This window comes from Larus michahellis, chromosome 3 (genome assembly GCF_964199755.1).
Source record: "Larus michahellis chromosome 3, bLarMic1.1, whole genome shotgun sequence".
Taxonomy (NCBI): domain Eukaryota; kingdom Metazoa; phylum Chordata; class Aves; order Charadriiformes; family Laridae; genus Larus; species Larus michahellis.
Window position 1 is genome coordinate 43,552,672 of NC_133898.1, and position 63,400 is coordinate 43,616,071.

The 63,400-nt window shown below is 44.9% G+C and overlaps 2 protein-coding genes across 2 annotated transcripts in view; both read left to right on the plus strand.

Moving 5' to 3' along the window:
• Positions 1–16,571, plus strand: part of LOC141740508 (protein ELYS-like) — a 20,312-nt gene extending 3,741 nt beyond the window's left edge. Inside the window, exons 4-24 of the mRNA XM_074579333.1 lie at positions 31–238; positions 954–1,070; positions 2,038–2,122; positions 5,142–5,289; positions 5,940–6,072; positions 6,160–6,341; positions 6,723–6,784; positions 7,618–7,746; positions 9,491–9,581; positions 9,670–9,759; positions 9,922–10,062; positions 10,832–10,936; positions 11,708–11,801; positions 12,750–12,873; positions 12,995–13,051; positions 14,016–14,162; positions 14,254–14,441; positions 14,611–14,755; positions 14,850–14,981; positions 16,182–16,329; positions 16,417–16,571. Of these exons, the coding sequence (XP_074435434.1) occupies positions 31–238; positions 954–1,070; positions 2,038–2,122; positions 5,142–5,289; positions 5,940–6,072; positions 6,160–6,341; positions 6,723–6,784; positions 7,618–7,746; positions 9,491–9,581; positions 9,670–9,759; positions 9,922–10,062; positions 10,832–10,936; positions 11,708–11,801; positions 12,750–12,873; positions 12,995–13,051; positions 14,016–14,162; positions 14,254–14,441; positions 14,611–14,755; positions 14,850–14,981; positions 16,182–16,329; positions 16,417–16,571 (2,681 nt within the window). The remainder of the gene's footprint in view (positions 1–30; positions 239–953; positions 1,071–2,037; positions 2,123–5,141; positions 5,290–5,939; positions 6,073–6,159; positions 6,342–6,722; positions 6,785–7,617; positions 7,747–9,490; positions 9,582–9,669; positions 9,760–9,921; positions 10,063–10,831; positions 10,937–11,707; positions 11,802–12,749; positions 12,874–12,994; positions 13,052–14,015; positions 14,163–14,253; positions 14,442–14,610; positions 14,756–14,849; positions 14,982–16,181; positions 16,330–16,416) is intronic.
• Positions 16,572–30,581: 14,010 nt separating this feature from the next.
• Positions 30,582–58,821, plus strand: LOC141740509 (protein ELYS-like). Its single transcript, XM_074579334.1, has 28 exons — positions 30,582–30,702; positions 31,422–31,675; positions 33,378–33,558; positions 34,353–34,560; positions 35,268–35,384; positions 36,350–36,434; positions 39,453–39,600; positions 40,251–40,383; positions 40,471–40,652; positions 41,034–41,095; positions 41,928–42,056; positions 45,238–45,328; positions 45,417–45,506; positions 45,669–45,809; positions 46,583–46,687; positions 47,463–47,556; positions 48,505–48,628; positions 48,750–48,806; positions 49,771–49,917; positions 50,009–50,196; positions 50,366–50,510; positions 50,607–50,738; positions 51,937–52,084; positions 52,172–52,315; positions 56,241–56,377; positions 56,632–56,829; positions 58,018–58,087; positions 58,775–58,821. The coding sequence occupies exons 1-28, from the start codon at positions 30,582–30,584 to the stop codon at positions 58,819–58,821; spliced, it is 3,678 nt and encodes a 1,225-aa protein (XP_074435435.1).
• Positions 58,822–63,400: the final 4,579 nt, after the last annotated feature.

Genomic DNA, 63,400 nt, shown 5'->3' on the forward strand with positions numbered 1-63,400 from the left:
TTCATTTATTGCTTGGTTTTGTGTGTGTAGATCTAGAAGTTGTCACTAGAATTCCTGCTGAAGTTGCACAAAGAAGAGAAACTGTGTCCAGCGAAGGGAGGTGTCTCTGTTTTCAACTACAAAATGCTTCCGGAACAGCAGTATCAGCCCTGTGCTACATAAGCAGAAGCAACCAGCTCGTTGTGGGTTTCTCGGATGGCTACCTGTCGCTCTGGAATATGAAAACTTTGAAGAGAGAGTAAGTAGGCCTTTACACTTGGCCATGCCTGGAGGTGTGGGCTCTCGATTTGTTGCTTAAGGAAGTATGTGGATGTAAAGAGAACTTTTTCAGGGACTGAAATGAGTATGAGTATAATCTTGGCACGTTCAGAAATCCTCTTCTGACGTAACTTTTCAGTCATACCTGGATGAAGTGGTCCGCCTTCTCCCCAGTGGACTAGGATTGTTTTCCTTATTGTGCCTGTGGATTGAGGAATTGTGGGAAGCATGCTTCCTGGGGTTTTCAGAACCGGTTACTGCAACTGGGGCATCCATTGAAAGGCTGAAGTATGTCAGTGATGTGATTTTGGTGCCGATATTCTCTAAAGTGTCCAGGGTGAAACTAGTGAGACATGAAAACTCAATAGCTGACCTGTGCCTGAAAAATGTATTCTTTCCTGCATGTCAGCTTTGGCCGAAAGAGCAATCTCACCTGAAATATTTGGCTAACTTCTGGTTGGGATTCACTTCAGCAGATCTGCACTGACTCCCCAGAAGCTCTTGGATGCATAAATAGACAGTGGAGGAATAATTAGGTGGCAAGAGTAGAGTGTGGAGGTACAAATAAGGTTCAGAAGTCAGGAAGAACAATGCTTGACGTAGTCCAAGAAACGAGAAACTACCTGTGTTTGGGCCACTAGGCTCACCTTTTGTTTTCTTTTTCGTTTTGCTTTTTTTTCCCCCTAAACCTGTAGGCACCACTCTCAGCTTGAAGGAGGGAGGATTCCTGTCTATGCTGTCACTTTTCAAGAGCCGGAGAATGATCCTCGCAATTGTTGCTACTTGTGGGCTGTTCAGTCTACGCAGGAAAGGTGAATAAAAACTTTAACTATCAGCCACTGAATTAATTCTTTTTGTTTTTAAGGATATTTGTTCCCATACAGTTGAACATGTGTATTTGTTGTGTGTCTGCGATTCTTTCCGGTACGGAAGGTGTTAAACTTAGAATGCAATTTTTACAGGATTTACCAGACGTGAAGAGGGACCTACTAGTTCCTGCCTTCTGTCAGAAGGCAAAGCAACAGTGGCCATATTCTTCTGCTCGCATTCTCAAATGGTTTGCTTTTGTTCCTCGATGACCGCTTCATCATTTGTTTGATAGTCACACCGTGGTATTAAAATACCACTAGGAGCAGTTGAGGCTGCAGATCTAGAACACCCAGACGTGCCCACAGAACAGCCTGCCGCCCCTAAAGGCGGCGGTGACAGTATTGCCGATGGCCTTGTGCCAGCGTCAGCAGTCTGTGGAGCCTTGGTGAGCCAGTGCAGCTCCCCTGGCAGAAAACGATTCAGCAGAAAAGCCAATGGGTTCCTGCTGTTCTGCTGAATCAAATCGGACTTGGAAGGGTGCAGAGTGTGCAAGAGGGGGAGGGGAACTTTGGTGGTAAGGGAAGGGCAGAGAGATCTCTCTTTCTGCATCAGCAAGCGATTCCATCAGCTCAGCTGTTGGTAGAGTGGCAGTCTTTTAAAACTTGACTTCAAAGCAGTTTTGATGGAGAACTCTTCATTGTGAAGAACTATTTCCAACAATTCTTAGTCCATACAACATATTACAGCTTTCCAATTGTACGGTTGGCTTTTGCCCCTGAAGCTGTTAGTGTCAAAACGCCCTCCTTCATGTTTCAGTGGCTAAATGTGGCCGATGATCATGTTTTGGGAAGAGGTGGTGTTCTTTTCAGCAGGAGCGTGCTATTAAGAAAACGTCTAGGTCTACTAACACGACAATGAGGACTATAAAGCAGCTTTGTAACCAAATTTCATAATTTATCCCTTTTTCAGTGAAGGTGATGTGGTGAGTTTACACCTGCTGCAGTTAGCGTTTGGTGACAGAAAACGCGTGGCCTCAGGACAAGTCATGTATGAGGTAAGAGGTGCATGCGTGGGAAAAGCAGACAATAGTAATTTTCTCTAAGGGAGTATCAGTTGAGTTACAGGGGTGAGATTTACCATCAAACTTCAGAGCTGGCTGAAAAAATAATAATGTTTTGCTGAGTCTTCTTGGGCACGGCCTTTGTCCATACCTTTTGGAAAGAAGGCGTACCATTTTATACTGCAGTGTCGTGTGTTCCAGCTAGATTCATCTGCAAAGAGCCCGTATAAATGAAATTCCTGAAGAGGTCGCGGCTTCTGCAAATAAAATTATTCTGAAATACCAAACGAATGGCATGTAGGAAGAGAAGATTGGGCCTTGAATCGCTTGGTTTAACCAAGCTTCGGACTTGAATAAGCTTCTGTCTCTCTCCCTTTCTTAAAATACAGTCATACTCTAGTCTTTGCTGATCTTCAGTTTTATATTCTTGGTTTCCCTTAGAGCTTTGTCAGCCGGACTTCTCACATGAAATGCACCTACAGTGTCTCTTCAGTGTTGATCCTGACACTTAGTAGCTGTAAAGATAACTCGTTCTTCTTTTTGGCTGGGTGACCTGTTCAATCTACTCTTAAAGCCAGGAAAATATGTAATTTGGTCAGAAGAGTGTACCTAAATGTTAGATCTGGCTCCAAGGAGGATGCGTTTAAAATACAGATGTGAGGTATCATTGTATCTCAGATAGCTAACAGAGACAAGGCGCATCTGTTAGATGTGTAATTCCATTCAGTTGTACGCCTGGAAGTCTTCCAAAATCTTTTTGAGGGGACAGTAATCTTAGTTCAGGGCAAGTCTTTCCTCCTGATTTGGTACTTTCTCTTGCATATTCTCAATAGCTATGGAACGAAACAGGGGTGACTCTTGTATCGTGGTACTCTGGTTTTTGTAGGGACTGTGCCTTTTGATTTTTTTGGATTAATTTAGATTTTGAGTGTTTTGCTTATGTGTAGGAAAGGTGCTTCCTCATTTGGCACTGTTGCTTTTGCATAGATAGAGGTTAGGTGTTTGGAAAAGGTGGTGTTTCTTTAAAATGCATTATCTATCACGGTGACCAAGTAGAAGGATCTTCCAGTGATTCATCGCGTGCTGGATGCTATCTCTTTATCTTTGTTGATGTGCGGGACCTGTGCTCCACAGCGGATACTTTTAGTCTCAGAACACTTCCTTGTAGTCACAGATTGGTTAGTACTACATGACTGTCTGCCTGCATGGCTGTCTGAGTCAAGTTTCTTGTCCATCTTCAGGGGTAGAAAATTTAAGTGTCTCCCGTTTGCTAGGCCAAGTTTGAGTAAAGAAGGAGGAATCTGCTGTTGATCCTTGTTCATTGGATAGAGTTCACAGGAGCTCAAAAGACTTTTTCAATACAGCAGTGCTTTTTGTTCCAGGAATTAGGTTTGAGGCTATGAAGCAGTGCCTCTTTGACTGTGTGTCATGGTAAAAGTCACAAATAGGACTTATGGAACATGTGGTACTGTGTTTTTCTATATGCGTGTCAAACTCTCGTCTCCATTGCCTTCAAGGCTGGTTTAAGTCTGCTTAAGTAATTAAACAGAAAGGTATGTTTAAGTAATGCTTCCAAAGACCTTTTTTGTACTGTCGCAGCAGTTGCTAAATCTGGTGCATCAAATCACGATCGTAGAGCGCATCTTTACCCTCCTTCTGCACAATGCTTGCGGATGGGCAGAGTATACACTCTCTACTTTGATATCAGAGTTTGACCAGTGCATCTCGTTTGAAAACTTGTTTTTGTGTTTTGCTAGTCAATGGAGTCGTTACTTAACATCTCCCATACAATGGAGTTCCTTAGAATGACTTTGCCCGGCGTGGAAAGTTTAAAATGCACTGCTTTGCTTCAGAAGCATTTTCTTTTTAGTTATGAAAGACTTTTTTTAATTATTTAATTTTTCTTTTTAGACAACCTTCATATTTATTTGTAACACTTCCTGGAATCATTAAGAGAAAGCTCGCCTCTTCTCAGATTAGGTGAATTAGATGTATCCTATGAGATCATACGGGAATGTGTGGTTTCATGCCAGTTCATTTCAGAGCTCTGCAAGTTTAGGAAACTTGGGTAGAATGTGGCGTTATCAGTTTATGGGTTGTGTGGGTTGGGTTTCTTTTTCCCTCTTTTTTTTTTTTTTTTTAATTATAGAGCTGCTATTTGTCCCCAGTACACCCATTCATGTGTTGTATGGTAGACAGTTTGAATGAATGCTGTATTTGGAAAGACGGTATTTCACTTCACGCTTACTTAAAAAATGGCGCTATCAGAGGTTCAACACAATCGTGCCGGGGTTTCTGTGTATCTCAAAATTAGTTTGTTTACTGTGTAGTAATTCGTGATGCTAAAAGCCTTGGCCACGTGCACCCGGTGTCCTTTCTGGTTTTCCCTTTTGCTGTTGGCTGTGCTTGGTGAAGGAGCTGAGGGATATTTCACCCGTTAGTCTCTGACAAGATGAGAGGAGGAGCTGTCATAGCTTACGTGGCTTGAAAGAAGATTGCTAATCAGTATGAAGTTCTCACAGTAACTAGAGAGGGGTGCACGGTCACTCTGGTGGTGTGCCCATAGAAAATACCTCTTGACAGCTTTAGCTGCTCGAATGCTGGGGCTTCTCTAACTTCATCAGTTCTGCAATCAAGACATGGAGCAAAGAGCTTTGCATGCATGTGTGTTGCATCATTTTAGATATCTCTTTGTAGCGATATATTTATTTTTATAAAGAACATTCTTGGATGTCGCAAGGAATTCTGCAAAACATGTTTAGATCTGAATAATGTTAGGGAAATTCTAAATTTTGAAAAAGTGCAAAGCCTTTACAGCCAAACTTACCCGTTACGATTTGACACTGCATTCTCTTGCATGTCAGGCGCAGTTTCTATTTACCATCAGAAATAGGCTCATGCGAAATACACAGTATAATAAGCCTATTCTGTTAGACTGTCTTTCATATTTAGCCATAATGTATGTTTTTCTCTTAGAATGACCTTTGCTCTCTTCTCTGATTTTTTCCCCCAGGGTTTGGAATACCGTGGCAAAAAGTTCAGTTTAGATCTCACGGGTGGAGTCTTTCCCTTGAGAGGCCAGATGAGTACTAAATTAATCAGCTGCCAGACTGTCGAAAAATTCCGCAGCGACATTGACGGAGAGGATAGCGTAAATGAAGGTTTGTTCTGATGTCCGTGTTTGGTGATTTTAAAAGAAGTGCTTTTGGAACCTAAGCAACGAATGCTGTTCTGACCCCACAGTCTGAAAGTCTTGCCTATCTGCATAGACTAGACTGTTGGGATTATTTACGAAGAAAAAATGGATGCTTAAGGTATGTGGGACTTCTTTAAGGGAAAAAGTGGGTTTTATTTTATGTTTGCTGACATGCTATCGCGATGTATGGTGGGGCCGTTTGTATGATGATGGTCAGTCGTTTTACTCCTCCAGCTGCCATCTTTGAACAAGAAGTTCAAACTCTCCATTGCTTAGGAATGTTACCAGAATTTTTTCCCTTCTTCAAACCGATGTCCGCATCTGCATCCAGATGGTAGCCCATCACAAGTGCTGTTCCCCAGGGCACTGCACTGGGGCCACTTCTCTTTAGTATCTTGACCAGTGATCTGGACGAGGGGACAAGAAAAAGGGGCAGTGTGACTGAAACCTATCACAGAGATGTTTGCTATTCCGTAATTACTGTAATCACTCTTAGGAAGTGTTGTGTTTCACGAGTGACAGAACAGAATGAAGCCAAAATAGAAAGTGGTGTTTTAAAACTATCGGATCTATCGTATTTTCTACAAGTCAGAAACAACGTCTTGTCTTTTACAGTCACGTCTCCTGACACCAGTGTCTCAGTCTTCAGTTGGCAAGTGAATACGTACGGTCAGGGAAAACCATCTACTTACCTGGGTGTATTTGACATTAATCGCTGGTATTCTGCTCAAATGCCAGATTCACTAAGGTAGATTTTTCTTCAGTAGTTTTCCATATGCCTGCCAATAATTCATTTGAATGTCGGCATTTAGCTTACGCGCTTGTTTTCTTTAAGGCCGGAAGAATTCCCTCATGAGTGCCCCTATTTTGCACTGTGGTCGCTGGATACCGTAGTGAGCGTGACTTCTCCGAAGCTCCTTTTGGATATTCTGGTCCATGAGCGGAGTCTAAGTCGGGGAGTTCCTCCTTCTTATCCACCACCTGAGCGGTTTTTTCATCCAGGCAACTATAACTTTGGTAGGTATTTCACTGCTTTTGAGAGTGATAAGCTTAAAATGAGGTCAAATGCCATTCATTGGTTCTCTTGTTCAGTCATTGTTTGTCATTCAAAACCCAAACCAAACCAAAAAAACACCCAGTCCCCCCCAAACCCAACTCTGATCGCGTTGTACTGACAAGGTATTTACTATTGTGGAACATATCTGACAGCCGGCTGAGTTTTGGTGCTTTTGTAATGTAGCCGGTGAAGTGGTGCTGGTTATAGCCTGAAATGACCGTGAACTGAAGCTCAAAGCACTCAGTTATATGTTTCTAGATACCGGTGTGTAAAAAATGTAAACTGGTCATGCCATAACTGTGAGAGTACGGAAGGTTGTCAAACGTTCCCTGTTTCTGCAGATGGTACGTGCTTGCTGACCTCCGGAGTCGTTCACATGACTTGCACCGGCTTCCAGAAGGAGGTGATCTTTTACTGTATCTTTATTGCGAGTGGCAGGAGATGTAGCTTTTCTAAGTTTTCTGTTGCACTGCTTTCCGTGTTAGGGACCGTTTCATGCTCATCCTGCCCGTCCACACGCATAGTTGCAATTGTATCCTGTCGCCAGTTGTATGCAAATGGTAATGTTTTAGGTCCCCTCTTGGGACTGTACAACTGCCGTTGTCTCCTCTTGAAGCACCATCGGGGATTGAATGTCTAGAAAGGAATACAACGTTGCTCCAGGAGCAAGAACAAAACCACTGTAGAAGGCGGGGAAAGGTGTTACTTCTTTACTGCCCCTCAGTCGAACTGCCTGCATAGTCTTGAGTTAGAGTTTCGATCCCTAGTTCTCTTGGAAAAAGGAGGGAATGGAGAAAATGAAAAATCACATAACTGTTTGAGGAGTGAAAATTTTGTTTTCTCCCAAACTCGGCCAAATTATAACTTCTGAGCCGCAGCACAGATTGTGACAGATAATTTTGAGTGAAGTTTCAGCTCACTAAATGTTTCCAACATGAATCGGCTTCCATACGAATAGGCATGGAAAGGATCTTCCAAAGCGTGAAGTTGCATGTTAGCTTAGCTTATATAGAATGTATTTTGTGTCAGTGTTGAGGGAAAGAGCAAGGCCTGTGTATAGACAGAGAAGGTAGAAAAGACTTAATTACGCAGATTGCTAACCTAAAGCATCTTAGTGGTTCAGGCTGTCTGACGGTGTCAGTGAACATTTAGATTCTTCCTTTTAGAGGTTATCCAGAAGTGTAGTGACAGAATAACAATGTTGTCTTAATCTGTGGTTTTCGATCGATGTTTCAGACCTTGAATTTTTTGAAGAAATCTGGCCCTTCAATATGGGAAGCCATTCAGGATAGCTACAATAGGTGTCTTGTAGGTGGCTTGCTGTCTCCAAGACCAGTTGATGTCCAGCCATCCAGTTTGAGTCAGGTGAGTGCCTATGAGGGAATCAAGGGGGAAATACATCCATCTGGTCTGACAGGGCTGGAGGGGCTACAAGACACGATACTCCAATTTGAAATACAGGTGTTGACCTGAGCTAGCAGAAGTAACCGTATCCTTAGATCCAAAGTAGTGACTTTGACTGGGAACAGCCCTAAGAGATCTGTCTTTAGAGACCCCTCTCTTAATTCGGTGCCACACACAGATGCGCACAAGGAAGCGTGCAGTCAGTGCTGGTCATGCCCAACATAACGCATGTGTCCCCCAGAGTAACCCCCATCCCTGTCAGTTTCTCAAAGCAGTGGTTCAGTGCAGTAGCCGACGATGGGGGCGTCTCACTGGGATGCGAGCTCTTGCAGGCGTCGGCTTGCTGCACTGTCACTGTACGTGATCATTTGCTTCCAAGGAAGTGGGCTGTGGTAAAGGATTACTGCTGTCAGCTCTCCCTGGCAATTTCTTCACGGCTTGCCCTCGTTTTCCCTTCATCGGTAGGCTTTTCTGCATCCTCTCCGGGCGGATCTTCACCTCTGTAGCCTCTGCCTTGTGCTGCAGTAGCCCAATTTGCTCCTCTGAGACTGCCCTCTTGCAGCTGCAACACCTTAATCACCTTTATCTCATGACACTCGCTACCTTCTATGTGCTTTATGCCACCACAGTGACTTCACTCCCCCTGCCATAGGTTTTCCATTTGCAATGCACCAACCTTTCCCTGGAGCAATCAGCAGGAAGGGGAGAGCAGCCTTCCCGCTGCCCTCCTCTTCCTGTCTCCTGCATTCGTCACCACATTTGTGGACGTGTGTTAGGACATGAACGCTTCTGCACAGTGTGGTAGCTCAAAGAAATTTCTTGGCAAGCTGGCCAATGGTGTGTTTCCTTGTCTGAAACCAGTTTTCAGAAAAAGATGGCAATATCACATGTGTGTTCTACATGTGTAGAAGTCGCTTTGAATGTCATGATTTTGCCTAGAGGGGAAAGATACTTTTGAATGTGTTTAAAAAAACCCAACCAACCAAACAAATCCCATCCCAAAAACCAAAGTAAAAACTTATGAAGGGTCCTCTCACCTGAGAGAAGTACGAGAACACCAGCTGAGATAAGCTACTACTTAATATCGCGCGTCTGTGCATAGCTGTGATTTATCCTTGCAAGGATTACCACTACACTATAATACAGTATTTGAAGAGCCTAACATTTAAACCATTGGGATGTAAATGTTTCGCTTCTTTTCTGTCACGTTACAAAATTCCAACATACTGTTTTGGGTGTCAGAACTGCTTCATGTCTTCATAGTCTAGAAAGCTGCTTGGCCGTAGCTTCACTGTTTCCATGCAAACGTTGCACAGTTGTGTTTGTCCTGTCCCCTTCCTGAGTTCCTGAAGGCAAATTTATCTGCACAGATGTGTAACGCGTATTAGCAGAGGATGTTTCTGGACGTAGTAAGTTGGAACTCAGTACGTGAAGACTGTAATGCAGAGGCATGCGAAGAAAGATTAGAATTAGGCTGCAGTAAGTTGAAATGTCAGAGGAAAAGTGTGTTAATGTGTTCCTCAGAGCAGTGAGCAGTCCAGCCTGTGGCTGGAATTAAGAGAAAGGACGTGGCATTCCTGGCCTGTGTCCTGATTGACTTTGTGATGTCTGAATGAGTATGCAGTTAGAAAGAAACATTTACTGTTGATGGTTCACATGGTGCAAGTAGGTAAGATTCTCATTTGAGTTTGTCTGTTACGTTTAGGAGGAGCAGCTGGAAGCAGTATTGTCAGCTGCTGTCCAGACAGGTTCTGTGGGACTTCTGACTGGATGCATTAAACATTGGATATCTGAAGGTAATACTTCGAACGTTGTTTTTTTACGTGGTACCTCTTTGAGTTGGAGCCTGTTGATTCATTTCTTTTTTGTTCTCTTTGTTTAAAGAGCAGCCAAGGTCTGCTGGTAATTTACGGTTTGTTCTTGAGTGGACATGGAACCAAGTGATCTCTACAAAGGAAGAATTTGACCAAATCTGTGAGTACTAGTGTAGTCATTCTGCAAACCTAAAGTCGTTCTTTCTGATTGAGCTTCCTCAGTAATACGCCGCTATAGGATATTGCACGCGGTCCTTGAAGTGCGCCTTGAAACTCTGGAATTGCTCTGTCGGCTAACGATTTAATATTTATTCTTGAAAAGGTGTTCCGCTGTTTGATGGCTCTTGCAACTTCATTGACCCCCAGACATTACGGTCTCTCCAGCGCTGCCAGTTGCTTTTGAGCAACCTTAGCACGGTCTTAAACTGTTTTCTCACAGAAGCACAAGAGCTTACTGAAAAAGGTTTGTAGTAGTGCTACAAAATCTTTGGTATGTTTTATTAAGATTTGGAATTGTGGCAACATGGGCTTTTGTTGTTTTTGAGGATTGGAAGACAGTCACATTTAGCTGGGAGAAGGGGCTTAAAGCTGAGCGCTTGGGACCACCACAAAACACGCATGGAGTTCAGGGCAACAGTTTATGGTGGAGCTCATGCAAGGGGGTGGGGGAGGCTACATCCAGAGAGAAGCTTTGTAGGCAACTGGGCTGAAATTACAGCAACCGAATGTGGTATTGCTGAAAATTATTCCTTTGAGTTCTTAGCTAGCAAGTTCTAGTTGCATGCAGACACCGTGTTGCAAATTGCTAACCAATACGAAGGAAGCGTAAACGAGTAACATGCAAAGTAAGTTACTTGAGTTTCTACAGCTTTTTCTCTTAGAAATGGTTCTTGGCCTATTGAGAAAAGAAAAGAATATCCCTTTGCTATCAGAAGAATCTCTGCTACGTGAGAAACAGATGTCTTATTCCTGCGTGCATTTAGTAGTTCAGGCTTTGTTTTTTTTTTTTTTTATTTTAGCCTTTAGTGAGTCTAGTTCTTTATAGGGGTTGCTTTTTGTTTTGGTGGTGATAGTGGGTTTTTTCTTCAAATAAGAAAGCGATACAGCATGAAAAACGCAAAGACAAAGATTTCTAATGTGCTATTTTTATACTTTTGGTTTAGTAGGATGAAGGGAGTTTTGTGCAAATGAACAGAATTGCATAACACTAATCATCTCCTGCCTTTTTTCAGGTTTTGCAGACGTGACAAATAAGCAAGCGGTAACCGGCCTCATTTCTTTGTATGCACGAGTGGTCATCTGGTTCTGTCGATCCGGTCTCCTTCCAGAGGGTTTAGGTAAGCGTGACCTGTCATACGTTTGTAACAAGGCGACCATCCAGTGAGTGACTCCCACGAACGCGTGCTTAGCCATGTTTTTGTAACGGTTTCGTCAGGAAGAAGTCGTGCTGGTTCAGTGGCAGGGTGTGCTGAAGTTCTGTGGGTGAAGTTGAGATTTTGCTGGGTTGTCAAGTACACGGCGTAGAATGAGGCAGGCAGTTTCTTTCCTGGGTGGATTTTAGGAATAGCAATGGACCCCTGACTTCAAGGCGCTGCTTGTGTCCACAGCTTGAACTACTTGAGATTTTAAACAAAGTACTATTAAACAACAAGTACCGGAATGCTTGTTTTTACAGTGAGAGCATTACCTGCATGTTTTGAACTTTCTATCAGTTGCTTGAGGAGAAAGTACACCTTGGAAATCCTTCTTTAGTTGGATGGATTAGAAATTCCATTGTCAGCCTTAATTGTCTCACAGATGCTCACGCGGCATGTTTAAAAACCATTCCCTTTGAGAACTGGGTGGGTTTTTTTATAGTGAACTTCATCTTACCCTACATGTTGTGAATGCTGCGTGAACTGTAACCTTGAAACGGCACTTGGGGCAAGAAGGAATTGAGTCTTGTCTCTTAGAGTTCTTTTAGCAAAGGCAGAAAGAGGATTGGCTTCTTTCAGAGTTGGAGGCTTCTTGATGCTTAGCTTGTACGATCTTCTGTCTCTTTAGGCAAAAATTTTCGTTTACAAGTGTGATATGACTGCTTTAACTTGCTTCTACTTTGTTGCCTGTAGATGACGATACGCGTTTGTCAAGACCTTTCTACAATTATCCTCTGATTGAGAGCTACTATACTGGTCACCGACAGAAACTTGAGCGTTTATCAAGGTAAGAGCTAGGGGAAGACTCTAGAACACTTCCACGGCAAATTCAGAAGTGGAAGGGAATGGCTTTTATCTCAACAGTTGCATGGGCTATGCGTAATGCCGCTGCCAGCAATACTCTTGACTTCAGTGACACGCGTGTTCTGTTGAACAGAGAGGTTACTTTCCTGTGTTAAAACGTTGCTATCTACCTCTGCTTAGTACCACTGGTTGGTATCATCATTTTTCGGGAGTCTACTTTATTCATTGGCTAATGTGTATAATTTCTGACTACTGAAAAAGGCCATGTGATTAGGACAGGATCAGTCACCTCCAGTTCAGCAAAGCAGGGTGTTCACAGAACAATTGTTTTGGAAGCAGAAGAAAGCGTGTTATTTAACAAACAATCATCTCCGTCATTGACTGGTAATAGAGGGTCATAACTGTATTGGCCTAAGTCCCCTTCTCACAAGTACGTGGTGTGATTTCGTAAGATGGTTGGAGTTACATGGAGTTGGCACGCCTCGCACTCTCCTGGCTGTCGGATAGAAGTCACTTGCGAACGTCAGCTCTCTTTCCTGGACTAGCTGCCTAGCACATAGGCGGCATGCCTTGGATTAGCCGATAATAGGTTTTTCTTTGGAAATTGTACTGAAAACTGAATAAAGACCTGACCAAGCTTCGGCGATGGCACTGTGACCAAGAGGCTGCAAGGTGAGTTAAGGTGGAAGCTGCAGGGTAGGAGGTATTGACTTCAAAGTTCATCTTCCTTGGCTTACTTCTCAAGTAAATTACATACAGGCTCGTGTGTTCCTTCGAAGCACAGAGCCTCTAGTGTCCTTTTTCTGCTTTGTGCCATCGGGAGATTAAAGGGCAGGGCTGCAGTCAGCAGAAGACTGGAGGAAAGCCGTTACACCGGGAGGCTGGAATTAGTGTTTAACTCTGTCCAAATCCTTGCTACCTTTTGTTCCAGAGGAAAATGGGACTCGGACTGCTTGATGGTTGATGGAATGGTTTCCCAGTTAGGAGACCAAGTGGAGAAGCTGTGGCGGAGAGATGCAGGAGGAACTGGGAAATACCCGCCTGCCAGTTTGCATGTGAGTGTCCTGTTCACTGCGAACAACAACAAACGGCCGCCCTCCCCGCCAAACCCCACCCAAAAGCCAATGATTTAGGGAAGACAGGCGTTTTTTCAGAACTGTTAATTTTTCATTTCAGGCACTGCTGGATCTCTATTTGCTAGAAAACATTGAAGAAAACTGCAAACACGCAATTGTATCCTTTCTAGTTATTTTTATTACACCTCCAGGGGATGCACATAAATGTTCTTCAGTGTTGGTCGCCGACCTGTTTCATGACATTTTTTCATTTATGCTTCAAAGACGATGCAAGTGAAAACATTTAGTTTAGCGTTAAGTTGTAGACAGAAGCGCTGTTTTATTTCTTTGTACTGTGGATTTTTGATGACTTTTTTCTTAAACGTTTTGTTGCAAAAGTCTTCTCCGATAGGGAGAAAACAGTTTTAGTAATAAGGGTTGAAGATATAAAATGTCCTTAGTTTTTCTCCAAATTTAAACACCGTTTAAAATTGTCTAAAACACCCATGATGGGTTATAAAACAATTTCTGTTTCAGAGCAAAAGGATTTCTAAGAGTGGTTTACCAGTACCGGATTTTTGCTGAAATCACGGGTTTTCCAGCGCAGCTCACGGTGCTTGCTTTGGTTCCGTTGAAAGTGCAGGCACACGGAATAAGCAACAGGGAGAAGAGAAAAGTCATGGGGCAGAAACTTAATTTTTAAGCTGCTGAAATACACAGCCTTGCTTTTGCTGTTTGTTGCCTAACCCGCGAGGGGAGCCTAGAGAGCAAGGGGCTTAGAAACGCTTATAGCCCAGAGCTGTCTTGTTAGATGATGTCCCTAAAAACGGACGTCAGAAAGAGAAAATGACGCTACCAATGAGTGACCCGCATACTGGTTTAAATCCAGTTTTAATCATTCGGAGCTGAGCTGTACTGTAAGGATGCCACAATTAACACTGTTTTATAGATGCTGGACATGAGGGAAAAAACCAACTGTGGAATTTACTTCCTGTAATAATTAAGCTCAATGTGTTGAATGTATTTTCTGCTACCTGCTTCCTTTATATTCTTATTCTTACTTCATTATGTTTTTCTAAGGGTAATGTGATAAAGTTTTGGTCTTACAAGCTGATTAGCCTTAATGAGATACCTGATGTCAGACAATTTACTTGCTGCTGGATATCAAGCGTTCCTTTCCGAGTGAGACAGAAACTTCAATCGACTCCTTCCCAACTGCCTTTGGCATGCCTTGGGGACTTGTTAAGCTTGTTGAAGGTTTTTGGCTTCTAGATCACAATGATTACGAAGTAAGTATGGTAGAGTTGAGTTAGACATACATTGCAGTACAAAGCTATAATCTAGAAAATGATTTTAAAACACGATCTCTAACTTGTACAGAATTCACTGGCCCTGCTCTTTCATCCCGCTACAATCAAAACCGCGTCATGGCAGCACAAGAGAATTATTCAGTCCCTCCTGTGCCAAGGGGAGCATGGGCAAGCCCTCAGATACATCCAGCTGATGAGGCCACCCACGGCAAACAGCGGGGAAGTGCAGCTTCTCCTCACTGTGTTGCTCTCCAATAGGTAAAGAAATATACCCCACCATTTTGTCACGCAAATCTTGTGAAAATGGAGAACAAAGAATAGAAATCATCATCCCCTAAGTTTCCTTTAAACTTTGAGTACAAGACTCTTGGGGCATCTCTTTGGTTATGCTATTAACATCCCTTTACGTCTGAAACATTAATTACAGGTGCATGGTGGAGGCTTGGGGTCTGTTGCACCAACATGCCGCTCAGGCAAACTTAGAAGACCTCTTAAAACACATGTACGAAACGTGCCGGGAGATGGGCCTGATGGAAGACTTGCTGAAGCTGCCTTTCACAGACACCGAACAAGTAAGTGGGAGCAAGGAAAAATGTTAATCGTCTCTTTGAAAAGAGAAAAGGCAGAGCCATAACAGATTTTTGGAATGATTTTTTTTTCTCATAGGAGTGTTTGGAGAAGTTTTTAAGGACCAGTGCTGGTGTTCAGAATCAAGAATTCCTTTTAGTCTACCATCTGCAGCGTGCCAACTACATTGCAGCCCTAGAGCTGAATCAGTCCATGAACGTCAATCTTATGGTAAGCGTGAAAGTTCTGTTCTGTCAAGCGTGCAAGTTTCTGCTGGGTGTTACTAACTGGTTTGGATAGTACTCAATAAAAATCCTGCTTTGTTTTTTTCATACCAGTCTTTGAAACACTCGGAACAAGTTTCTACACCTTTGGTTACAGCTGAAGCTAAATGTTGACCAATATACGTCACTACTCCAAAGCTACTCTATGAAGCTATAAATTAAATGTTACACACCACTGTTGACCCCACTGAGAACAGTTTGTTTGCATCTGAGGAATAAACATGTATCTTTCCCATCAGCCAATCTTACCATTCCGTTATTGAGATACGTATGTTATGCGTGGCTTAGATTACTGGAAGTTGTTTGTGTCACTCCTTCCTGTGGGATGACAAGTAGGTTGTATGTCATCGCTTGTGTCTTGCACGCAACTGTATTTTTCTAGCTGAGAGCAGGCTAGATGCCAGTCCACAGGTTAAATTTCTGTGGGTTTTCTTTGTTTTTTTAATTTCTGCGAGTTATAGTGTGCTCTCCAATTCCACAACTTTCATTTCACGGCTTTTATGACAAAAATTCTTGTCTAACCTCTATTTCTCAAAATAGCCAGATTACATTTTGTGTTACATGAACTTGTGTTCTGGATTTGTGACGCGTTTGCTGTTTTCTGGAATCATAGTTTTCCAGTGACTCAGTCTTCTAAGGTGGTTTTGGAAGTCGTAGGTCCTGCATTTGAAAACTGTCATGCGGCCAGGTGGTGTGCGTAGGTCGCTTTTTCTTGCTTGTTTTAATCTTCACATCATGTTGTCCAGGGTAATTTCCAGTTGTCCCGTATATTCAGGGCACTGGCGTTTCAGGAAGAACAAGGGAAAGCCTGCTATTGTAGTAAGTCGTTTGCAAATTGCAGGTGATATCAGAAAATTGCAGGTGATAACAGGTGTATCAGAAGAAGGTTCTGCAGAGTGCCAGCATTGTTTTAACTTCAAGTTGTAGGCTCTGTTGCTATTCCAAGTCTTCCTTCCACTTTGCTAAAAGTACCAGGTGAAATCGGTGTGTGCGGATGGGTAGAACTTGCCGCTGTTCTGTGCAGTGGAGGTGTTTTCCCACACCCGTAGAGGAAATCTGCTCACTAATGCGAAATAGCACGGAGAGGTCTGTGCAAGGAACTTCTTGTAATTAGTTAAGCTTTTGCTTTCCGCTTTTCCTTCATCAGAACGACGGCGATCATCGCTTGACCGACAGAGCAGTTGCCAGAAATTCTCTATTAGCCCAATATGGCAAGATCCTTCCACGAATTGAAAGGCAGCTGGCCGTAGAGAGAGCCAAGCTTTACCATTTGCCTGCATTGGCCTCAAGAGAAGGTAACTTTTAGCGGGGGGAAATAGAGGGGAGAATTCCCTGTCACTTGGATGACACCAGGCTGAAATTTTTCCCCTCTTGCTTTCCAGTCTCAAGACCAAAGCCATTAACTCCAGTAAGAAAACAAGCTAAAGCAGGAAATGTGCGTCGAAGACCAAATTTTCTGGCGAAAATATTGTCCAGAATTAAAGAATCCTGGGCAGGAATGAAGGAGAAAACCGGTTTCTCACAAGGTGGATTTTAAAGATGCTGTCGTTTTTATAGCTGCTAAACGTGCTGTTTCTTCAGCAGGATGTTTCTAAAATTGAGGATGTTTCTAAAATGGGACCTGTTGAGATCCAAACAGGAGAGCAAGCAGTTGGGTTTCAACAGCACCCGCCAGTCCCTCACTAGAGACAGGAACAAGAAGAGACCTTAGATGCATTCACTTATTCAGCTCGTCTCGGCTTTGGGATTTAGGACAACACTGTAGAGAAGACGGGGCTGGACTTGGGAATACGCAAATCCCTCATGGGAGTCAATGGAAAATTTGGGATGGGAAGAAGGCAGCAGGTCACAAAGCTTCCGCAGTCATTCCCGTAGCAGTGCAGTGAAGGTGTTTCTGCTTGCGTTATAACTGGTGGGTACTGATGTAGATGTAAGCGCCTGGTTTTGGCTTGTGGGCCCTCACTGAATTTAGGACAAACTGCTTACTGCTTTCTTGTTCGTAGATTTGTAAGCATAAAAGGAAAGTTTACGCAGACTAGTATTTCTTGACTTTAGTTTTGAAGCATGGCGTGTTGCTAATAATATATCGCTTTAGCAAGTTTTGACGAGGCGGGAGGCAAGAAAATAAGCTGATTCTATGGAGACTGCTGTTGAGGGGCTGCTTCCTTCTGCCGTTGTTGGCTAGCGCTGCAACTTAGAGGGCTGGGCAAAGGTCTTTACACGTGGATTCAATTATCCCGACCATCCGAGTCCCTGGAAATAAGTAACGGTTACTGCTTTTGTTCTCCCCATAAAACCCCGAGTATCTTCACGTGGATCTAGAAGGAACGAATACTTGCTCAGCACAGGGAACGGGAAAAGACGAGGTGGAGCTATTTAGAATATACTGTGTTGTCTCAGGCAGTCCAAGCGGTTCCTTGAAGTGCAGGGTTGAGCTGTCGGATGTGAGGGCTGGCCAGTGTGACAAAGTGTTGCCGACTGGAACTTTCAGCTTTTCTCTCATCGTTGCCTTTTACCCTGTTAGATGCAGAGTGGGTCGCCCTGTGGGCATTTGTCGTCAGTGCAGGAAGTACTGCAATGGGATGATTTCTGCCAGTTGTGGCTACAGCTCGCATTGTAAAACTGCTCACTTTGTCCAGGAGTGGTGGCAAATCGTAGTCAGGAACAGAAATACCAGAAACGGGGCACGCGATGGCGTACACTGAACACTCTCTTCTCTGTCCCTTAAACACAGAAGCTGTCGTCGGTAGCAGAGAGTACACTGTATGTTTCTGACTTTACACCCAGCAGTGATCTGAAAGGAAAAGCGGCATTTCACTGTCCTCAGTTTCATCTGTGTGAGTGTGAAGTCAGTCTGTTTGGTAATGACTATTGCATTAACAGGCTTTTTTTTAACTGTAGGTGGTGGAAGATAGTGCGCTTAAGTCACCAACCTCAGAAGCAGCACCGGCAACACCAGGATAAAGTGAAGGACATCCATCGGGCGATCGTCCATACAGCTAGGATTCTCCAGAGTCATAGTTAGCATGTTGTTTGACTGTCAATAAACATTGTTGAATGTGATGCAGCTGAAGGAGACGGAGAGCTTTTTACACCTCAGAGTAATTTTCAGAGACAAGCGTTGTAATAAGGAATGCCCCCCAGCCCTCCTCCTCTCGCTTAGCTTTTGTAGCTGAGCAGACGGCAGAGGGTATGGAACATCCCTTTGGTCAGTTTGGGTCAGCTGTCCTGGCTACGTGCCCTCCCAGGATCTTGCCTTTTTTCCTCCTGAGCCCTTTCTCAGACCCAGCCTTCGCACCACACCCCTAGCAGCTCCCTCTGCATCTCCGGGATGATCAGTTCGCCCTCCTCTACGAGCAAAGGAACCCAGAATATCTTCCAGGAAGGAGAACTCGAACCCCACGTGGACTGATGGCGTAAGGTGGGCTGTAGTTAGTGATTTTTCCAGTTAAAGGCTTTACAGACCGTGATTACACTTGCAGTTTTATAGAGTTTGCTCAAACTGCTTACGTTGAGAACTAGAACTGCAAATCAGAATGGCAGACTTGCATTTGGTCTTAAACGGCTATGTTAGGCCTTCTGTAATGTCACCTGCCTGCCTGCAGGAACACTCGGAATTAGGAGAATTTGAGATTTGAGGTTTGTGCGGTGATGTCATCCTGGGAGCTTCGTCCAGTTTTGTATAGACTGTATCTATTTCATTATTTCCCTTTTTATTTTATTTTTAGGATTTCATGAAAGCAGTTTAGTTTCTCCTAAGCTCGTAAATCTCTCTCTACCTCTCCTCCTCCTCTCCGTGTACGAGAGGTTGGGGGGGAGCATCTGTCGCCGGCCATTGGCCAATTCAGCCAAAACCACGACAGATTTATTGGCGCCCGACGTGGGGCACGAACGCAGCTCTGATAGATTGCCTGAATAGTTTGAATTCCAGCTTGTTCAGGGAGAACAGAGAGTTCACAGCATGTCGGTCTTACGTGAAATCTGGTATCGTGCCTTTAGAGAGCTTTGTATGAAGTTAATGGATGCAGTGGGGTTTAACCGGTCAAATATATTGCATGACCTGTTTCCCGTTTGTGTTTGGACGCGGTGGTCTAAGCGTGCCACGTTGGCGTGGGTTTGCCTTCAGAGGTATAAAATAATTGCTTGGATAACGGTTCTGCCTGCCTATCTTGGGCATCTCGTGATGGAGGCTTTTCCTAATTACACTTTCGGGATGGATTCTTTTCCTAATTACGCTCTTGGTCGTACCTGGGGAAAGTTGACTTTGCCCTTCGGTGATGATGCCAAAGCGACAGTAACAGAATCGGGATGAGAAACCTTCGGGCCGTTTCGAGAGTGAAGGTTACTTTCATTCGTACGTGATCCTGTTGTCGGTTTTCCCGAGTGTGTTGCAGGGCTGGTTTATTGTTAAATATCGGTGCAGGAGTGAGTATGATGTGACATGTGATGTTGCTACTCAGACCCCGGGGCCAAAGCCAAAGACAGCAGAAACTCGGGCAGCCCTGCCACCGAAAGCTGCAGTAGGAATTCAGACAACCCCCCCACGGAAAGCTACAGCAGAAACTCAAACAACTCAGGTGACTGCCCAAGCCGCAACACAGGCACAAACAACGCCACCGGCCCCGACACCAGCCCGAGCGGCATCGGCTGCCCCCCACCGGCCTCGGCATCGGCCAGGCCCACGGCGGCTGCGCCGCCCAGAGGCCCCGGCGAAAGCCACGCCTCCGCCCATACAGGCCAAAGCCACGGCCCGGCCGTAGGGACACCGCCGCCAGCGGCATGGGCTGCCCCCACACGGGCCCCGGCAAACGCCACGGCTCCGGCCCGGAGGCGGTGGAGAAAATGACTAAGACAATAGCTGAGCAAAATGAGAAAAGTGCTAAACTTCTTCATGAAATGCTTGAAAAAGTGTCTGAGAAGGGGAAAGAATCCCACTCTTCCCCTGAACAGAGCCAGGTTGCAGTCATTAAGAAACAATGGTAGCCAGTTACGAAATCTTCATGGAAGCGTTCCAGCTATAGTACATCCACAGAATGAATATTTTCAAAAGGCCAACTTAGGGACACGACTAAGTGGAGAATTGGAAGTGGTCCCAGCGCAGAAATGTAGATACGTTTTCTTCTGGCATGGGACTTACATGCCTCGTGCAACTTGAAATGGGATTACTCTTGCCTCAGAGGCAGTGATTTGGGAAATTAAGTGTGAAATGTAGAGAAATAATTACAAAAAGGAAATGCCTGTAACTTCTTCCTGGGCCTGATACATCACCTGAACAGCTGAGGGCTTACCCATATTTCTTGTTGATTGAATGTTTTTGTGCTGTGTCATGTCAGATTTCTCGAACGCAGCATGATCTTGTCCCCATTGATTTATCTGTTTTCCTCTTTTAAATCGTGTCTCTTAACAGGTTGCCTGATTTGATGGTCCATCCCGTTCCTTCATGTTCTGCAGCACAGTCACCATGCAGAGCTTCCACATCGTTCATGCCATCCAGCCCACCGAGATCAAATATGCATGGTTCCATCTCACAAAATAATTTTTCAGGAGGCTCAGAGCTGAATTTACTTACCACTCCTCCTGTGGTTAAGGTTTGTATTAAAAAAACCAACGCAACACACCAGTGACAACCAACCAAACCAAAAGCTTGTAGACATAAAAAGCACGGGGCTTTTTTATCGTTAAGGTTTTCGTACCTTTGGAAAAAGAGCAGTGCAGAGGCTAAACATCCTCCCTGCTGGTACAAACTCGGTTTGTAATTTAAACTCTTACTTTTGACAAGGGAAGCCTTCTGTTTCGAACATTTAATGGGTTTTAAATTAAGTGCTTTTATTTCTTTTCCTAGAGAGCTAAAGTTTTGGCCACATCTGCTTCTGGTGTTCCTGGGTTTACTCCTCGGTCTATTCTCAGATCCAACCTTCGCACCACTCCCCTAGCTACTCCCTCCGCGTCTCCGGGACGATCGGTCACTCCTCCTTTACGAGCAAAGAAACCTAGAGTATCATTCAGGGAGGAGAACTCGAACGCAGCATGGACTGTTGGGGTAAGTTGGGCTGCAGTGAGTGATTTTTTTTTCCAGTTAAAGTCTTTATAGACTGTGTTTGGATTTGGATTTTTATAGAGTTTGCCTGCCTCCTTAAATTGAGAACTGGAATTGCAAATCAGAATGGCAGACTTGAATTTGGCCCAACACTGTAGAGAAGATGGTTCTAGACTTGGGAAACTTAGGGCAAACTGCTTACTGCTTTCTTGTTCGTAGATTTGTAAGTGTAAAAGGAAAGCTTATGCAGACTGGTATTTCTTGGATTTAGTTTTGAAGCATGGCGTGTTGCTATAATATAATGCTTTAGCAACTTTTGACAAAGCAGGAGGCAAGAAAATGAGCAGGTTCTATGGAGACTGGAAACTGCTGTTGAGGGGCTTCTTCCTTCTGCCGGTGTAGGCTGGCTCTACAACTTAGAGGGCTGGGAAAAGATCTTTACACGTGGATTAAATTATCTTGACCATCTGAGTCCCTGGAAATACGTAACAGATACTGCCTTTGTTCGCACCATAAAAACACGAGGTGGAGCTATTTAGAATATGCTGTGTTGTCTCAGGCAATCCAAGCGGCTCCTTAGAGTGCAGGGTTGAGCTGTCGGATGTGAGAGCTGGCCAGTTTGACAAAGTGTTGCCGACTGGAACTTTCAGCTTTTCTCTCATCGTTGCCTTTTACCCTGTTAGATGGTAAATGGAGCACGCGATGGCGTACACTGAACACTCTCTTCTCTGTCCCTTAAACACAGAAGCTGTCGTGTGTAGCAGAGAGTACACTGTATGTTTCTAACGTCACACCCAGCAGTGATCTGAAAGGAAAAGCAGCATTTCACTGTCCTTGGTTTCATCTGGGTCAGTTTGAAGTCGGTCTCTTTGGTAATGACTATTGCATGAACAGGCTTTTTTTTAACTTTCGGTGATTGAAGATAGTGTGGTTAATAAGTGTTGCTTTGCCTTCAAGAAAAGGCACAGTGGCTTTCCTTAAACGTACTGGGTGTGTTATCTGTTGATTTCTGAATTTCAGCTTTTAGGTTGGTGTGAGAGTTTGAGATGGAAGGTTTGTTTTTGTGGAGGGAAACTGTAATGCTTTCGGCAATACCTTTGTCATGACTTGTTCATGAAAGAAACATTCATCTGTGTTCTGTAGAAGTGTAAGAACTTGTGAATAAGTAATGGTTTTGTTGCCTTAACGTAGGAGCTTCCGAGTAAAGAGGAAGAGGATGCCAAATACACAGAGTCTGTGCGAAAGCAAAAATTGAAGAGAGGTAGAACTGCAAAATCAAAAATGAAGAAAGCAAGCAAGTATGAAAAGCTTTTTGAACGCTTACTTGCATTCCTTTATTTTGGTAGCAATTCAGCTTTTGGCCACCTCACTTGCTCTTCCTCACTTGGCGGTACAGTTCTGCTCTGACTTTGCGAGCCTGTCCAGCTTGCTGGTCTCCTGGGCACCGTTTTCCCCACTTCACAGTTCAGTTTTCTATTGGAACCAGAAGAGGGAGGGGCTGGGAAAGGCCAAGTGGGTGCTACTCTTTGCAATGATGGCGTGCTCTCCTGTCATTCCACCTTACGAAACCACGCTCTTACGGTCTTTAGTTCCCCATAGAAGGCAGGAGTGGGTCAGACAACGAGCAAAGAGAACGTCTTGTTTCTGGCCGTGTTTTCCGGTTCCTTCTGGAAAACTGTCTGGGGAGAGGTGCCTCTTAAAATCAGGGCGTGGGGGCGCTCAAAAAGCTCACGCGAATACTGAGTGAGAATGCTTGCGACAGTCTGGTAAGGAACGAAAGCAAAAGGAAGCTTGTTTCTGTATGTTTTCTGCCTTGACCCTATCTTCAAAGAAGCCCATAAATAATTCTTTGGCATCGATTTTGTAATTCCAACATTGCAAAACGTTTTCCTCTACTGAATACTGTTGGTAATCAAAAAATCAATTTGATACTTCTCTTTCTTTTCAGGACCACAAGAAAAGGAGGCTCTTGGTCACCTCCACCGGTGGAAATAAAATTCGTCTCTCCTTTTGGAAGTGCACTGGATAAAGCCATGGATCGTATTGCAAGAATATGTCCAGTGTGCAGATATGTCTGAGGATAACCGAGCAGTTTAATCCCCCATCAGAACTTCCCCTCGTGGAACGCTACTCTCAGGCTTGTTATTTCAATAAAATTGTTTGCTGCAATTGCATCAGTTCCCATGTAACCACTCGTAAATAGCTTTGTTGTTGATTTCTGGTGGGGAAAACAAGCTACAGGCAGAAACCAATCCATAGTGTCTCACGAGTCGTTTACTTCTTATCCGTAGTCTTCCTGGTACAGAACAGGTTTCTTTTTGGCGTTGGTGAACTTAATACTGCGAAGCTTAAAGCTTGATGCCGGTGTCTGCCAAGTAGCGAAGGGTTGTTACAAATCTGGTGAGCCGGGGCTTCGTCCTTGCTGGCGGCAGGAGCCCGGCCTGGTGCACCCCAGACCTGGGGGTGTCTCTGTCCCAGACCCTTGGATGCGGCTGCTGCTTTCCCGTTTGCAGGTCAGGCCAGTAGCAAGGCTGAGGGTGCACCACACACATGCACGACAGCAACGCGGCTGGCTACGCAGGCTGCCAGAGACGGGGCCGTGCCTTTACCACCTGCCATCTTGCACTGGGGCAGCTCACAGAAAGCCGCCTCTCTGGCTTGTTGCAGTTGAAGCTCACGAGTGACACCAGAGGCATGCTGTCACTCTGCAGGTTCCCCCACGCAGCCACATTTGCAGAGCCCCAGAGGATCAGCAGAGCCTTGAGCCCAGCTGTCGTCTGTGCCCCAATTCTGGGCTCCGTCTCTGACCTCTGGCTGAGACACCGCATCTTTCCAGAGGTGGCTTTTCCTCCTGCTCACTGGCTAGCCCACCCTGAGGTCTGCTAGCGGTTTCCTCGTGCACATTTGGCTAGGGGAAAATACAACAAAAATACAATAAAATGGTGTATTGAAACGTATGTTACGATGGAGTTTAAAAAGTCTTCTCTGATAAGAGAAAACAGTTTTAGTAGGAAATGTTGAAGATATAAAATCCCTTAGTTTCTCTCAAAGTTTAAACACCGTTTTAAATTTTTTAAAACCCTCCTATCTGTAGCAAATGGCTTCTTACTAGAATGATGTGGTGAAATATCCTGTTTCAGAGCAAAAGGATTTCTAAGAGTGGTTTACCAGTACCGGATTTTTGCTGAAATCACGGGTTTTCCAGCGCAGCTCACGGTGCTTGCTTTGGTTCTGTTGGAAGTGCAGGCACACGGAATAAGCAACAGGGAGAAGAGAAAAGTCATGGGGCAGAAACTTAATGTTTAAGCTGCTGAAATACAGAGCCTAGCTTTTGCTGTTTGTTGCCTGTCTGTTTTACCTTCTAATTACTTCTTGTCTTTACAGAACACTTTCAACATGCTGGAAATCTATAATGACCAGGTAATGAGGTTGCTTTGCTTCCGTATTAACATATCTTAGTTTTCTGTGTACATTGATTTCTTTTTTGCTCATTGTAATTTGAAAATCATCCTTTATGCTCTCTTAACGTGACCCTTCTGGGCATGTTGGCTGAAGTGTGTGGGTGCTGCCTGGACCTAAGAGCATCGTTTTGCTGCTTGAGCCACCCGGCTGCTCTGCCGTAACACTGGCCAAGCTGTTTCATCTCTTGTAGTACATTCCTTCTTTCTCTTTTCTGGGTTGTCCTCCTTTTTTGAAGAAAAAAGGGGGTTAAGAAGGAAGATCCGAGGGCTGGAGCACCTCTCCTATGAAGACAGGCTGAGAGAGTTGGGGTTCTTCAGCCTGCAGAAGAGAAGGCTCTGGGGAGATCTTATAGCAGCCTTCCAGTACCTAAAGGGGGCCTACAGGAATGATGGGGAGGGACTCTTTATCAGGGAGTGTAGCGATAGGATGAGGGGTAACGGTTTACAGCTGAAGGAGGGTAGATTTAGATTAGATATCAGGCAGAAATTCTTTACTGTCAGGGTGGTGAGGCACTGGAACAGGTTGCCCAGGGAAGCTGTGGATGCCCCTTCCCTGGAAGTGTTCAAGGCCAGGCTGGATGGGGCTTTGAGCAGCCTGGCCTAGTGGGAGGTGTCCCTGCCCAGGGCAGGGGGGTTGGAACTACATGATCTTTAAGGTCCCTTCCAACCCAAACCATTCTATGATTCTAAAAGATTCGTACCACTATTAATGCATCACTCAAATGGAGACCATTTCTGTTTTCAGAACAGAAACGTGGCTGACACAAAATCGATCTCTCGCTTTCTACGTTAGAGATTGAAACCCCGCTTCTTTTGCAAGAGTTCTCTGCATATTTGGAAAAATTTAACTAAATAGAGATAAATGCAGCTATAAAACTATAAGCACCTGTTTTATATAAACGCCGTGTTCTTTACATAAAGCGAGGCAGTATTATAAAACAAGTAGTTTTGTTTCCTGTAATCTGCGATTACTGTTGGTCCTGTGCACCAGATGTTGCATTCCTAAATAAGATGAAACCCCCACAGGGTCCTCTTTGTCTCGGGTGAATTAACTGTATACTCCAGCACCTTTGAAGAGGTATTTTTTCTTAAAGCAAGTACTATCAAATGAAAGATGGAAGAATACAAATAGAAAACGTGCACATGCGAAAATGTTGACTGTAAATGCTGACAGTCTTCAAACAGCTTACCTGAGTTTCTTCAAATGCTAACTTTCTTACTGTTTTGAACAAATTTAAGGACAGATTCTTCAACTGTTACTTGTACCAATACCATCGACGTGGTTTTGAGGGTTTTTTTTACGTTGGTGCTAGCGTAAGGCAGAGTTACCAGGATTTGAGCACCTTCGGTATTCACTTTGACAAAAACCACCTCTGTCTCCTCATCTGTCTGTCTCTCTTTCTCCTAAATTGCTAACCTGCTAAAAAGAGTTAGTTTATAGCCAGATTGCTAAGACACTAGGATTCTTCTTTTATGTTTAAGGACTTTATGGTCATCTTTTCCATGTTAATCCCTATCTCATTTTTGGTAGGGTTTAAAACTAATTTTAAAAACCTCCTTCAAAATCCAATGGCAGGTAATACGTTTGATACGCTCACAGACAGCAGCCGAGACTCCAGCAGACCTCTGTTACGAAGGAACTCTGTCAACCTGACGATACGCTGAAAGGCACACTTTCATAGTTTTTCCCGCTCTGGTCTCGGTGCCAATTGCGGTCAGGTGCTGGGCAAAATGAGAAGAGATACCAGCTCAAAGTGACTGACAGCTGAGGAGGAAGGAAAGGGTGAATGTGCCAATAAGGGAGGGCAGCATATTAAGAGCTTATTCTGTATTCTTATTAACGCACGGCGTATATTTTGACAGCTAAGTTATGTGACGGAGGTAGCTCTTTTTCCTGAGAATTCTGGGTCTCTCTCGTGTGCGTGACTTAATTCAGCTTCTTTCCTTCCCTTTCTCTGCCGGCAATGCAGCACAGAGTTGAAACGTAGAGCGTACAGATGACCCCTGCTGCCAGGCGTTGGTTGTCTCTGCTTCCCGATGCCGGATCCCAGCGACAGTGCCACACAGAGCTATTCCTTCCTGCCCAGGAGCAGTTTGCTTCCCGGCCACTTCCCCAGTCCCCCGTCTCCTTCTGCAAGAGGAGGTTCCCTCTCTCCTCCTGGCCTTTCTGGGGCTCAGAACTGAAAACGGCCCTCTTTGCAGTCCTTCCAGACAGGCTTTCGCTGGGACTCCAGCACTAATTATTCCTTCTTATTCCAGCTCCCCTGAAAAGAGCTCAGGCACTTAGATGTCTGCTGTCCCAACGCGGTTCATGGCTCCGTGACCGCGTGGCTGCAGCTGCCTGGCTACGAGGAGATACCAGGAGCAGAAGATTTAACGTTTCCCGCACCAGTTCAGTCCTGCAAAGAGCTGAATTGCTTTCACGTGCCGATGAACGCAGACCCCTTGTTGTGTCTGAATTAGGACTCCATCTGACCCGGAGATGAGGCCCATGTGAACCAAGACCCCCAGAAGCCTTGTCTGGGGTGGGCGCTCCCTGACAGCGGCTGCTCTCCCCTTACTGCCTGCTGGCCAGCTGGTGCTCTGCTCTATTAAGGCATCTTAGCAGCACCGCTGCATTTCTGCCTGGCGATACAGGAGTAGTACTTAATAGCTGTGACTTGGGATTTTTTTTCAAAGGTGTTCTGTTTGGTTTTTTTCTCCACAGACACATTGTTTTTAAAAACTTGAGAAGAAAAGAAGACAGCTCTGCCTTTGAGAAATGGTCCCTGTCCTCATCTGCAGCACTGGCGTGGGCACATCCAGTTGCTCAGAGTCAGTTCCCTTATCAAGTGCTGATCAAGACAAAAGCCCAAACCCAGTGTAAGTAAGGCTATTGCAGGCAGGAGGGAGAAGAGTTTCTGCTGGCTGGGAATGAGTGGCGGATCCGGAGCACACAGGCCACGTGGGAGTCCCGTCCGGAGGAAGCCTGGAAGGAGTGGGAGCACCAGCACATTGCTGTGGCTCAGGCGAGTTTCCCAGTAACGGGCATTGCGGCCAGATCCATTAACCTCTGGTCTTCTGAGTCTGATGTTTTCCCCTTTTTGTCATCTTTAAGATTTGTTACTCACGCCCCTCTCTGCCCTTCCTTAATAAACCGTGACTCCAGGTCTGGAACTTCTGCCAATAGAAAGGAAGCGTGGCGTCAGTCTTTCAGATCTAATAATTGCTTCCTGATCATGTTTGATAAAACGATGGGGGTTTGATAAAAATTAGGGACTTAATTCTGTCGGGAATGCTGAGCCCTGTGTGGGGTGTATGGCTAACCGGGGTCGTTCAGGTGCTCCCTCTGGATGGTTGTATCGGTCTTGGCTGGCAGCTGGCACAGGCGTTTGGGCACACAGTACCGTACCCTGTTCTGCTGAGGACAGCTTCTTGTTCACCTGCTGCATCAACTGGTTTTCCTGCATTGATCTGCCTGGGGTTTGCTTTGTTAAGACAGTGAAACGGACATAATCAGGCTTCTGTTAATTTTGTGCCTTCTACCTAGGAAGCTGTCGGATACAGTTTTAGAGAACTAATGGTGACAAGGCTTTGCTGGTGTGGTATTGCTTGACTTGTGTGGTGGAGAGAAGCCTTAAATTGGCAGGAGAGAGTCACCAACAAGCCGGGCCTGTTGCACGTGTTGCAAATGCATTTGCAGTTGGGCTTGTCAGGTTGCTCTTTGTCAAAGTATGTTTCAGAATGAGATACGCAAAAGCCACCTGGACACGGTCCTGGGCAGCCTGCTGTAGGTGACCCTGCCTGAGCAGGGGGGCTGGACCAGAGGACCTCCAGTGATTCTGGAAGGCCTTTCTCTTCATTGTGATGCTGGGATTCTGGAATTCGTGCTGGGATTCTGGAATTCGTGCTGGGAGAGGCGAGCGGTGTGGTGTGCTGGGAGTGCCTTGCTCACCACTGTCTCCCTGTGCTGGGAAGGCTGCGTGTATGTTCTGTCCTGAGACACTCAGCGCCTACGTCTGTCTGTCCAGGTGCACCGAGCAAGGTAAAAAAGAGCGTAAGGTCAGAAGTGCCTTTGGGAACCGCTGCGAGCTTCGCCACGGTAGACGGGGACTGCAACTCTTGAACGGAAGTATAGTCGTGTTGGGGAATAACCGCAGGAGGTAGCTGGGTAAAGTGGCTCCAGCATCAAGTTCTGATCTGTGTTGGTTTTGTTTGTTTTTTCATGGAGAGGGATGTCACATCTGTGGTCTGCATCAGACACAGGGTCTTCGCTGTTGGGGGCTGTTGGGGTAGAGAGCTGAAATTCTTTCCTCGTCTCACCTTCTGCTGTAGCTTTGTGCTTGTGGAGCATCTGCACAAACTCGGCAAGACAATCTGTAGGCTGCACTTGAGTGAAATAAGGCCGACTGTAGGATTCTGGTACAGACCGTCTCTGTCACGCTGGTGGCTTTTTAGACTACAGCTTAGGGCTTGGATGAAATGTAGGGTTTTTGCCTAAACCGCCGGGAGCGGGGAGGCTTTCTGCCTAAGCGGGAAAGACCTGACCCGGTGGTACTCCCTAAATCACCTGCTCACTCACTCGCTAAATCCTCTTTCTGCAGGAGTAAAATCCGGCAAAGTGCAAATTCACTGAACCTGACGACTACGAGAGTGCAGAAAGTGACTTTTCCATCTGCTGCTCCTCCAGTGCTTGTGAGTTGCTTCCTGTTTCTCTGGGGAAAATGTCATGGAACCAGTCATTAACAACAATTCAAAAATTGGTATAACTTTTATAAACCCTTTTATAACCCTTCCCTGAAATCACTTTAGCTTCCACCTCTGGCGGAATGAAAGAACGACGCCTGTCAGCTGCAGCCTTTCCCAGAGAGCTAGGGAGTCTCTCCGTGCAAGAGGGAGTTAAAAGTTGCCTTAAAAGATGCCTGGGTGGTGTCCTTTCTAAAAGTGAAGGGGTTTTTAGCCCTCCCTGCAAACTGAGTGTGTCGTTTCACCCGGGTATGAGCTAGCAGCCCGGGCTGACTGCCACAAAAAGGAGATGGACAAATTCCCTCTCCTTCTTCCCGATGCGTGGTCCTGCCTCCTTCCTTGTGCCACCTCTTATGCTTGCTGGTTGTCTCTGCAAGGCAGTTGAGCTCTCGAAGCTGGTGGAACACCACCTGCTTTTCTGGGTGAGTTTCCTGCCTGCTCAGGGAGTGAACTTGGCTCCTAAAGTGCTCTAAGGCACTGTTAAGGCAGCGCGAGGTGAGCCACAGGAGTACGGTAGTAGAACAAAGGAGCAGATGGAGAGATGGGAGGCGGCGGCAAGTCCTCTCTTTTGGTGGCAGGGAAGTCAGCATGTTTTGTGAAACCACCTCTTCAGCTGCGGCTGGCCATATTTTTAGCTTTTTCGTCAGTAAGCCCATTGCATTGTTGGCCCTTGAAACGGATTTTCAGGTACTACCGTCAGTCAAAACTGACGTCCCTGAACCCTGACTTGGCTGAATGTGATTCTGCTTGAACATGTAATTTCTCCATGTTTATTCTTCTTGGAGCTTTTTAATGCAAAAATCTATCCTCAGCCTGTGACTCGTGGTACGCTCCTTTCTTTGGAAATAGTTTGGAAGTCATAAGTACCTAAGGTGAAGACCAATGGTAATTTTGGCTGCTAGAAGACAACTGACAATAAGTAACAAAGGGTAAAGTACGAAATCAAGGGAAAGGACAAATGGAGAGTTGTACCTGTTACTGAGAAGCTTTTTAAAATCTGATTTTTCTCAGCTCCCATCTTCCTAACCTGTGTGAGTAGACTTGAACTCAGTGTATTGGGCTTTTTCCTGTTATTTCTCTGTTGATACGTCTGGGTCACTTTTTGTTGGTGATCTCACAGGCATCAGAAAAGCAAAGGATTCTCCTTTTGCTCTGCTGGGAGAGCAAAAAGTCTCCCGAGTGCCATTATTTGCAAGGAAAAGAGCTAGAGGTGATGTCTAGGGGATTTTTCACTGCATACTGATGAAACTTCTGTCACTCTCAAGAATAGTTCTGGCTGACGTGAGTCTAGTTGTGCAATTTTTTCCTGTATTTACAGCGAAGAATGCGAGACCTAACAGCTGAGGTAACGAGCAGTCTGCTGCAGTTTCCAGAGGTGACTCTTCAGGCACTTGGGGAAGATGAGGGAACCCTCGGCTCGGTGCTGTGCGGGAGGTTTTCTGGAGGTGAGCATTTTCCTTTAAATTTGGTCTCGGTATAAAGCTGTTCTTGCCTGGAGGCTACCTGAAGCCTCAGGTCATCGTATCAGCTGTGTCAGGTTGGTGCTGTTAAGAGGCATCCTGTTTAGAGAGAGAGAACAAAAAGGGTGCTTCAGCGATGACAAATGCTAATATTAAAACGTGAGTATAGTTAAACTTTGAAGTGGACTTTCCAGGTGATGTGACAGTAGAGCTGGGTGCCTATCTGGAGGTCTAGGCTTCTGTTAAGACCAGGTAGAATCTATCTACCTGAGTGTAAATGCAGGAATTGAGCTCATACTTCCTTTGGGCTGGCAGTAGTTCAGTGAAACAAAATGCCTTCGATTCTTCCTCTACGCTCTAAGACTTGTATTCCCATATGCGTTTAGATCATTTCTAGCAAAACCAAGGCGAATATGGTATAAAGGCTGTCGATCAGGACCTTGTAATCTTTATCCCAAACAACCCAGATTCTTCGGTGCGGGAATGACAAGTACAAATGCAAAATAACAAGGTGGTTAATTTTAGGAGGGATTGCTTGGGGATTTCAACGGGTGATTTTGAATCATTGACTAGAATGAGGTAGGTCGGTCTTCCTCTGCTAGGTACGTTTATTGAAGGAAAGGGGCAGGCACTGTGATTTTTTTTCAGCTGTTTTCAGTCTTCCGTTGGACATTTGCTTCAGTCCTCTTTCTTTTCTCTCACAGGGAGAAACGGCCTGGCGTGGTTGGCACGTGGTCCTCACCTTGAGGTGGTGAACTCTGTGACAGGAGAGCGGCTCTCTGCGTACCGTTTCAGTGGAGTCAATGAACAGCCTCCCACTGTTCGTGTGGTGAAGGAGTTTTCCTGGGAGAAGAGAACTGGACTGCTGGTTGGGTTGGAAGACGCAGAGGGAAGTGTTCTCTGTCTGTACGACCTTGGACTCTCAAGAGTGGTTAAAGCAGTTGTTCTTCCCGGGAGGGTAGGTACTTTTTAATTGGAGAAACGAAGCTTTGATGTTGTTAGGTGCTGGGTAGGCCTGTTTTAGGACAAGCTTTGGAGCGTCTCTTTGTAGGAGGTATTTTTTCTATCGTGCGTTAACATCCTGTCACTTGAGAGTATCCAGTCAAGACGGCGTTGCTGTAAAATCTTGGGCTTAATGTGCCATTATTGTTGGAGTTTGCTGAGAGTAAAACAAGTTTTCTGGTTTTATTGTAGAGCACAGAGTTACCTGATTCTCTCCTTCCACAAAAAGGCATTGAAAAGCACCTTTTTTTGGCCCTAATTGCTTGATTTCCATCAGAAATACCGTCTTTAAAATGGCTCAGAATTCCATAGTTGTGCTGTAAATGACTTCGACACATTGCCTTGAATCTCAGCCTAGCAAGCAGGCTGAGGAGAACACATTTTTCTGTTGACTTAGGAGAGGAAAAAAGAGCCTCTAGTGAGTTATCTGACAGAGTGTTGGGAGGTCACCTTTCAGCCTGCAGTCCTTGAATCTCTGCTCTCTGACTAGTGTGTTTGTGTAGATGGGACACACTGGTGTAATGTTGCTGATGTTTTCTGTCTTCTGTAACCCAGAAACTCAAATGATGTGTGTCCCCTAGCCTCATTATCTCAATGTAAACAAGAATCGGTGGAAGTCAATAGAAGATCAAGATTCACTATATTTCTATCATCTTAGAATCTGCAACAACTAACTAACTAACTTCTTAGCCAGCTTTCCATCAGGTGCTTTGGTTTGACTTGCTAGAATACAGGTGGAGTTTTGTTTGTTTGTAATGCTACAGTGTGATGACTAGTAGTAAGCATTCGTATTGGGGTCACTGAGAGAGAGAAATACGTGCAGCTTTAGCGCAGGAGTCTTTGTGTGCTCGTGTCTCTGCTCTAGCAGTCAGTGTTGTCCTGGGATGTGCTGCAACGTGTGCTGAAAGGTCTGTCTTCGCCTTGTGAGACAGTTGCGTGCAGACTGCTGGGCACGTGAAAGAGCAGTGTGCGCTTCCTCCTTTAGGTGGAGTCACCTTTTTATCTGAGAAGCTGCTGCTTTAGGCTGGCTTTTAACATTTTTCTCAACATTCGTGAAAGCGCTGGTGTGCATTTAAAGCTTCTTTTCCTTTATGTGGTTGTTACTTTTCTTCTAAATGCGGACTAGTGTGAATTTTACTAAGCTGGTCTCTCCCTTCAACGCTTTCTAAATACGTTTCACTCCCATGGAAATGGTGTGTCTCCCATGCAACTTGGCCGCTGCCTCGTCTGACTCTCGAGCCCTGATTTATCCTAACGCCCGTTTGTCAAAGAAGGCATAGACCGTATCGCGGTGCTGGTGGGCTGTGAGCGGTGGGAGACCTCGATGTAGTTGTGTTTGTCTGTCTTAAGCCCCTTGAATACGATAAAGTTTCTTGCGTATAACTGATTTTCTGTGTTTTCCTCCAGTTAATTACTGCGAAGTAGGAAATGGAAATTGCTAAGCTGTACTAATAGAATGCCCCATTTAAGTTGAAGTTAAGTCACTTACCCGCAGGAAATCTAGTAAATGGAAGGCAGTAACAGGTTTTTGTACGGGGCTTTTTTGTCTTTGTCTCTTTTCTTGATCTAATTGCAAACAATGCTTTGATGCTCCTGTATTTACTTTTTCCATTGAGCTTGTCAAAGAGCTCAAATAGTAACTTGTAGTTTTCCTGTAGGTAACCGCTATAGAACCCATAGCGAATCACGGAGGACCCAGCGTGAGCACTCAGCACCTCCATCAGAGTCTGCGATGGCTCTTTGGGGTGGCAGCAGTGGCTACAGATGCTGGCCATCTACTTCTGGTTGACCTTAGTTTGGATGATTGCTCCTGCACTCAGAACGATATCGAAGCATTGGGTAAGCCTGCAGTTTTTCCACATGAATTTAAACGCAAGAAAACTTCTGTCTTCTAACGAAACAGTATGCATCCCACTTTGAAGACCCTTGTGTCAGACATTTCTGACGACTGGTTACAGGTGGCAGTTTGACATCGTATAGTCCTGACCTGATTAAACCTGGGAGCGTCTGACTGCTCCTCGCAGTGTTGTAAATGCCCCCTCCCACCAAGATCCCTGTGCCACTATGATTCTTGCCAGAGAGGTGTAGGAATTTTGCCACGTGAGCCGGTGCGGCCGCCTGGTAGGAAGTTGTGTTGGAGGAGCCCTGTTTCCCGGGAATGCTCTTCTGCTTGTGTTAATTGACTTGGGGCAAATTTGGGGCTTGTTTTTTAAAATAAACCCCACTTACCAACACCCATGCATTTGGATGAATGAAATCTCGAATAGGTGTACTCAGATTGCATACACCGTTTTGGCTATTACAACAGCAGCTTCAGCAATTGGTGCCACTTCAAACACGAGGTGCCACTTCAAATTTCATCACGAGGCCCAAACTCCTGCTTTTCAGAGTCCAGGAAGAATTTGGTTACGTTTTTACCTAGCTTTCAAACGTGAGTGAGAATACTTGTCTGATCCGAGAGTTCTTATGTTCTTTGAAGACATACATAATGGCAATGGTAAAAAAAAGTGTTGCATAAATGGCTATTTTGCCTGGCACGGTAGCATTAGATGATAGGGGTTGTCACGTCAGTGCCTAAAATGCAGCGTAAATGGCATAACGTATTCATTTATTGCTTGGTTTTGTGTGTGTAGATCTAGAAGTTGTCACTAAAAATCCTGCTGAAGTTGCACAAAGAAGAGAAACTGTGACCAGCGAAGGGAGGTGTCTCTGTTTTCAACTACAAAATGCTTCCGGAACAGCAGTATCAGCCCTGTGCTACATAAGCAGAAGCAACCAGCTCGTTGTGGGTTTCTCGGATGGCTACCTGTCGCTCTGGAATATGAAAACGTTGAAGAGAGAGTAAGTAGGCCTTTACACTTGGCCATGCCTGGAGGTGCGATTTGTTGCTTAAGGAAGTATGTGGATGTAAAGAGAACTTTTTCAGGGACTGAAATGAGTATGAGTATAATCTTGGCACGTTCAGAAATCCTCTTCTGACGTAACTTTTCAGTCATACCTGGATGAAGTGGTCCGCCTTCTCCCCAGTGGACTAGGATTGTTTTCCTTATTGTGCCTGTGGATTGAGGAATTGTGGGAAGCATGCTTCCTGGGGTTTTCAGAACCGGTTACTGCAACTGGGGCATCCATTGAAAGGCTGAAGTATGTCAGTGATGTGATTTTGGTGCCGATATTCTCTAAAGTGTCCAGGGTGAAACTAGTGAGACATGAAAACTCAATAGCTGACCTGTGCCTGAAAAATGTATTCTTTCCTGCATGTCAGCTTTGGCCGAAAGAGCAATCTCACCTGAGATATTTGGCTAACTTCTGGTCGGGATTCACTTCAGCAGATCTGCACTGACTCCCCAGAAGCTGTTGGATGCATAGATAGACAGTGGAGGAATAATTAGGTGGCAAGAGTAGAGTGTGGAGGTACAAATAAGGTTCAGAAGTCAGGAAGAACAATGCTTGACGTAGTCCAAGAAACGAGAAACTACCTGTGTTTGGGCCACTAGGCTCACCTTTTGTTTTCTTTTTCGTTTTGCCTTTTTTTTCCCCTAAACCTGTAGGCACCACTCTCAGCTTGAAGGAGGGAGGATTCCTGTCTATGCTGTCACTTTTCAAGAGCCGGAGAATGATCCTCGCAATTGTTGCTACTTGTGGGCTGTTCAGTCTACGCAGGAAAGGTGAATAAAAACTTTAACTATCAGCCACTGAATTAATTCTTTTTGTTTTTAAGGATATTTGTTCCCATACAGTTGAACACGTGTATTTGTTGTGTGTCTGTGATTCTTTCCGGTACGGAAGGTGTTAAACTTAGAATGCAATTTTTACAGGATTTACCAGACGTGAAGAGGGACCTACTAGTTCCTGCCTTCTGTCAGAAGGCAAAGCAACAGTGGCCATATTCTTCTGCTCGCATTCTCAAATGGTTTGCTTTTGTTCCTCGATGACCGCTTCATCATTTGTTTGATAGTCACACCGTGGTATTAAAATACCACTAGGAGCAGTTGAGGCTGCAGATCTAGAACACCAGACGTGCCCACACAACAGCCTGCCGCCCCTAAAGGCGGCGGTGACAGTATTGCCGATGGCCTTGTGCCAGCGTCAGCAGTCTGTGGAGCCTTGGTGAGCCAGTGCAGCTCCCCTGGCAGAAAACGATTCAGCAGAAAAGCCAATGGGTTCCCGCTGCTCTGCTGAATCAAATCGGACTTGGAAGGGTGCAGAGTGTGCAAGAGGGGGAGGGGAACTTTGGTGGTAAGGGAAGGGCAGAGAGATCTCTCTTTCTGCATCAGCAAGCGATTCCATCAGCTCAGCTGTTGGTAGAGTGGCAGTCTTTTAAAACTTGACTTCAAAGCAGTTTTGATGGAGAACTCTTCATTGTGAAGAACTATTTCCAAAATTCTTAGTCCATACAACATATTACAGCTTTCCAATTGTACGGTTGGCTTTTGCCCCTGAAGCTGTTAGTGTCAAAACGCCCTCCTTCATGTTTCAGTGGCTAAATGTGGCCGATGATCATGTTTTGGGAAGAGGTGGTATTCTTTTCAGCAGGAGCATGCTATTAAGAAAACGTCTAGGTCTACTAACACGACGATGAGGACTATAAAGCAGCTTTGTAACCAAATTTCATAATTTATCCCTTTTTCAGTGAAGGCGATGTGGTGAGTTTACACCTGCTGCAGTTAGCGTTTGGTGACAGAAAACGCGTGGCCTCAGGACAAGTCATGTATGAGGTAAGAGGTGCATGCGTGGGAAAAGCAGACAATAGTAATTTTCTCTAAGGGAGTATCAGTTGAGTTACAGGGGTGAGATTTACCATCAAACTTCAGAGCTGGCTGAAAAAATAATAATGTTTTGCTGAGTCTTCTTGGGCACGGCCTTTGTCCATACCTTTTGGAAAGAAGGCGTACCATTTTATACTGCAGTGTCGTGTGTTCCAGCTAGATTCATCTGCAAAGAGCCCGTATAAATGAAATTCCTGAAGAGGACGCGGCTTTTGCAAATAAAATTATTCTGAAATACCAAACGAATGGCATGTAGGAAGAGAAGACTGGGCCTTGAATCGCTTGGTTTAACCAAGCTTCGGACTTGAATAAGCTTCTGTCTCTCTCCCTTTCTTAAAATACAGTCATACTCTAGTCTTTGCTGATCTTCAGTTTTATATTCTTGGTTTCCCTTAGAGCTTTGTCAGCCGGACTTCTCACATGAAATGCACCTACAGTGTCTCTTCAGTGTTGATCCTGACACTTAGTAGCTGTAAAGATAACTCGTTCTTCTTTTTGGCTGGGTGACCTATTCAATCTACTCTTAAAGCCAGGAAAATATGTAATTTGGTCAGAAGAGTGTACCTAAATGTTAGATCTGGCTCCAAGGAGGATGCGTTTAAAATACAGATGTGAGGTATCCTTGTATCTCAGATAGCTAACAGAGACAAGGCGCATCTGTTAGATGTGTAATTCCATTCAGTTGTACGCCTGGAAGTCTTCCAAAATCTTTTTGAGGGGACAGTAATCTTAGTTCAGAGCAAGTCTTTCCTCCTGATTTGGTACTTTCTCTTGCATATTCTCAATAGCTATGGAACGAAACAGGGGTGACTCTTGTATCGTGGTACTCTGGTTTTTGTAGGGACTGTGCCTTTTGATTTTTTTGGATTAATTTAGATTTTGAGTGTTTTGCTTATGTGTAGGAAAGGTGCTTCCTCATTTGCCACTGTTGCTTTTGCATAGATAGAGGTTAGGTGTTTGGAAAAGGTGGTGTTTCTTTAAAATGCATTATCTATCACGGTGACCAAGTAGAAGGATCTTCCAGTGATTCATCGCGTGCTGGATGCTATCTCTTTATCTTTGTTGATGTGCGGGACCTGTGCTCCACAGCGGATACTTTTAGTCTCAGAACACTTCCTTGTAGTCAGAGATCGGTTAGTACTACATGACTGTCTGCCTGCATGGCTGTCTGAGTCAAGTTTCTTGTCCATCTTCAGGGGTAGAAAATTTAAGTGTCTCCCGTTTGCTAGGCCAAGTTTGAGTAAAGAAGGAGGAATCTACTGTTGATCCTTGTTCACTGGATAGAGTTCATAGGAGCTCAAAAGACTTTTTCAATACAGCAGTGCTTTTTGTTCCAGGAATTAGGTTTGAGGCTATGAAGCAGTGCCTCTTTGACTGTGTGTCATGGTAAGAGTCACAAATAGGACTTATGGAACACGTGGTACTGTGTTTTTCTATATGCGTGTCAAACTCTCGTCTCCATTGCCTTCAAGGCTGGTTTAAGTCTGCTTAAGTAATTAAACAGAAAGGTATGTTTAAGTAATGCTTCCAAAGACCTTTTTTGTACTGTCGCAGCAGTTGCTAAATCTGGTGCATCAAATCACGATCGTAGAGCGCATCTTTACCCTCCTTCTGCACAATGCTTGCGGATGGGCAGAGTATACACTCTCTACTTTGATATCAGAGTTTGACCAGTGCATCTCGTTTGAAAACTTGTTTTTGTGTTTTGCTAGTCAATGGAGTCATTACTTAACATCTCCCATACAATGGAGTTCCTTAGAATGACTTTGCCCGGCGTGGAAAGTTTAAAATGCACTGCTTTGCTTCAGAAGCATTTTCTTTTTAGTTATGAAAGACTTTTTTTAATTATTTAATTTTTCTTTTTAGACAACCTTCATATTTATTTGTAACTCTTCCTGGAATCATTAAGAGAAAGCTCGCCTCTTCTCAGATTAGGTGAATTAGATGTATCCTATGAGATCATACGGGAATGTGTGGTTTCATGCCAGTTCGTTTCAGAGCTCTGCAAGTTTAGGAAACTTGGGTAGAATGTGGCGTTATCAGTTTATGGGTTGTGTGGGTTGGGTTTCTTTTTCCCTCCTTTTTTTTTTTTTTTTTAATTATAGAGCTGCTATTTGTCCCCAGTACACCCATTCATGTGTTGTATGGTAGACAGTTTGAATGAATGCTGTATTTGGAAAGACGGTATTTCACTTCACGCTTACTTAAAAAATGGCACTATCAGAGGTTCAACACAATCGTGCCGGGGTTTCTGTGTATCTCAAAATTAGTTTGTTTACTGTGTAGTAATTCGTGATGCTAAAAGCCTTGGCCACGTGCACCCGGTGTCCTTTCTGGTTTTCCCTTTTGCTGTTGGCTGTGCTTGGTGAAGGAGCTGAAGGATATTTCACCCGTTAGTCTCTGACAAGATGAGAGGAGGAGCTGTCATAGCTTACGTGGCTTGAAAGAAGATTGCTAATCAGTATGAAGTTCTCACAGTAACTAGAGAGGGGTGCACGGTCACTCTGGTGGTGTGCCCATAGAAAATACCTCTTGACAGCTTTAGCTGCTCGAATGCTGGGGCTTCTCTAACTTCATCAGTTCTGCAATCAAGACATGGAGCAAAGAGCTTTGCATGCATGTGTGTTGCATCATTTTAGATATCTCTTTGTAGCGATATATTTATTTTTAAAGAACATTCTTGGATGTCGCAAGGAATTCTGCAAAACATGTTTAGATCTGAATAATGTTAGGGAAATTCTAAATTTTGAAAAAGTGCAAAGCCTTTACAGCCAAACTTACCCGTTACGATTTGACACTGCATTCTCTTGCATGTCAGGCGTAGTTTCTATTTACCATCAGAAATAGGCTCATGCGAAATACACAGTATAATAAGCCTATTCTGTTAGACTGTCTTTCATATTTAGCCATAATGTATGTTTTTCTCTTAGAATGACCTTTGCTCTCTTCTCTGATTTTTTCCCCCAGGGTTTGGAATACCGTGGCAAAAAGTTCAGTTTAGATCTCACGGGTGGAGTCTTTCCCTTGAGAGGCCAGATGAGTACGAAATTAATCAGCTGCCAGACCGTCGAAAAATTCCGCAGCGACGTTGACGGAGAGGATAGCGTAAATGAAGGTTTGTTCTGATGTCCGTGTTTGGTGATTTTAAAAGAAGTGCTTTTGGAACCTAAGCAACGAATGCTGTTCTGTCCCCACAGTCTGAAAGTCTTGCCTATCTGCATAGACTAGACTGTTGGGATTATTTACGAAGAAAAAATGGATGCTTAAGTTATGTGGGACTTCTTTAAGGGAAAAAGTGGGTTTTATTTTATGCTTGCTGACATGCTATCGCGATGTATGGTGGGGCCGTTTGTATGATGATGGTCAGTCGTTTTACTCCTCCAGCTGCCATCTTTGAACAAGAAGTTCAAACTCTCCATTGCTTAGGAATGTTACCAGAATTTTTTCCCTTCTTCAAACCGATGTCCGCATCTGCATCCAGATGGTAGCCCGTCACAAGTGCTGTTCCCCAGGGCACTGCACTGGGGCCACTTCTCTTTAGTATCTTGACCAGTGATCTGGACGAGGGGACAAGAAAAAGGGGCAGTGTGACTGAAACCTATCACAGAGATGTTTGCTATTCCGTAATTACTGTAATCACTCTTAGGAAGTGTTGTGTTTCACGAGTGACAGAACAGAATGAAGCCAAAATAGAAAGTGGTGTTTTAAAACTATCGCATCCATCGTATTTTCTACAAGTCAGAAACAATGTCTTGTCTTTTACAGTCACGTCTCCTGACACCAGTGTCTCAGTCTTCAGTTGGCAAGTGAATACGTACGGTCAGGGAAAACCATCTACTTACCTGGGTGTATTTGACATTAATCGCTGGTATTCTGCTCAAATGCCAGATTCACTAAGGTAGATTTTTCTTCAGTAGTTTTCCATATGCCTGCCAATAATTCATTTGAATGTCGGCATTTAGCTTACGCGCTTGTTTTCTTTAAGGCCGGAAGAATTCCCTCATGAGTGCCCCTATTTTGCACTGTGGTCGCTGGATACCGTAGTGAGCGTGACTTCTCCGAAGCTCCTTTTGGATATTCTGGTCCATGAGCGGAGTCTAAGTCGGGGAGTTCCTCCTTCTTATCCACCACCTGAGCGGTTTTTTCATCCAGGCAACTATAACTTTGGTAGGTATTTCACTGCTTTTGAGAGTGATAAGCTTAAAATGAGGTCAAATGCCATTCATTGGTTCTCTTGTTCAGTCATTGTTTGTCATTCAAAACCCAAACCAAACCAAAAAAACACCCAGTCCCCCCCAAACCCAACTCTGATCGCGTTGTACTGACAAGGTATTTACTATTGTGGAACATATCTGACAGCCGGCTGAGTTTTGGTGCTTTTGTAATGTAGCCGGTGAAGTGGTGCTGGTTATAGCCTGAAATGACTGTGAACTGAAGCTCAAAGCACTCAGTTATATGTTTCTAGATACCGGTGTGTAAAAAATGTAAACTGGTCATGGCATAACTGTGAGAGTACGGAAGGTTGTCAAACGTTCCCTGTTTCTGCAGATGGTACGTGCTTGCTGACCTCCGGAGTCGTTCACATGACTTGCACCGGCTTCCAGAAGGAGGTGATCTTTTACTGTATCTTTATTGCGAGTGGCAGGAGATGTAGCTTTTCTAAGTTTTCTGTTGCACTGCTTTCCGTGTTAGGGACCGTTTCATGCTCATCCTGCCCGTCCACACGCATAGTTGCAATTGTATCCTGTCGCCAGTTGTATGCAAATGGTAATGTTTTAGGTCCCCTCTTGGGACTGTACAACTGCCGTTGTCTCCTCTTGAAGCACGATCGGGGATTGAATGTCTAGAAAGGAACGCAACGTTGCTCCAGGAGCAAGAACAAAACCACTGTAGAAGGCGGGGAAAGGTGTTACTTCTTTATTGCCCCTCAGTCGAACTGCCTGCATAGTCTTGAGTTAGAGTTTTGATCCCCAATTCTCTTGAAAAAGGAGGGAATGGAGAAAATGAAAAATCACATAACTGTTTGAGGAGTGAAAATTTTGTTTTCTCCCAAACTCGGCCAAATTATAACTTCTAAGCCGCAGCACAGATTGTGACAGATAATTTTGAGTGAAGTTTCAGCTCACTAAATGTTTCCAACATGAATCGGCTTCCATACGAATAGGCATAGAAAGGATCTTCCAAAGCGTGAAGTTGCATGTTAGCTGAGCTTATATAGAATGTATTTTGTGTCAGTGTTGAGGGAAAGAGCAAGGCCTGTGTATAGACAGAGAAGGTAGAAAAGACTTAATTACGCAGATTGCTAACCTAAAGCATCTTAGTGGTTCAGGCTGTCTGACGGTGTCAGTGAACATTTAGATTCTTCCTTTTAGAGGTTATCCAGAAGCGTAGTGACGGAATAACAATGCTGTCTTAATCTGTGGTTTTCGATCGATGTTTCAGACCTTGAATTTTTTGAAGAAATCTGGTCCTTCAATATGGGAAGCCATTCAGGATAGCTACAATAGGTGTCTTGTAGCTGGCTTGCTGTCTCCAAGACCAGCTGATGTCCAGCCATCCAGTTTGAGTCAGGTGAGTGCCTATGAGGGAATCAAGGGGGAAGTACATCCATCTGGTCTGACAGGGCTGGAGGGGCTACAAGACACGATACTCCAATTTTTGGATTCTTTTCAAAGTTTCGTTGAAATACAGGCGTGACCTGAGCTAGCAGAAGTAATCGTATCCTTAGATCCAAAGTAGTGACTTTGACTGGGAACAGCCCTAAGAGATCTGTCTTTAGAGACCCCTCTCTTAATTCGGTGCCACACACAGATGCGCACAAGGAAGCGTGCAGTCAGTGCTGGTCATGCCCAACATAACGCATGTGTCCCCCAGAGTAACCCCCATCCCTGTCAGTTTCTCAAAGCAGTGGTTCAGTGCAGTAGCCGACGATGGGGGCGTCTCACTGGGATGCGAGCTCTTGCAGACGTCGGCTTGCTGCACTGTCACGGTACATGATCATTTGCTTCCAAGGAAGTGGGCTGTGGTAAAGGATTACTGCTGTCAGCTCTCCCTGGCAATTTCTTCACGGCTTGCCCTCGTTTTCCCTTCATCGGTAGCCTTTTCTGCATCCTCTCCGGGCGGATCTTCACCTCTGTAGCCTCTGCCTTGTGCTGCAGTAGCCCAATTTGCTGCTCTGAGACTGCCCTCTTGCAGCTGCAACACCTTAATCACCTTTATCTCATGACACTCGCTACCTTCTATGTGCTTTATGCCACCACAGTGACTTCACTCCCCCTGCCATAGGTTTTCCATTTGCAATGCACCAACCTTTCCCTGGAGCAATCAGCAGGAAGGGAAGAGTAGCCTTCCCGCTGCCCTCATCTTCCTGCCTCCTGGATTCTACATCAGGCTTGTTATGCATTTGAGCAGGGATTTCCTGTGAGTGTTAGGAAGACAAATTTCAGAAGTAGGGTCAAGAAGCTTGCTTTGCAGTTTTGTTTGCCACTGTGAGCAGTATTTGGTGTGTTTCCTTGCCTGAAACCAGTATTCAGAAAAGGTGGAAACATCTCATGTGTCTTCTAATGTGTAGAAATCGCTTTGAATGTCATGGTTTTGCCTGGAAGGGAAAGATACTTTTCAGTGTGTTTAAAAAAACAAACAAATCTCCCCTCCCCTCATCACCCCCCGCAACAAAATAAAGTTTTCTGAGGGATCCTTTCATCTGAAAGAAGTATGAGAACTCCAGCTGAGACAAGCTACTACTTAATATCACGCGTCTGTGCATACCTGTGAATTATTCTTCTAAAGGATTAGCACCACATTATAATCCAGTATTTGAAGAGCCTAAAATTTAAACCTATTAGAATGTAAATGTTTCACTTTTCTGTTATTTCAGAAAATTCATAGAATCGTTTGGGTTGGAAGGGACCTTAAAAGATCATGTAGTCAACCTCTCCTGCGGTGAGCAGGGACGTCTTCACCTAGATCAGGTTGCTCAGTGCCCCATCCAGCCTGACCTTGAATGTTTCCAGGGATGGCACATCTACCACCTCTCCGGGCAACCTCTTCCAGTGTTTCACCACCCTCATTGTAAAAAATGTCTTCTGTATATCTAGACTGAATCTATCCTCTTTTAGTTTAAAGCCGTTACCCCTGTGTCCTATCGCAACAGGCCCTGCAAAAAAGTTTGTCCCCATCTTTCTCATAACCGCCTTCTAACTACTGAAACCCCTAATAAAGTCTTCTCGGAGCTTTTTCTTCTCCAGGTTGAACAACCCCAATTCTCTCAGCCTGTCCTCACAGGAGAGGTGCTCCAGCCCTCCAAGGGGCACAGTCACCTGCCTCGATCTGCTGGCTGCACTTCTTTGGATGCAGCCCAGGATATGGTGGGCCTTCTGTGCTGCACGTGCACAGTTGACTCACGTCCAGCTTTTCATCCACCGGTACCCCCAAGTCCTTCTCCTCGAGGCTGCTCTCAATCCCTTCATCCCCCAGCCTGTATTGATACTGGGGGTTGCCCAAGGTGCACTTGGCATTGTTGAACCTCATGAGCTTCACACAGGCCCACTTCTCGAGCTTGTCCAGGTCCCTCTGGATGGCATCCCATCCTCCAGACATGTCAGCCGCACCACTGAGCTTGCTGTCATCTGCAAACTTGTTGAGGGTGCACTTGATCCCACTGTCCATGTCACCGATGGAGATCCTAAACAGTACTGGTTCCAATATGGATCCTTGAGGGACACCACTTGTTACTGATCTCCATCTGGACATGCAGCCATTGACCACTACCCTCTGGATGCCACCATCCAACCAATTCCTCAGCCACCAAACAGTCCACCCATTGGATCCCTGTCTCTCCAATTTAGAGGGAAGGATGTTGTGGGGGACCATGTCAAAGGCCTTACAGAAGTCCAGGTAAATGAACCCGTAGCTCTTCCCTTGTCCACTGGTGTAGTCACTCCATCATAGAAGGCCAGTAGGTTGGTCAGGCAGGACTTGCCCCTGGTGAAGCCATGCTGGCTGTCTCAAATCACATCCCTGTCCTCCGTGTGCCTTGGCATAGCTTCTAGGAAGATCTGTTCCACGATCTTCCAAGGCACAGAAGTGAGGCTGACAGATCGGTAGTTCCCAGGGTCCTCCTTTCTACCATTTTTAAAAATGGGTGCAGTGTTTCCCTTTTTCCAGTCACTGGGCATTGTTACCAATTTGCCAGTGCTGCTCGTGGAGGGGGTACGCTTTTTTTGACCTTCCTTTTCTGGATGACTTATAACTTAATTTTCTGGCTGACTGAAAATTCTAACAGTGTTTTTGGGTATGAGACCTGCTTCATGTCTTCACAGTCTAGAAAACTGCTTGGCTGTAGCTTCAAGTGTTTCCAAGCAAACAGTGTATTTGTTCTGCCCCCTTCGTGCACTCCAATGGCAAACCTACATGCACAGAATGCGTAACAGGTGATAGCAGAGGATGTTTCTGAAAATAGTTGGAACTCAGTACGTGAAGACTGTAATGCAGAGGCACGCGAAGAAAGATTAGAATTAGGCTGCAGTAAGTTGAAATGTCAGAGGAAAAGTGTGTTAATGTGTTCCTCAGAGCAGTGAGCAGTCCAGCCTGTGGCTGGAATTAAGAGAAAGGACGTGGCATTCCTGGCCTGTGTCCTGATTGACTTTGTGATGTCTGAATGAGTATGCAGTTAGAAAGAAACATTTACTGTTGATGGTTCACATGGTGCAAGTAGGTAAGATTCTCATTTGAGTTTGTCTGTTACGTTTAGGAGGAGCAGCTGGAAGCAGTATTGTCAGCTGCTGTCCAGACAGGTTCTGTGGGACTTCTGACTGGATGCATTAAACATTGGATATCTGAAGGTAATACTTCGAACGTTGTTTTTTTACGTGGTACCTCTTTGAGTTGGAGCCTGTTGATTCATTTCTTTTTTGTTCTCTTTGTTTAAAGAGCAGCCGAGGTCTGCTGGTAATTTACGGTTTGTTCTTGAGTGGACATGGAACCAAGTGATCTCTACAAAGGAAGAATTTGACCAAATCTGTGAGTACTAGTGTAGTCATTCTGCAAACCTAAAGTCGTTCTTTCTGATTGAGCTTCCTCAGTAATACGCCGCTATAGGATATTGCACGCGGTCCTTGAAGTGCGCCTTGAAACTCTGGAATTGCTCTGTCGGCTAACGATTTAATATTTATTCTTGAAAAGGTGTTCCGCTGTTTGATGGCTCTTGCAACTTCATTGACCCCCAGACATTACGGTCTCTCCAGCGCTGCCAGTTGCTTTTGAGCAACCTTAGCACGGTCTTAAACTGTTTTCTCACAGAAGCACAAGAGCTTACTGAAAAAGGTTTGTAGTAGTGCTACAAAATCTTTGGTATGTTTTATTAAGATTTGGAATTGTGGCAACATGGGCTTTTGTTGTTTTTGAGGATTGGAAGACAGTCACATTTAGCTGGGAGAAGGGGCTTAAAGCTGAGCGCTTGGGACCACCACAAAACACGCATGGAGTTCAGGGCAACAGTTTATGGTGGAGCTCATGCAAGGGGGTGGGGGAGGCTACATTCAGAGAGAAGCTTAGTAGGCAACTGGGCTGAAATTACAGCAACCGAATGTGGTATTGCTGAAAAGTATTCCTTTGAGTTCTTAGCTAGCAAGTTCTAGTTGCATGCAGACACCGTGTTGCAAATTGCTAACCAATACGAAGGAAGCGTAAACGAGTAACATGCAAAGTAAGTTACTTGAGTTTCTACAGCTTTTTCTCTTAGAAATGGTTCTTGGCCTATTGAGAAAAGAAAAGAATATCCCTTTGCTATCAGAAGAATCTCTGCTACGTGAGAAACAGATGTCTTATTCCTGCGTGCATTTAGTAGTTCAGGCTTTGGGGTTTTTGTTTTTTTTTTATTTTAGCCTTTAGTGAGTTTAGTTCTTTATAGGGGTTGCTTTTTGTTTTGGTGGTGATAGTGGGTTTTTTCTTCAAATAAAAAAGCGATACAGCATGAAAAAAGCAAAGACAAAGATTTCTAATGTGCTATTTTTATACTTTTGGTTTAGTAGGATGAAGGGAGTTTTGTGAAAATGAACAGAATTGCATAACGCTAATCATCTCCTGCCTTTTTTCAGGTTTTGCAGACGTGACAAATAAGCAAGCGGTAACCGGCCTCATTTCTTTGTATGCACGAGTGGTCATCTGGTTCTGTCGATCCGGTCTCCTTCCAGAGGGTTTAGGTAAGCGTGACCTGTCATACGTTTGTAACAAGGCGACCATCCAGTGAGTGACTCCCACGAACGCATGCTTAGCCATGTTTTTGTAACGGTTTCGTCAGGAAGAAGTCGTGCTGGTTCAGTGGCAGGGTGTGCTGAAGTTCTGTGGGTGAAGTTGAGATTTTGCTGGGTTGTCAAGTACACGGCGTAGAATGAGGCAGGCAGTTTCTTTCCTGGGTGGATTTTAGGAATAGCAATGGACCCCTGACGTCAAGGCGCTGCTTGTGTCCACAGCTTGAACTACTTGAGATTTTAAACAAAGTACTATTAAACAACAAGTACCGGAATGCTTGTTTTTAGAGTGAGAGCATTACCTGCATGTTTTGAACTTTCTATCAGTTGCTTGAGGAGAAAGTACACCTTGGAAATCCTTCTTTAGTTGGATGGATTAGAAATTCCATTGTCAGCCTTAATTGTCTCACAAACAATTGTTTTAAACAATGGTTTTAAAACCATTCCCTTTGAGAACTGGGTGGTTTTTTTTATAGTGAACTTCAGCTTACCCTACATGTTGTGAATGCTGCGTGAACTGTAACCTTGAAACGGCACTTGGGGCAAGAAGGAATTGAGTCTTGTCTCTTAGAGCTCTTTTAGCAAAGGCAGAAAGAGGATTGGCTTCTTTCAGAGTTGGAGGCTTCTTGATGCTTAGCTTGTACGATCTTCTGTCTCTTTAGGCAAAAATTTTCGTTTACAAGTGTGATATGACTGCTTTAACTTGCTTCTACTTTGTTGCCTGTAGACGACGATACGCGTTTGTCAAGACCTTTCTACAATTATCCTCTGATTGAGAGCTACTATACTGGTCACCGACAGAAACTTGAGCGTTTATCAAGGTAAGAGCTAGAGGAAGACTCTAGAACACTTCCACGGCAAATTCAGAAGTGGAAGGGAACGGCTTTTATCTCAACAGTTGCATGGGCTATGCGTAATGGCGCTGCCAGCAATACTCTTGACTTCAGTGACACGTGTGTTCTGTTGAACAGAGAGGTTACTTTCCTGTGTTAAAACGTTGATGTCTACCGCTGCTTAGTACCACTGGTTGGTATCATCATTTTTCGGGAGTCTACTTTATTCATTGGCTAATGTGTATAATTTCTGACTACTGAAAAAGGCCATGTGATTAGGACAGGATCAGTCACCTCCAGTTCAGCAAAGCAGGGTGTTCACAGAACAATTGTTTTGGAAGCAGAAGAAAGCGTGTTTTTTAAAAAACAATCATCTCCGTCCTTGACTGGTAATAGAGGGTCATAACTGTATTGGCCTAAGTCCCCTTCTCACAAGTACGTGGTGTGATTTCGTAAGATGGTTGGAGTTACATGGAGTTGGCACGCCTCGCCCTCTCCTGGCTGTCGGATAGAAGTCACTTGCTAACGTCAGCTCTCTTTCCTGGACTAGCTGCCTAGCACATAGGCGGCATGCCTTGGATTAGCCGATAATAGGTTTTTCTTTGGAAATTGTACTGAAAACTGAATAAAGACCTGACCAAGCTTCGGCGATGGCACTGTGACCAAGAGGCTGCAAGGTGAGTTAAGGTGGAAGCTGCAGGGTAGGAGGTATTGACTTCAAAGTTCATCTTCCTTGGCTTACTTCTCAAGTAACTTACATACAGGCTCGTGTGTTCCTTCGAAGCACAGAGCCTCTAGTGTCCTTTTTCTGCTTTGTGCCATCGGGAGATTAAAGGGCAGGGCTGCAGTCAGCAGAAGACTGGAGGAAAGCCGTTACACCGGGAGGCTGGAATTAGTGTTTTACTCTGTCCAAATCCTTGCTACCTTTTGTTCCAGAGGAAAATGGGACTCGGACTGCTTGATGGTTGATGGAATGGTTTCCCAGTTAGGAGACCAAGTGGAGAAGCTGTGGCGGAGAGATGCAGGAGGAACTGGGAAATACCCGCCTGCCAGTTTGCATGTGAGTGTCCTGTTCACTGAGAACAACAACAAACGGCCGCCCTGCCCGCCAAACCCCACCCAAAAGCCAATGATTTAGGGAAGACAGGCGTTTTTTCAGAACTGTTAATTTTTCATTTCAGGCACTGCTGGATCTCTATTTGCTAGAAAACATTGAAGAAAACTGCAAACACGCAATTGTATCCTTTCTAGTTATTTTTATTACACCTCCAGGGGATGCACATAAATGTTCTTCAGTGTTGGTCGCCGACCTGTTTCATGACATTTTTTCATTTATGCTTCAAAGACGATGCAAGTGAAAACATTTAGTTTAGCGTTAAGTTGTAGACAGAAGCGCTATTTTATTTCTTTGTACTGTGGATTTTTGATGACTTTTTTCTTAAACGTTTTGTTGCAAAAGTCTTCTCCGATAGGGAGAAAACAGTTTTAGTAATAAGGGTTGAAGATATAAAATGTCCTTAGTTTTTCTCCAAATTTAAACAGCGTTTAAAATTGTCTAAAACACCCATGATGGGTTATAAAACAATTTCTGTTTCAGAGCAAAAGGATTTCTAAGAGTGGTTTACCAGTACCGGATTTTTGCTGAAATCACGGGTTTTCCAGCGCAGCTCACGGTGCTTGCTTTGGTTCCGTTGAAAGTGCAGGCACACGGAATAAGCAACAGGGAGAAGAGAAAAGTCATGGGGCAGAAACTTAATTTTTAAGCTGCTGAAATACACAGCCTTGCTTTTGCTGTTTGTTGCCTAACCCGCGAGGGGAGCCTAGAGAGCAAGGGGCTTAGAAACGCTTATAGCCCGGAGCTGTCTTGTTAGATGATGTCCCTAAAAACGGACGTCAGAAAGAGAAAATGACGCTACCAATGAGTGACCCGCATACTGGTTTAAATCCAGTTTTAATCATTCGGAGCTGAGCTGTACTGTAAGGATGCCACAATTTACACTGTTTTATAGACGCTGGACATGAGGGAAAAACCCAACTGTGGAATTTACTTCCTGTAATAATTAAGCTCATTGTGTTGAATGTATTTTCTGCTACCTGCTTCCTTTATATTCTTATTCTTACTTCATTATGTTTTTCTAAGGGTAATGTGATAAACTTTTGGTCTTACAAGCTGATTAGCCTTAATGAGATACCTGATGTCAGACAATTTACTTGCTGCTGGATATCAAGCGTTCCTTTCCGAGTGAGACAGAGACTTCAATCGACTCCTTTGCAACTGCCTTTGGCATCCCCTGGGGACTTGTTAAGCTTGTTGAAGGTTGTTGGCTTCTAGATCACAATGATTACGAAGTAAGTATGGTAGAGTTGAGTTAGACATACATTGCAGTACAAAGCTATAATCTAGAAAATGATTTTAAAACCCGATCTCTAACTTGTACAGAATTCACTGGCCCTGCTCTTTCATCCCGCTACAATCAAAACCGCGTCATGGCAGCACAAGAGAATTATTCAGTCCCTCCTGTGCCAAGGGGAGCATGGGCAAGCCCTCAGATACATCCAGCTGATGAGGCCACCCACGGCAAGCAGCGGGGAAGTGCAGCTTCTCCTCACTGTGTTGCTCTCCAATAGGTAAAGAAATATACCCCACCATTTTGTCACGCAAATCTTGTGAAAATGGAGAACAAAGAATAGAAATCATCATCCCCTAAGTTTCCTTTAAACTTTGAGTACAAGACTCTTGGGGCATCTCTTTGGTTATGCTATTAACATCCCTTTACGTCTGAAACATTAATTACAGGTGCATGGTGGAGGCTTGGGGTCTGTTGCACCAACATGCCGCTCAGGCAAACTTAGAAGACCTCTTAAAACACATGTACGAAATGTGCCGGGAGATGGGCCTGATGGAAGACTTGCTGAAGCTGCCTTTCACAGACACCGAACAAGTAAGTGGGAGCAAGGAAAAATGTTCATCGTCTCTTTGAAAAGAGAAAAGGCAGAGCCATAACAGATTTTTGGAATGATTTTTTTTTTTCTCATAGGAGTGTTTGGAGAAGTTTTTAAGGACCAGTGCTGGTGTTCAGAATCAAGAATTCCTTTTAGTCTACCATCTGCAGCGTGCCAACTACATTGCAGCCCTAGAGCTGAATCAGTCCATGAACGTCAATCTTATGGTAAGCGTGAAAGTTCTGTTCTGTCAAGCGTGCAAGTTTCTGCTGGGTGTTACTAACTGGTTTGGATAGTACTCAATAAAAATCCTGCTTTGTTTTTTTCATACCAGTCTTTGAAACACTCGGAACAAGTTTCTACACCTTTGGTTACAGCTGAAGCTAAATGTTGACCAATATACGTCACTACTCCAAAGCTACTCTATGAAGCTATAAATTAAATGTTACACACCACTGTTGACCCCACTGAGAACAGTTTGTTTGCATCTGAGGAATAAACATGTATCTTTCCCATCAGCCAATCGTACCATTCCGTTATTGAGATACGTATGTTATGCGTGGCTTAGATTACTGGAAGTTGTTTGTGTCACTCCTTCCTGTGGGATGACGAGTAGGTTGTATGTCATCGCTTGTGTCTTGCACGCAACTGTATTTTTCTAGCTGAGAGCAGGCTAGATGCCAGTCCACAGGTTAAATTTCTGTGGGTTTTCTTTGTTTTTTTAATTTCTGCGAGTTATAGTGTGCTCTCCAATTCCACAACTTTCATTTCACGGCTTTTATGACAAAAATTCTTGTCTAACCTCTATTTCTCAAAATAGCCAGATTACATTTTGTGTTACATGAACTTGTGTTCTGGATTTGTGACACGTTTGCTGTTTTCTGGAATCATAGTTTTCCAGTGACTCAGTCTTCTAAGGTGGTTTTGGAAGTCGTAGGTCCTGCATTTGAAAACTGTCATGCGGCCAGGTGGTGTGCGTAGGTCGCTTTTTCTTGCTTGTTTTAATCTTCACATCATGTTGTCCAGGGTAATTTCCAGTTGTCCCGTATATTCAGGGCACTGGCGTTTCAGGAAGAACAAGGGAAAGCCTGCTATGTAGTAAGTCGTTTGCAAATTGCAGGTGATATCAGAAAATTGCAGGTGATAACAGGTGTATCAGAAGAAGGTTCTGCAGAGTGCCAGCATTGTTTTAACTTCAAGTTGTAGGCTCTGTTGCTATTGCAGTCTTCCTTCCACTTTGCTAAAAGTACCAGGTGAAATCGGTGTGTGCGGATGGGTAGAACTTGCCGCTGTTCTGTGCAGTGGAGGTGTTTTCCCACACCCGTAGAGGAAATCTGCTCACTAATGCGAAATAGCACGGAGAGGTCTGTGCAAGGAACTTCTTGTAATTAGTTAAGCTTTTGCTTTCCGCTTTTCCTTCATCAGAACGACGGCGATCATCGCTTGACCGACAGAGCAGTTGCCAGAAATTCTCTATTAGCCCAATATGGCAAGATCCTTCCACGAATTGAAAGGCAGCTGGCCGTAGAGAGAGCCAAGCTTTACCATTTGCCTGCATTGGCCTCAAGAGAAGGTAACTTTTAGCGGGGGGAAATAGAGGGGAGAATTCCCTGTCACTTGGATGACACCAGGCTGAAATTTTTCCCCTCTTGCTTTCCAGTCTCAAGACCAAAGCCATTAACTCCAGTAAGAAAACAAGCTAAAGCAGGAAATGTGCGTCGAAGACCAAATTTTCTGGCGAAAATATTGTCCAGAATTAAAGAATCCTGGGCAGGAATGAAGGAGAAAACCGGTTTCTCACAAGGTGGATTTTAAAGATGCTGTCGTTTTTATAGCTGCTAAACGTGCTGTTTCTTCAGCAGGATGTTTCTAAAATTGAGGATGTTTCTAAAATGGGACCTGTTGAGATCCAAACAGGAGAGCAAGCAGTTGGGTTTCAACAGCACCCGCCAGTCCCTCACTAGAGACAGGAACAAGAAGAGACCTTAGATGCATTCACTTATTCAGCTCGTCTCGGCTTTGGGATTTAGGACAACACTGTAGAGAAGACGGGGCTGGACTTGGGAATACGCAAATCCCTCATGGGAGTCAATGGAAAATTTGGGATGGGAAGAAGGCAGCAGGTCACAAAGCTTCCGCAGTCATTCCCGTAGCAGTGCAGTGAAGGTGTTTCTGCTTGCGTTATAACTGGTGGGTACTGATGTAGATGTAAGCGCCTGGTTTTGGCTTGTGGGCCCTCACTGAATTTAGGACAAACTGCTTACTGCTTTCTTGTTCGTAGATTTGTAAGCATAAAAGGAAAGTTTACGCAGACTAGTATTTCTTGACTTTAGTTTTGAAGCATGGCGTGTTGCTAATAATATATCGCTTTAGCAAGTTTTGACGAGGCGGGAGGCAAGAAAATAAGCTGATTCTATGGAGACTGCTGTTGAGGGGCTGCTTCCTTCTGCCGTTGTTGGCTAGCACTGCAACTTAGAGGGCTGGGCAAAGGTCTTTACACGTGGATTCAATTATCCCGACCATCCGAGTCCCTGGAAATAAGTAACGGTTACTGCTTTTGTTCTCCCCATAAAACCCCGAGTATCTTCATGTGGATCTAGAAGGAACGAATACTTGCTCAGCACAGGGAACGGGAAAAGACGAGGTGGAGCTATTTAGAATATACTGTGTTGTCTCAGGCAGTCCAAGCGATTCCTTGAAGTGCAGGGTTGAGCTGTCGGATGTGAGGGCTGGCCAGTTTGACAAAGTGTTGCCGACTGGAACTTTCAGCTTTTCTCTCATCGTTGCCTTTTACCCTGTTAGATGCAGAGTGGGTCGCCGTGTGGGCATTTGTCGTCAGTGCAGGAAGTACTGCAATGGGATGATTTCTGCCAGTTGTGGCTACAGCTCGCATTGTAAAACTGCTCACTTTGTCCAGGAGTGGTGGCAAATCGTATTCAGGAACAGAAATACCAGAAACGGGGCACGCGATGGCGTACACTGAACACTCTCTTCTCTGTCCCTTAAACACAGAAGCTGTCGTTGGTAGCAGAGAGTACACTGTATGTTTCTGACTTTACACCCAGCAGTGATCTGAAAGGAAAAGCGGCATTTCACTGTCCTCAGTTTCATCTGTGTGAGTGTGAAGTCAGTCTGTTTGGTAACGACTATTGCATTAACAGGCTTTTTTTTAACTGTAGGTGGTGGAAGATAGTGCGCTTAAGTCACCAACCTCAGAAGCAGCACCGGCAACACCAGGATAAAGTGAAGGACATCCATCGGGCGATCGTCCATACAGCTAGGATTCTCCAGAGTCATAGTTAGCATGTTGTTTGACTGTCAATAAACATTGTTGAATGTGATGCAGCTGAAGGAGACGGAGAGCTTTTTACACCTCAGAGTAATTTTCAGAGACAAGCGTTGTAATAAGGAATGCCCCCCAGCCCTCCTCCTCTCGCTTAGCTTTTGTAGCTGAGCAGACGGCAGAGGGTATGGAACATCCCTTTGGTCAGTTTGGGTCAGCTGTCCTGGCTACGTGCCCTCCCAGGATCTTGCCTTTTTTCCTCCTGAGCCCTTTCTCAGACCCAGCCTTCGCACCACACCCCTAGCAGCTCCCTCTGCATCTCCGGGATGATCAGTTCGCCCTCCTCTACGAGCAAAGGAACCCAGAATATCTTCCAGGAAGGAGAACTCGAACCCCACGTGGACTGATGGCGTAAGGTGGGCTGTAGTTAGTGATTTTTCCAGTTAAAGGCTTTACAGACCGTGATTACACTTGCAGTTTTATAGAGTTTGCTCAAACTGCTTACGTTGAGAACTAGAACTGCAAATCAGAATGGCAGACTTGCATTTGGTCTTAAACGGCTATGTTAGGCCTTCTGTAACGTCACCTGCCTGCCTGCAGGAACACTCGGAATTAGGAGAATTTGAGATTTGAGGTTTGTGCGGTGATGTCATCCTGGGAGCTTCGTCCAGTTTTGTATAGACTGTATCTATTTCATTATTTCCCTTTTTATTTTATTTTTAGGATTTCATGAAAGCAGTTTAGTTTCTCCTAAGCTCGTAAATCTCTCTCTACCTCTCCTCCTCCTCTCCGTGTACGAGAGGTTGGGGGGGAGCATCTGTCGCCGGCCATTGGCCAATTCAGCCAAAACCACGACAGATTTATTGGCACCCGACGTGGGGCACGAACGCAGCTCTGATAGATTGCCTGAATAGTTTGAATTCCAGCTTGTTCAGGGAGAACAGAGAGTTCACAGCATGTCGGTCTTACGTGAAATCTGGTATCGTGCCTTTAGAGAGCTTTGTATGAAGTTAATGGATGCAGTGGGGTTTAACCGGTCAAATATATTGCATGGCCTGTTTCTCGTTTGTGTTTGGACGCGGTGGTCTAAGCGTGCCACGTTGGCGTGGGTTTGCCTTCAGAGGTATAAAATAATTGCTTGGATAACGGTTCTGCCTGCCTATCTTGGGCATCTCGTGATGGAGGCTTTTCCTAATTACACTTTCGGGATGGATTCTTTTCCTAATTACGCTCTTGGTCGTACCTGGGGAAAGTTGACTTTGCCCTTCGGTGATGATGCCAAAGCGACAGTAACAGAATCGGGATGAGAAACCTTCGGGCCGTTTCGAGAGTGAAGGTTACTTTCATTCGTACGTGATCCTGTTGTCGGTTTTCCCGAGTGTGTTGCAGGGCTGGTTTATTGTTAAATATCGGTGCAGGAGTGAGTATGATGTGACATGTGATGTTGCTACTCAGACCCCGGGGCCAAAGCCAAAGACAGCAGAAACTCGGGCAGCCCTGCCACCGAAAGCTGCAGTAGGAATTCAGACAACCCCCCCACGGAAAGCTACAGCAGAAACTCAAACAACTCAGGTGACTGCCCAAGCCGCAACACAGGCACAAACAACGCCACCGGCCCCGACACCAGCCCGAGCGGCATCGGCTGCCCCCCACCGGCCTCGGCATCGGCCAGGCCCACGGCGGCTGCGCCGCCCAGAGGCCCCGGCGAAAGCCACGCCTCCGCCCATACAGGCCAAAGCCACGGCCCGGCCGTAGGGACACCGCCGCCAGCGGCATGGGCTGCCCCCACACGGGCCCCGGCAAACGCCACGGCTCCGGCCCGGAGGCGGTGGAGAAAATGACTAAGACAATAGCTGAGCAAAATGAGAAAAGTGCTAAACTTCTTCATGAAATGCTTGAAAAAGTGTCTGAGAAGGGGAAAGAATCCCACTCTTCCCCTGAACAGAGCCAGGTTGCAGTCATTAAGAAACAATGGTAGCCAGTTACGAAATCTTCATGGAAGCGTTCCAGCTATAGTACATCCACAGAATGAATATTTTCAAAAGGCCAACTTAGGGACACGACTAAGTGGAGAATTGGAAGTGGTCCCAGCGCAGAAATGTAGATACGTTTTCTTCTGGCATGGGACTTACATGCCTCGTGCAACTTGAAATGGGATTACTCTTGCCTCAGAGGCAGTGATTTGGGAAATTAAGTGTGAAATGTAGAGAAATAATTACAAAAAGGAAATGCCTGTAACTTCTTCCTGGGCCTGATACATCACCTGAACAGCTGAGGGCTTACCCATATTTCTTGTTGATTGAATGTTTTTGTGCTGTGTCATGTCAGATTTCTCGAACGCAGCATGATCTTGTCCCCATTGATTTATCTGTTTTCCTCTTTTAAATCGTGTCTCTTAACAGGTTGCCTGATTTGATGGTCCATCCCGTTCCTTCATGTTCTGCAGCACAGTCACCATGCAGAGCTTCCACATCGTTCATGCCATCCAGCCCACCGAGATCAAATATGCATGGTTCCATCTCACAAAATAATTTTTCAGGAGGCTCAGAGCTGAATTTACTTACCACTCCTCCTGTGGTTAAGGTTTGTATTAAAAAAACCAACGCAACACACCAGTGACAACCAACCAAACCAAAAGCTTGTAGACATAAAAAGCACGGGGCTTTTTTATCGTTAAGGTTTTCGTACCTTTGGAAAAAGAGCAGTGCAGAGGCTAAACATCCTCCCTGCTGGTACAAACTCGGTTTGTAATTTAAACTCTTACTTTTGACAAGGGAAGCCTTCTGTTTCGAACATTTAATGGGTTTTAAATTAAGTGCTTTTATTTCTTTTCCTAGAGAGCTAAAGTTTTGGCCACATCTGCTTCTGGTGTTCCTGGGTTTACTCCTCGGTCTATTCTCAGATCCAACCTTCGCACCACTCCCCTAGCTACTCCCTCCGCGTCTCCGGGACGATCGGTCACTCCTCCTTTACGAGCAAAGAAACCTAGAGTATCATTCAGGGAGGAGAACTCGAACGCAGCATGGACTGTTGGGGTAAGTTGGGCTGCAGTGAGTGATTTTTTTTTCCAGTTAAAGTCTTTATAGACTGTGTTTGGATTTGGATTTTTATAGAGTTTGCCTGCCTCCTTAAATTGAGAACTGGAATTGCAAATCAGAATGGCAGACTTGAATTTGGCCCAACACTGTAGAGAAGATGGTTCTAGACTTGGGAAACTTAGGGCAAACTGCTTACTGCTTTCTTGTTCGTAGATTTGTAAGTGTAAAAGGAAAGCTTATGCAGACTGGTATTTCTTGGATTTAGTTTTGAAGCATGGCGTGTTGCTATAATATGATGCTTTAGCAACTTTTGACAAAGCAGGAGGCAAGAAAATGAGCAGGTTCTATGGAGACTGGAAACTGCTGTTGAGGGGCTTCTTCCTTCTGCCGGTGTAGGCTGGCTCTACAACTTAGAGGGCTGGGAAAAGATCTTTACACGTGGATTAAATTATCTTGACCATCTGAGTCCCTGGAAATACGTAACAGATACTGCCTTTGTTCGCACCATAAAAACACGAGGTGGAGCTATTTAGAATATGCTGTGTTGTCTCAGGCAATCCAAGCGGCTCCTTAGAGTGCAGGGTTGAGCTGTGGGATGTGAGAGCTGGCCAGTTTGACAAAGTGTTGCCGACTGGAACTTTCAGCTTTTCTCTCATCGTTGCCTTTTACCCTGTTAGATGGTAAATGGAGCACGCGATGGCGTACACTGAACACTCTCTTCTCTGTCCCTTAAACACAGAAGCTGTCGTGTGTAGCAGAGAGTACACTGTATGTTTCTAACGTCACACCCAGCAGTGATCTGAAAGGAAAAGCAGCATTTCACTGTCCTTGGTTTCATCTGGGTCAGTTTGAAGTCGGTCTCTTTGGTAATGACTATTGCATGAACAGGCTTTTTTTTAACTTTCGGTGATTGAAGATAGTGTGGTTAATAAGTGTTGCTTTGCCTTCAAGAAAAGGCACAGTGGCTTTCCTTAAACGTACTGGGTGTGTTATCTGTTGATTTCTGAATTTCAGCTTTTAGGTTGGTGTGAGAGTTTGAGATGGAAGGTTTGTTTTTGTGGAGGGAAACTGTAATGCTTTCGGCAATACCTTTGTCATGACTTGTTCATGAAAGAAACATTCATCTGTGTTCTGTAGAAGTGTAAGAACTTGTGAATAAGTAATGGTTTTGTTGCCTTAACGTAGGAGCTTCCGAGTAAAGAGGAAGAGGATGCCAAATACACAGAGTCTGTGCGAAAGCAAAAATTGAAGAGAGGTAGAACTGCAAAATCAAAAATGAAGAAAGCAAGCAAGTATGAAAAGCTTTTTGAACGCTTACTTGCATTCCTTTATTTTGGTAGCAATTCAGCTTTTGGCCACCTCACTTGCTCTTCCTCACTTGGCGGTACAGTTCTGCTCTGACTTTGCGAGCCTGTCCAGCTTGCTGGTCTCCTGGGCACCGTTTTCCCCACTTCACAGTTCAGTTTTCTATTGGAACCAGAAGAGGGAGGGGCTGGGAAAGGCCAAGTGGGTGCTACTCTTTGCAATGATGGCGTGCTCTCCTGTCATTCCACCTTACGAAACCACGCTCTTACGGTCTTTAGTTCCCCATAGAAGGCAGGAGTGGGTGAGACAACGAGTAAAGAGAACGTCTTGTTTCTGGCCGTGTTTTCCGGTTCCTTCTGGAAAACCGTCTGGGGAGAGTTGCCTCTTAAAATCAGGGCGTGGGGGCGCTCAAAAAGCTCACGCGAATACTGAGTGAGAATGCTTGGGACAGTCTGGTAAGGAACGAAAGCAAAAGGAAGCTTGTTTCTGTATGTTTTCTGCCTTGACCCTATCTTCAAAGAAGCCCATAAATAATTCTTTGGCATCGATTTTGTAATTCCAACATTGCAAAAAGTTTTCCTCTACTGAATACTGTTGGTAATCAAAAAATCAATTTGATACTTCTCTTTCTTTTCAGGACCACAAGAAAAGGAGGCTCTAGGTCACCTCCACCAGTGGAAATAAAATTCGTCTCTCCTTTTGGAAGTGCACTGGATAAAGCCATGGATCGTATTGCAAGAATATGCCCAGTGTGCGAATATGTCTGAGGATAACCGAGCAGTTTAATCCCCCATCAGAACTTCCCCTCGTGGAACGCTACTCTCAGGCTTGTTATTTCAATAAAATTGTTTGCTGCAATTTCATCAGTTCCCATGTAACCACTCGTAAATAGCTTTGTTGTTGATTTCTGGTGGGGAAAACAAGCTACGGGCAGAAACCAATCCATAGGGTCTCACGAGTCGTTTAGTTCTTATCCATAGTCTTACTGGTACAGAACAGGTTTCTTTTTGGCGTTGGTGAACTTAATACTGCGAAGCTTAAAGCTTGATGCCGGTGTCTGCCAAGTAGCGAAGGGTTGTTACAAATCTGCTGAGCCGGGGCGGGCTTCGTCCTTGCTGGCGGCAGGAGCCCGGCCTGGTGCACCCCAGACCTGGGGGTGTCTCTGTCCCAGACCCTTGGATGCGGCTGCTGCTTTCCCGTTTGCAGGTCAGGCCAGTAGCAAGGCTGAGGGTGCACCACACACATGCACGACAGCAACGCGGCTGGCTACGCAGGCTGCCAGAGACGGGGCCGTGCCTTTACCACCTGCCATCTTGCACTGGGGCAGCTCACAGAAAGCCGCCTCTCTGGCTTGTTGCAGTTGAAGCTCACGAGTGACACCAGGGGCATGCTGTCACTCTGCAGGTTCCCCCACGCAGCCACATTTGCAGAGCCCCAGAGGATCAGCAGAGCCTTGAGCCCAGCTGTCGTCTGTGCCCCAATTCTGGGCTCCGTCTCTGACCTCTGGCTGAGACACCGCATCTTTCCAGAGGTGGCTTTTCCTCCTGCTCACTGGCTAGCCCACCCTGAGGTCTGCTAGCGGTTTCCTCGTGCACATTTGGCTAAGGGAAAATACAACAAAAATACAATAAAATGGTGTATTGAAACGTATGTTACGATGGAGTTTAGAAAGTCTTCTCTGATAAGAGAAAACAGTTTTAGTAGGAAATGTTGAAGATATAAAATCCCTTAGTTTCTCTCAAAGTTTAAACACCGTTTTAAATTTTTTAAAACCCTCCTATCTGTAGCAAATGGCTTCTTACTAGAATGATGTGGTGAAATATCCTGTTTCAGAGCAAAAGGATTTCTAAGAGTGGTTTACCAGTACCGGCTTTTTGCTGAAATCACGGGTTTTCCAGCGCAGCTCACGGTGCTTGCTTTGGTTCCGTTGGAAGTGCAGGCACACGGAATAAGCAACAGGGAGAAGAGAAAAGTCATGGGGCAGAAACTTAATGTTTAAGCTGCTGAAATACAGAGCCTAGCTTTTGCTGTTTGTTGCCTGTCTGTTTTACCTTCTAATTACTTCTTGTCTTTACAGAACACTTTCAACGTGCTGGAAATCTGTAATGACCAGGTAATGAGGTCGCTTTGCTTCCGTATTAACAAATCTTAGTTTTCTGTGTACGTTGATTTCTTTTTTGCTCATTGTAATTTGAAAATCATCCTTTATGCTCTCTTAACGTGACCCTTCTGGGCATGTTGGCTGAAGTGTGTGGGTGCTGCCTGGACCTAAGAGCATCGTTTTGCTGCTTGAGCCACCCGGCTGCTCTGCCGTAACACTGGCCAAGCTGTTTCATCTCTTGTAGTACATTCCTTCTTTCTCTTTTCTGGGTTGTCCTCCTTTTTTGAAGAAAAAAGGGGGTTAAGAAGGAAGATCCGAGGGCTGGAGCACCTCTCCTATGAAGACAGGCTGAGAGAGTTGGGGTTCTTCAGCCTGCAGAAGAGAAGGCTCTGGGGAGATCTTATAGCAGCCTTCCAGTACCTAAAGGGGGCCTACAGGAAGGATGGGGAGGGACTCTTTATCAGGGAGTGTAGCGATAGGATGAGGGGTAACGGTTTACAGCTGAAGGAGGGTAGATTTAGATTAGATATCAGGCAGAAATTCTTTACTGTCAGGGTGGTGAGGCACTGGAACAGGTTGCCCAGGGAAGCTGTGGATGCCCCTTCCCTGGAAGTGTTCAAGGCCAGGCTGGATGGGGCTTTGAGCAGCCTGGCCTAGTGGGAGGTGTCCCTGCCCAGGGCAGGGGGGTTGGAACTACATGATCTTTAAGGTCCCTTCCAACCCAAACCATTCTATGATTCTAAAAGATTCGTACCACTATTAATGCATCACTCAAATGGAGACCATTTCTGTTTTCAGAACAGAAACGTGGCTGGCACAAAATCGATCTCTCGCTTTCTACGTTAGAGGTTGAAAACCCACTTCTTTTGCAAGAGTTCTCTGCATATTTGGAAAAATTTAACTAAATAGAGATAAATGCAGCTATAAAACTATAAGCACCTGTTTTATATAAACGCCGTGTTCTTTACATAAAGCGAGGCAGTATTATAAAACAAGTAGTTTTGTTTCCTGTAATCTGCGATTACTGTTGGTCCTGTGCACCAGATGTTGCATTCCTAAATAAGATGAAACCCCCACAGGGTCCTCTTTGTCTCGGGTGAATTAACTGTATACTCCAGCACCTTTGAAGAGGTAGTTTTTCTTAAAGCAAGTACTATCAAATGAAAGATGGAAGAATACAAATAGAAAACGTGCACATGCGAAAATGTTGACTGTAAATGCTGACAGTCTTCAAACAGCTTACCTGAGTTTCTTCAAATGCTAACTTTCTTACTGTTTTGAACAAATTTAAGGACAGATTCTTCAACTGTTACTTGTACCAATACCATCGACGTGGTTTTGAGGGTTCTTTTTACGTTGGCGCTAGCGTAAGGCAGAGTTACCAGGATTTGAGCACCTTCGGTATTCACTTTGACAAAAACCACCTCTGTCTCCTCATCTGTCTGTCTCTCTTTCTCCTAAATTGCTAACCTGCTAAAAAGAGTTAGTTTATAGCCAGATTGCTAAGACACTAGGATTCTTCTTTTATGTTTAAGGACTTTATGGTCATCTTTTCCATGTTAATCCCTATCTCATTTTTGGTAGGGTTTAAAACTAATTTTAAAAACCTCCTTCAAAATCCAATGGCAGGTAATACGTTTGATACGCTCACAGACTGCAGCCGAGACTCCAGCAGACCTCTGTTACGAAGGAACTCTGTCAACCCGACGATACGCTGAAAGGCACACTTTCATAGTTTTTCCCGCTCTGGTCTCGGTGCCAATTGCGGTCAGGTGCTGGGCAAAATGAGAAGAGATACCAGCTCAAAGTGACTGACAGCTGAGGAGGAAGGAAAGGGTGAATGTGCCAATAAGGGAGGGCAGCATATTAAGGGCTTATTCTGTATTCTAATTAACGCACGGCGTATATTTTGACAGCTAAGTTATGTGACGGAGGTAGCTCTTTTTCCTGAGAATTCTGGGTCTCTCTCGTGTGCGTGACTTAATTCAGCTTCTTTCCTTCCCTTTGTCTCCCGGCAATGCAGCACAGAGTTGAAACGTAGAGCGTACAGATGACCCCTGCTGCCAGGCGTTGGTTGTCTCTGCTTCCCGATGCTGGATCCCAGCGACAGTGCCACACAGAGCTATTCCTTCCTGCCCAGGAGCAGTTTGCTTCCCGGCCACTTCCCCAGTCCCTCGTCTCCTTCTGCAAGAGGAGGTTCCCTCTCTCCTCCTGGCCTTTCTGGGGCTCAGAACTGAAAACGGCCCTCTTTGCAGTCCTTCCAGACAGGCTTTCGCTGGGACTCCAGCACTAATTATTCCTTCTTATTCCAGCTCCCCTGAAAAGAGCTCAGGCACTTAGATGTCTGCTGTCCCAACGCGGTTCATGGCTCCGTGACCGCGTGGCTGCAGCTGCCTGGCTACGAGGAGATATCAGGAGCAGAAGATTTAACGTTTCCCGCACCAGTTCAGTCCTGCAAAGAGCTGAATTGCTTTCACGTGCCGATGAACGCAGACCCCTTGTTGTGTCTGAATTAGGACTCCATCTGACCCGGAGATGAGGCCCATGTGAACCAAGACCCCCAGAAGCCTTGTCTGGGGTGGGCGCTCCCTGACAGCGGCTGCTCTCCCCTTACTGCCTGCTGGCCAGCTGGTGCTCTGCTCTATTAAGGCATCTTAGCAGCACCGCTGCATTTCTGCCTGGCGATACAGGAGTAGTACTTAATAGCTGTGACTTGGGATTTTTTTTCAAAGGTGTTCTGTTTGGTTTTTTTCTCCACAGACACATTGTTTTTAAAAACTTGAGAAGAAAAGAAGACAGCTCTGCCTTTGAGAAATGGTCCCTGTCCTCATCTGCAGCACTGGCGTGGGCACATCCAGTTGCTCAGAGTCAGTTCCCTTATCAAGTGCTGATCAAGACAAAAGCCCAAACCCAGTGTAAGTAAGGCTATTGCAGGCAGGAGGGAGAAGAGTTTCTGCTGGCTGGGAATGAGTGGCGGATCCGGAGCACACAGGCCACGTGGGAGTCCCGTCCGGAGGAAGCCTGGAAGGAGTGGGAGCACCAGCACATTGCTGTGGCTCAGGCGAGTTTCCCAGTAACGGGCACTGCGGCCAGATCCATTAACCTCTGGTCTTCTGAGTCTGATGTTTTCCCCTTTTTGTCATCTTTAAGATTTGTTACTCA

What these genes read in the sequence shown, in the direction of transcription:
- LOC141740509 (XM_074579334.1), top strand. Translation starts at nt 30,582, where the DNA reads ATGCGAGACCTAACAGCTGAGGTAACGAGCAGTCTGCTGCAGTTTCCA. An exon ending in CCATGAACGTCAATCTTATG is followed by an intron (nt 50,739 to 51,936) that starts GTAAGCGTGAAA and finishes TTCCTTCATCAG; the next exon opens with AACGACGGCGATCATCGCTT. An exon ending in ACGCAGCATGGACTGTTGGG is followed by an intron (nt 56,830 to 58,017) that starts GTAAGTTGGGCT and finishes GCCTTAACGTAG; the next exon opens with GAGCTTCCGAGTAAAGAGGA.